General features: G+C 35.1%; 2 long non-coding RNA genes across 2 annotated transcripts; both read right to left on the bottom strand.

Moving 5' to 3' along the window:
* Positions 1–11938: 11938 nt before the first annotated feature.
* Positions 11939–24972, bottom strand: LOC119874275. Its single transcript, XR_005367439.1, has 2 exons — positions 24929–24972; positions 11939–12512 (listed from the first exon to the last, which is right to left on the bottom strand). It is a non-coding gene; the product is annotated as an uncharacterized LOC119874275 (long non-coding RNA).
* Positions 24973–25030: 58 nt separating this feature from the next.
* Positions 25031–44884, bottom strand: LOC119874276. Its single transcript, XR_005367440.1, has 4 exons — positions 44714–44884; positions 30922–31084; positions 27832–27966; positions 25031–25082 (listed from the first exon to the last, which is right to left on the bottom strand). It is a non-coding gene; the product is annotated as an uncharacterized LOC119874276 (long non-coding RNA).
* Between the last annotated feature and the right edge of the window lie 16433 nt (positions 44885–61317).

Consider the following 61317-nt stretch of genomic DNA (forward strand, 5'->3'; position numbering starts at 1 on the left):
TTTACCAAATTAGATCAATATATACTTTTTTTTGTTGTTCTTTAGAATGAATTTTGATATGAGTTTGTTTTGATCTAATACTACTTTCATTATTGATCATGTCTCTCTGTCTGCCACGTGTTTTTGATTGAATCATATCAGTGGTGTGCTAATTCCTATAACTTTTGAAAAAGGGAAAAAGAAAGCTGTAGATATTGGCTCACTAAACAGTTTTTTATGCTTCATTTCAAATCTAGTAATGGAATCAGGACTTTACATGCTATTGTGAGGCGAAATAATGCCACCAGTTTGGCAGATTGAAAATAGATAATTTGGCCAGGAAATAAACTGTAAATATAAGAAAAACATGATTATCAAATGCAAGAAAATAACTTTAATGTTGAAAAAGTAGGTCAAAAGTGTTTTTAGATAAAGATCATTTTGAAGAACCCAGTGATGATAGTGAATTTTGGAAATAGTCATGATGTTTATGAAAAAAGCTGAAAATAAAATAGTTAAAAAGCAGATGAAATAATGGAACTGGTAAAGATAACAAATGAGCAGTTATAAAATATTATGTTCATATAAAGTGGCAGTAGGAATTTTAAAGTGAAATAAAATGATGTGGGGTTTTTATTGTTGTTTAAATCTTTTACCTTTGTTGATTAAGGATAGTATTAGATTTTATAGTTTAATAACTAAGGACTTGGATAAAGATAATTTTATAAAAGTATAAATTGTTAAGCTAATAAAATAGCAAAATTTCAAAAGATCTAGATACACACAATGGTTTCTGACTCTCACCGAAAGTTTAATATTGTCATTAGGAAATGCATATGTAAGTATTTAAGCTGCCTTTCCATATACAGGATACATCAGAAACACATAGAGATGAATCTGTAGGCCTACTCCAGGGGTTTGGATTTATTACCTTTGGATAGGTCCTAGAAATCTGTCTCCTAAACAAATTTCTTTTTTTTTTTTTTTCCTAAACAAATTTCTTTAGACAATTTGCAACCAGGCTTCAGAGATACCACACATGATAAAATACTAAAAATATTAAGACAAATGACTATTAATCTTCAGTCTGTAGAAGAAATTGTCATAGGCTCTTAGAATCATGAGGATGATCATTTCACGGATCCTGTTATCAAGAACTTAATCTATCAGAGCAGAGTTGCCTTTAAACTGCCATAAGAACTGTACAGACATCACACTTCATTAGCTAAATTGAAGAGTAGATTATTTTCTCTCTGAACCCTTAATAGGATTGATGGGAAGAAGGCCATTCCAGGTACATTATGTGAGTACTATCAATAAAATCTGGTTGAAGATAGAGTTTGGGGAAAGGAGAATAATGCAGTATAGATGAGATTGATGGCCAAATATGTATTCATTCAATAAATATTTATGGAGAATAAATCTAGTGAAAAATAAGACGTGGAATAAAGTAGTTGTAGTATGAGTGGACAGAAGTTAATTGAATCAACTGCTACCCAACTAGAACTTAAAAGATTAATTGTAGGCTAGAACTCAATGGTTAATTGGGTGTGGGCACATGTGAATGAGGGAAGAGTAAAGAATCACTTGAGTTTTCTGTTATGACAGAGTACTTGTGTTCTAATAACAGTTACTGGATTTTGGATACCCCCTATTTTACAGGCACTGAACTTGCCTCTTTGATATGTGGCCTCACTTAAACTTTGCAACAATACAATAAAGTGGCTATTGTTGATACCGGTACTGTAGATCACTGGTTGAAATGCTGAGAGACAGTGCTATAATCATAGCTAGAAAATGGGCCTTTTGCATCCTCCTTTACTGGCAAGAAGATCACATTCATTTGTTTTTCTTCTATTAAAGAAATCAAGGGCTATACAATACACTGATTAGCATTCCACTATTGCTAGTGGAAAATGACTAGTTATAGTGGGAATTCCAATTTATATTCAAAATAAGAGTAGTTTAAAATTATAGTTGCTTTAGGTGAAACACTGAACTTGGTAAACAGCCCTCTCATTTGAGATCTACTGTGATTTTATTTAATATTGAGCTTAAGACTTCATTAACATTGTTTATTCCACTCAATTTAGCTGCATACTTATGGACAAAGTTATTTATTTAAAGATAATATCCCCCTAAGCTACTTATTATAATGAGTTATGAAAATAAATGAGTTTTCTTAGAAGGTACAAATCAAATGTGTATTCTTCTAATTTCCACTGAGAGTAGGAGTGAGATCTTTAAATATAATTCCAATAGTTCATGGTCCCTCTCAATTTTTTAAATTTCTAAAATGTACACTTTTCAGATAAAAAAATTAAAAATTGGGGGGCAGAATAAAATCGTCAAATTAAAGAATATGAACAAAAGTGATGTTGTGTAATAGGTTCTGCTATTTTGTTCTTCATTATAACTTACTTAGGGCATTATACATTTTGCAAAAGAATTTGATTAGTATTTCAAAAGAAAAAGGGAACATTACTTAGGGTAATAGTCAATTCAAACCCTAATGACCAATTTATTGTAGTTAAGTAGTATAGCCACAGGATGATACATTTATAATTACTCAATAGTGCTAAACCAGAATATCATGCCAAGATTTGGTTCCCTAGCAGAGTTCAATGCCACTCATATTTTCCCCCGAATTTACCTAATACAAAATTTTGGTTGAAGGAGAAGAGTCTTACAGTCTAGTTCAAGCCTGTACTTATCAGTAATAAAATGTGAGGGATTTAAATTCTGTTATCTAGTGCTCCTTGTGACTTGGGAAAGGTTTATAAATAAGGCCACATTTTATGCTTAGCCATACATCCTGTCAGCCGGAATTCAGCTATATTCAAAGGTGATTAGATAGATAGTTATGAACCTCAGGGTACTTTGAAGCAATAAAAAGGAGGATTAGAAAAATTTAGAGATACTGTGAATATAAAGGCCTGATCTGTAAACAGCCTTGAGCTCTCAGTAATGGTGTGGTTGCAGTTTTTATCAAGTTTATAGAGAATGAACTGCTATTATTTATTTGATTTATGTTCAGTTCCACTCTGATAGATTAGAAGTGTCTTGTCTATGATAAAACAAAACTCTACATGTATCAGATCTATATGAAAATAGTGACACATAATTTTGTGCATATACACAGATAGATACCAATTAGGATTGGAATACCAATTAGTATTCCCGTAATATTACTATTATCAACATATTTTATCAGTATTAGTATTAGTATGTAGCAGTTGAGACAAAAACATATGCTTAATCTTTGGAACTCTGTTTACTTCTGTTTCTTGGTCTCGCATTAGTGTGTGGTGGCAACTGTTAGGGCACAACCCATGGAGAGTATGTTGAAGCTGGATGAGGTCTCTGGCCTCCAGTTAAAACTTTTGATGATTACCCAGTCCATTTCCATAGGAATATAAGGCATATTACCAATAACAAAACAAAGTGATTTTCATTACAGAACAAAGGAAAATGAAATCTAAGCATAATCAGAATATACTTACCAATACAGTTGACATGACTCATACTGAATTCACACTATTTGTATCTGTGTTTTGACTCCTCCAGACCCACCTGCAGCTCTAAGTTAACACTGGCAGTGAGAACCAGAGCAAGTGATATCTTTCAAGGATTCAGCTATGTTGTGGTCTTCCTAATTGCTATTTTCTTGCAGAGGAATAGACTGAATCATCTCTCCCATTAAGCACAATTTAATGCCTATTTCCACACTCATCATCATGTTGATAGCCTCTGAGCAGTAGTTGGTTGGTATCTAATCTTAATACATGTCATATTTTCTGCTCTTTGTTGTCCTAGTTATCTCTTACATGGCTGTTAGGTCTGCTCACAAAGATGCCAGTCTCCCTCTCCTTTCAAGAACATGGTAGGATTGTACTTCACCACTCATTTTTTTAATCAACTTTTGCATCTTTAAGAAAATTTGAGTGTAAGTTGACAGATAATGTAACATTAGTTTCAGGTGTACAACTTAGTTATTTGACAAATTTATATATTATGCTGTGTTCACAACTGTAGCTACCGTCTATCTGTTCTATTACATCACTATTATAGTCTCATTGACTGTGTTCCTGATCCTGTGCCTTTTATTCCCGTGACTTATTCATTCCATAACTGGAAGCCTGTATCTCCTCCCCTTCACTCATTTTGCCCAATCTCTGACTCCTGCCCCCTCTGACAACCATCAGTTTGTTCTCTGTATTTATAAGTCTGATTCTGCTTTTTGTTTGTCCATTTATTTTGTTGTTGTTGTTAAGAGTCCACTTATGAGTGGAATCACATGGTATTTCTCATTCTCAGTCTGACTTATTTCACTTAGCATAACTAACACTCTATAGGTCCATCCATAGTGTCTTAAATGGCATGATCTCATACACACACACACACACACACACACACACACACCTCACATATTCCTCATCTATTTGTCTATTGATGGACATTTAGGGTTACTTTCATATCTTGGCCATTGTAAATAATGCTTCAACAAACATAGTGGTGCATATCTTTTTGAATTAGTATTTTTGCTTTCTTTGGGTAAATACCTAATAGTGGAATTATTGGATCATATGGTAGTTCTATTTTTAATTGTTTGATAAACCTCCATACTGTTTTCCATAGTAGCTGTACAAATATACATTTTCACCAACAGTGCATGAGGATTCCATTTTCTCCACATCTTCACCAACACTTGTTATTTCTTGTTATTTTGATTTCAGCCATTCTATCTGGTGTAGGATGATATCTGATTGTGTTTTTTTTAAATTTCCCTGATTATTAGTAGTACTGAGCATCTTTTATGTGTCTGTTGGCCATCCATATGTCTTCTTTGGAAAAAATGTCTATTTAGGTCCTCTGTCATTTTTTTAATTTTTAATTTTTTTATATTTTTTATTTTTTTATCATTATTATTATTATTTTTATTTTTAGTGATGAGTTGTATAAGTTCTTTATATATTTTGGATAGAAGATATTTGCAAATATCTTCTCCCATTCACTTCTCCCATTCTTTTTGTTTTGTTGATGGTTTCCTTTGCTGTGCAGAAGCTTTTGATTTTGATATAGTCCTAAAAGTTTATTTTTGCTTTTGTTTCCCTTGCCTTCAGAGACATATCTAGAAAGAAGTTTCTAGGGCTTGGAGAAATCACTGCCTATGTTCTTTTCTAGGATTTTTATGGTTTCAGGTCTCACATTTAGGTCTTTAATCCATTTTTTAGTTTGTTGTTGTATATGATGTAAGAAAGTGGTCCAGCTTCATTCTTTTATATGTAGCTGTCCAATTTTCCCAGCACCATTTATTAAAGACTGTCTTTCCCCATTGTATGTCCTTGCCTCTTTTGTCATAGATTAATTAACTGTATAATTGTGGGTTTATTTCTGAGGTCTCTGTTCTGTTCATCTGTGTCTATTTTTGTACCAGTACCATACTGTTTTGATTACTACAGCTTTGTAGTATATCTTAAAATACCTTCAGCTTTGTTCTTCTTCTATCAGGATTGCTTTAGCTATTTGGGGTTTTCTGTGGTTCCACACAAATTTTAGTATTATTTGTTCAAGTTTTCTTACCACTCATTTTAAATTAGGTATGGTCAATTTAACATACCTTAGCCATTGAAATGTGGAGCAGAATTGTCATGTGCCATTTCTAAGTGGAAGCTTTAAGAGCTAGTGTGTGATTTGCCACACTAATTTTTTCTGCTTCAGATATCATGAAAGCACATGTTGATATGAAGACTATGTTAGCTTGAATCTTTGAAAAAATACAATGAGTAGAGCCCTCTTATAGTTCTAGATTGGATATGAAGAATTGGGCCACCAAAAAGTAGGGATTATTTCTTACTGCAGCATAATTTAGCTTGTCCTGATTGAATTTACACTTACAACTTGTCAATTTTACATTCAACTTGACTGTTTCACCAGTGAAAACCAATGAATGACTACAAGTTGATTTTTAGAAGACCATTTTAATTTTTAATCTAGAACGTGGACATTAAATAACCACCTGATGGAAACTCTCTTTTGTGATTTTTAAAAAAATTCACCATGCACATGCAAGGTCAAGTTTTCTAAATAATACAAATGATGCCTTCATAGTAACTTTATTTTTGCAACACTAGTGAAAAAGTAGCAATTAAAGCAATTAAAGTTATTTAAAACACAAAGTATGTGGACATAAATATATAAAGGCATATCAAATAATCTCTGATTAATCTTACTTTTGTCTAAAAACTCTTGTATTAGCTTAAACTTCATAGTACCTAAAAAAAAACCACAAGAGCAAGCTCTAAAAATATGAAATACATTTTTTACCATCTTAAGGGTTCAAGTTTATTTCTTTAAATTGATGTCTGAGCGTGGTTATAAAGTAGGACAATATATAAGGTATAGCTGTTGCCATGAGAACTATAAAACCAGAACATGATTGATTTTAATCATTTGAATTTTTTCTTTGTCTTTTCATTTCAGTTTTTTCATTTCAAAAATTTTTCTTTGTCTTTGCAGTATGTTACCCAAGCTTTAAGGAATGAATGTCTTGAATACAATTGTTCATTACGGAATGTTTAGCCTTTGGTATCTCTAACTCATTTCTTTGTCGTTTTGCTCTATTGCTTATCAAAACCTCTTCTTTCCTCCATGATTTTCACACATTATGTGAATGCAGACACAGATTCCACTCCTAGGTCTAATGCCAGTAATTTACCCCTTCACTCAAATTAAAGTCGGTAATTTTTCTAGTCTGAGGGTAATATTTCAATTCTGAAATTCTATGCATTTCAAAAGTGTCTGTGATAGTAGGAGGGCCCACATATCCTCTGAAAAAAATTCAGACATCAGATGAGAGAGGATTTTTAGGGAACAAGGGATGGTTTCTAGAACCTCTCAAATAATACTCTGTGGTGGAAACTTTTCAGCCAGCAAATAAGGGCAGCCAGGCTTTGAGCTTTAGACAAAGCAAAGGAAGGAATCAAGCCTTTTCCACTTGCATAAATAGTTTTATTTGTATTCAACTATGTTCCAACTGACTTTCTAACCTCTTAGAAAACGACATTTTAGATTCTTTGCAACACACAGCATCGCTGTGTGAAATTTATGGTAATTCAAACAGAAACTCCCTCTGGCTTCACATGACTGAACATTTGATTAAAATTATAGAAACCTAACTACTAGGCAACTCCTTCTAGCTCCATATGGAACATCTGCTGAAGTAAGCCCTTAGAAGTCAGACAGAATTGAAATGTCATGCTCTAGGGGACATACACATAACACAAAGTTAAATGATGGACATGAAGGGGAGCACTCATAAGGTGTAGGCTTCATGTAAGCCTATTAGTTCCTGCCTCAAATGTGTGGGGTTCAGGAAAGAGTAGAAACGCAGGAGGTTGTGGATTTGTTTGCTTATTTGCATTAAGCTAATGGAGTGTAGTACTATGTAAGTCTAAGTGCAGTAAAATTGCATATAACATAAAAGCTTTAAAATAACTAATATAAGTATACCATAATTCAACTTTTCTTACACATAATCTCATTTTTAAATTTGTTTAGATGTTAAAATAGTAAATGCATTTCAGAAAGTCAAAAGAGTAAGAAATTATTATACAAAGAAAAATTCTGGCATATAGATTTTTAGAATGCAGGAAAAAGGCAGTTATTTGACTTAATTTAATGTTAAAGAACTGGGGCTTTTAAAGATAGTATAATTAGATATATTGGCCAACAGAAATATGAAATATTCTTGCTAAATTCGTTACAAATCTATAAAGATATAACTGATGGTAATAATTAGAAGTGAAAATAAATATTTCCAAAGAGGTGGTTCTTGTATTACTTAACAGAGCTTGAATTGTTTTTCAAAGGTAAACAAATGGTATGTTAAGTGCATTGAAATCATAAAATGATTGGTTATTGGCACTTTACTATTTTCATAGGAAAAAATTACTGATATCATTTTGGAACAATACCAGTTTTTATATCTACCAACATTGATTATAGTTGAATACATCGTAAGTAGGCCATAGATCAAATTAATAATTATTGCTTGTGTCTTCCTCTCTGTAAGTTAATGAGGCAATCATTGTAAATATATAAGGCTTGGCATTAGGAATATTGTTATTGTGCATTTCTTAAAAAAACCACGAGCATTAGATTTCAAATATGCAAAATTAGGTAAATAATAGATTTAGTGATTATTTTATTTATATTTTACTACTGAAATATTCCTACTTTTGGCTTTGTCTATTCAATACGAAATGCTGTATATAGAATCAAAATTCCAGTGCTTGCTTGGTATTTGGCAGAAAAATAGAAAAGTAGAACTTGATGAGGATCTTGGGTGGCCCTGTAGTTAAGTGTCTGCCTTCTGCTCAGGTCAAGATCTCAGCCTGGGATCCAGCCCCTCCCCGCCTTGGGGCTCCCTGCCCAGTAAGGAGTCTGCCTCTCTCTCTCCCTCTCCCTGCCCTTCTCCTTCTCTAAAATAAATCAATAAAATCTTAAAAAAAAAAAAAAAAAAGGAACTTGAAAGTCTCGAGTGTGGCATAGCAAAGAGCTATGAAAGAGAAAAAGTCTGAAGAATTACGTTTTATATTGTGTCACAATTGTACTAGTTGAAATTCAAATGGTTAATTTCAGCAAAAGATACAACATGAATAAGTATTTAAGAGATTATAGAGATGTTAGTAATTCATTGGTCAATAGAAATATGTTTCCATAAACAGCTACATCAGAAAGACTTCTTTCAAATATATACTTTAATGAAAATACTCATTCATATTGATGTTGAAATTTATATGTCACTCCCAGGACTTCTCAGATATTTGTGCAAGGATTAGAATTAACCAGTGGAAGAGTACAGGTACCTCTCCTCCTATGACTGGAAATTTATGGTGCTTGAGTCACTAAATGAAACCTAATTATTCCTTTTAGTCCTTAAGGATAAGCTTTAAGACCACAATGTTACTAAGATGAACTTTCAGCTAACATTTTAGAATAATTTTTGAATCTAGTTTAGGTACAAAAATGATTTCTTGGGCATTTCTTTTTTCTCCAATTTCAATAAAAACCAAAATATTGTTATTGCCTATTGAAGACCAAAGAGGAATAGGTAAAGAAATTCAAGGTCCAGGAAAAGGATAGGGGAATTAAAACTTCAACCTATGTACTGTTGAAGTAGAAGCCAAAACGTTGTACTAAGTAGGGTAAAGTTTTTAAAGGAAAATATGAGTAGAGTAAGAAATATAGAACTACAAGCTTATCCATGTAAGATTATTTGAGAAAAAAAATCTGAGTCAATAACAGAAAAATATTGAGGCTGTAGTTGCAGCCCTGGTAGTTAATTGACTATGCTAATGTAGCATTCTAAGTATGTGGAATGCAAATCATAATCAGAATGGGGGGCATTCAGCTTTCCAAAAAGCTTATAGAAAAAGAAATGGAAAAGCATTATAAAATCACAAAGTATAGTATATATGTTTGTATTTTGGCTCCTTATGATGTTGAAAGATGCAACTTTCTTTTGCCTGGAACATTTCCTCTACAAAACAATTCCTATAGTTACTAGGAATTAGATATAATAAGCAATTGTCATTAAAATATATCGCAATTATATCCCTTAGTTAAATTGTACTTCACTTACAATTTATAAGTATGTGTTATAAAATGTTAGTCTTTATTTCTATAAAGTGAAAAGCAGATAAACATACTGGAAGATTTAACATACTTATTACCTTTTGACTTGGTTGATTCTGTAATGAAGTTAATGAGCCTAGGAATTAATATGATGTTAGAGAAGGTTCTAAAATGAATTCTTGGAGACTTACTCCAAATCAGTGATCGTGGTTTAACAAGCTATTCTTTAATAGGTGTAAACCAAATAGGTAAAACATCAAAGTTAACGACTCTGCAATTTACCTAAGCTACTACACTTATATTTTGAATTCGATGATACTGCTAATTATTTTAGTGAAAATGACTCACTACCACTAATCTTTTTATGAAAGAATATACATTCTAGGTGCTCATGGGTGGCTCAGTTGTTTAAGCGTCTGACTTTTGACTTTGGATTAGATCATGATCTCAGGGTCATACCATGAGTCGGGTTCTGTGCTCAGTGTGGAGTCTGCTTGTCCCTCTCCTTCTGTTTCCTCCCCCTGCTCACTCTCGCCTTCCCTTCTCAAATGAATGAATAAATAAAATCTTTAAAAGAAGAAGGAAAATCCATTCTAACAATATATTCCTATATGAAATATGAAATTTTATATGGTTGCAATCGTGTCTCAATTCAGAATTTTTGGAGAATATACAACTCAACTTAAATCACTGAATCAGGTGCCATATTTGAAAGATGGTGCAATTTTTACTCTATCATTTATAAAATTATTACTCAGATATACACCTCACTAAATTTTATTTGTAGTTGAAAACAAGACATAAATGTATAAGCTGATGGGAACCCGTTTGGATACTTTCTGACAATCCAGTACATGTATATCTATCTGCATTTAATATACTGAAGAGTTATCCTCATAAGACATGTTAGTGGACGCAAATGACAACTAGGTTTGCATCTTTCTCCTAACATAGCCATGCAGATAGACTAGAAGAGCATGATTCAACTGCATGATACATTACTTATATTTGTATCACTGAAGTCAACAAAAAGAATACCATATTGATGGTGCCCAAGACACTCAAATATTTGGGTTTGTATGTAATATTTACATAAAGCAACAACAAAAGCTATCATCTTTTATGTTCTCTCTTTACCCTAATTAGTGCCCCATATATCTTCTGGGGCTGCCACACATAAAACCCTGTGATGGCTGTACTTCTGATTTTTTGCATTAAAATATAATTATATTAAGGTGAACTAGATGTTTTATTTATGCCCTTAAGTCACTAGTGATTTTGGTATTAAGTCAACCTATTTCAAATCTCTTTTAAAATGTGGAGAAATCAGGAAATCAGGATTTCTTGATATTTTTGATATTTTTGTCGAAATGGGCTTTTCTCATGTTATCTCTTTGCTTTTTCTTTTTTCTTTTGATTTATTGTTTCCTCTTTTTTCATAATTACTTTGGCTTGCATGCTTCCTTTTTTTTTTCCTTTTTAAGGATTTTATTTTTAAGTAATCTTCACACCCAACATGGAGCTTGAATTTACAACCTCAAGATCAAGAGTTGTGTGATCTACAATCTAAGCCAGACAGCTGCCCTTATTTCCTTTGAGGAGGTGAATAGCTCAGAGAGACTTGTGTCTTTTCCAAATGTTATGTGCTTTTCTTCATTTGCCTAGATCTCTGTTTCTATGGATATATGAACTTTATACTTTCTAACAAACTATTCTGGATAATTTTTCTCCTCCAATACTGGACTAGTTATATATTACTGTATAACAAATTTCTCCTAAATTTAGCAGCTTAAAACAGCAATGGATATATGTTCAGACTCAGCCTGAAGCAGTCCAGGACACATCTCCACAGATGGCCCAGTGTGTCAGGTCCCCAGGAGGCCTCAGCCAGGGCCTGCCTTGGGTCAGTGAGGATACCACCCAGCCCAGCCCTCTGGGTCCCTCAGTAAGTGGTTTATGCAGCAGTGGGCATGTGAGCTTGCACCATCCCTCTACCAGTGGGCAGCGATGGCATGGGTCATGCCCTACTTTATAGAGAGGGAGGTTGAGGGGACCCAATCCAGATGACCCAGAGGTAAATGACCTAGACATGTCAGGGCCAGGCCTGAAACACAAGTCTCCAAACTGCACACCCCAGGCTCTTCCTGAAAAAAAAAAAAAAAAAAAAAATTGTTTCTATGGATTTGGAATTTGGGAACAGTTTAGCTGGGTTATTCTGACTGGGAATCTCTCATGTGTTCCAGGAAATATGTGAGCAAAGGTTTAACTGAAACTAAAGAACAACTTTTGTAATAGGGTTTTCCAGAGACCAGAACCAGTAGACTATACAAGGAGATTTATTATGATAAATTGGCTCACATGTTTGTGGGGCAAAGAAGCTCTATAATCTGCTATCTGTAAGCAGGAGCCTGTTGAAAGCCAGTGGTATAATTCAGACCCAGTCCAACTGCCTGAGAACCAGGAGAGCTAATGATGTAAATCCCAGTTTAAGGGCAGAAAAAGTTGAGACCAGATGTCCAAGCTTAAGTAATAAGGCAGAAAAGGGCAATTTTCTCCTTCTTCTGCTGTCTTGTTCTATTTAGAACTTCAACAGATTGGATGATCCCCATCCACATTGGTGAGGGCAGAGTAATTTACTGAGACCACCAATTCAAATGCTAATCTCATTCAGAAACACCCATTAGACACACCTAGAAGTAATGCTTGACTGAGTATCTCAGATCTTCTGATCCAGTCAACTTAACACATAAAATTATCACAACTTCCAAGGTGGTTCATGCATGTTCCTGGCAAATTAGTTTGATTGGCAAGATGCTTCAGTTCCTTGGGATAAGTTCCTCTTCAGAGGGCTGAATTCCTCATGATATGCCAGCTCATTTTTCCAGATGAGTGATCTAAGAGAAAGCAAGACAAAAACTGTAATGTCTTTTATGACTTAGCCTCAGAAATCATACTGTGTGTTGCCCGGTTCACTCCTACTCATTGTAGTAGGGGACCACATGAGGCATGAATACAAAAATGCAAGGAATTATTGGGTGCTATTTTGAGGGCTAGTTGCCACAAAGACATAATATATATGATATTTTTCCTCATATTATTTGAAATTTTTCAGGGTAATTTGTACTCAATACTCACTTTCCTTTTACATGTCTTTCTAAATTTTATCTCCCAATAAAAAGAAATTCATGCCTGCAATTTATAATCTTGCAATTAACTGAACATTCAATGTTATCACATAATACGAATTTTTCGACATAAAGCATTTTTATAGACAATGCAATAAACTCATGTTTGCATGCCATCACTTTTTAACACAATTTTTGTTACCTTTTCCTGCCTATTCTAAAAATATCAGTGTGTTCTAATTTTTTTTCCCTGTAGCTGCTCAGCTTTTTCCTACTTGGCCATTAGGCTGTCCTTTCTATTATTATTATTATTATTATTATTATTATTATTATCCTTATTATCACAGTGTACTCTGGAAGCATTCTTTAACAAAAAAGAACCCACATTCAGCTTGCTTTTTCGTGGCCTAGGACATTGAATCAGCTATTATTCAAGTTCTTATTCCTTTTAGTAGAGAATGGCCAAAAGATATAAGCCAGAGGGAGCACATTTGATTGCTTCACAGGAGTCCTGAGGTAAGTAAGTTGTTCTGTTTGACGTTTATGCTTTCTGTTTTTTGAAATTTTAGATTCTGTGATTATGTCAAAAACAATTGTAATCTTTCACTTAAAAAATAGTTTCTTATGAAACGTAAACTCTAGAAAGAGTACATCTGGAAAGATATGATGCAGAAATTAAGGGAATAAAATTAAATGACATATACAGATCTGAGAGATAAATAGCTAAGGGGAGACCTAGCTCATAATTGCTAATGTCTCACCTGAAACTTAGAAGTTTTTTGTATGAAAATCATTTCATCATGTATTATAGTAAGTAAAAGGAGTTCAGAACTCTGTGCTTCCCTGTTGAAACTGTATATTTTAGAGCATTCCTCCATTTGCTATCAACATAGCTATCATAACTGTCATGAATAGTCTCTGGATACTTTCTCCAAAATTGTGAGGCTTAGTAGGTGGGAGCTCTAGCTCTGAAGTAAACTCTGGATTAACTTCATCAGGTGGAGCTGTGTGACTTTAGGCAAGATATTTAATTTAAAGATTTTGATTTATTTATTCATGAGAGACACAGAAAGAGAGAGAGAGAGAGGCAGAGAGAGACACAGACAGAGGAGAAGCAGGCTTCCCGCGAGAAGCCCGATATGGGACTTGATGGATCCTGGGATCATGTCCTGAGCTAAAGGCAGACACTCAACCACTGAGCCACCCAGGCATCCCTAGGTAAGATATTTAAAAGTCTTTAGCCTTCAACTTTTTTCATCTGTGAAACAGGGGTAATAACAGCCACCTCATGTATTTTAAACACAAATACACCATGAAAGGAATTCAACTAATGTTGCAAGAGTGAATGGATGATAATATATTTGTATATATTACATAATCAAGGGATTAATGTAGTGCCTGGAACCTAATACATGCTGGTTTAATACCAGCTTCTTATTATTAATCCAATATCACTTATTTTTTATTTCAAGAAACACTTTGCAGTCATTTCAAAATCCAAACCTTTATATTGTGTATAGGAAGGATACTGCTGAAGTGTTCAGTACTAGAGCTAAGCAAAATTACTTGGTTGAAAAGGTAAGGTGACTGACTAGAAAGAGAATTAGTTTTTGAGCATATTTTTGAATTGTATGATATTGACTAAATTATTGAACTTTCTCTGATTCAGTTTGCTGAAGAAAACAGGACAGAAAAAAATGGGTTACTAATATCTGTCATTAGTATTATAGTATGGATTAAGTTAGTAACTTATTATATAGTAATAAGTTATTGTTATGTTTTGAAAGAATGACCACCTCTCAATGTAATCATCTCTGCTTATACTAAAACTATCAGAAGATATAACCCTCTCCTCTGGCCCCAAAAGCTAAGGAATCCATGTCTTGTTTGTTTGTTTGTGGTGATATTTCTGTTCAGTGATATTTACTTTGAAGTGAGATTGATTATATCATAGTTTTGTGTCTTATCTGGTTTAATTTACTTTAATTTTTTAAAAGATTTATTTATTTGAGAGAGAATATGAATGTGCACACATGCATGAGGGAGGGGCAGAGGGAGAGAATCTTCAAGCAGACTCCTGAGCTCAGAGCCCAACTTCCCAGCTCTATCTCCCCACCCATGAGATCATCACTGAGCCAAAACCAAGAGCTGGACACTTAACTGACTGAATCACCTAGGCACCCCAATTTTATTTTAAATAAGAATGATAATTTACATATCACAGATCTTAGGTTTCACTGATGCTTATCTGTAAGACAAGTAATGTATTATTACAGTTTAGGAATTAAAGGATTCCAATGACTATTACACAAATATAGAGGCTGATCACTGTATGCAATAATGACTGGAGATGTTGTTTAAGCACATCTATATGCTGCCTTTCATCATTCTGATAAGGGCCAAATCAAGGCCATATTCAGAATAACCTAGAGTAAAAATTCTGTTACTTGAAAGAGAATCTAATAAGACACCCTCGATTTACAGACAATGAAATAAGACCAGGAATTCATATCATATCTGCAGTTCCATGGTAAATTTTGTAGAATAACTTATTTTTAGTCTTGTGGTTTTTTTGACTTTGCTATATTATTAATCTATTGACTAGATTCAAGCCCTTTCTCATGAAAAAGCTTTGCTAATGGGGGAGATGTTAGAAAAAAATGAGGAAAAGACAATAAAATGCATGCCTTATAAAAAAACACTTTTCTCACTCTTTTCAGCAGATACTTAACTTGTTCAGTTATTTCATAAGTTACCTTCTGCTAATGTTAGGACTTAAAAAGAAAGAAGAAAAAGAATGTCTTATTTATTCTTAAAAATATAATTGTCTGGGCACTAGGGTGTCTCAGTTGGTTAAGCATCTGCCTTCAGGTCATGTCATGATCCCAGGGTCCTGGGATGGAGCCCTGCACTGGGCTTTTTGCTCAGCAGGGAATCTGCTTTTCCCTCTGCTCCTCCTCACTGCTCATGCTCTCTTTCTCCTTCTCAAGTGAATCAATAAAAATATTTTTTAAAAAATGTCAGCAAGCTATGATATAGGACTGAATTGATCCTAGAAAATGTTGACTACACAAGAACATATTAAGAGTAGGGACTGCTTCTACAATTTTACTACGGAGAGTATTTCCCAAACATTGGAATCTTATCATCCTTACGTTTTAGCCTCAAGCTGACTGATTAGCTAATAGAGGAAAACTAATTTTTTTCTTGAAATAGTTTTGCACAGTTAGGAGTATAATGAGTTTTACACCTTCCCCTAAGCATTAGACATTATTCATTGAGAGATACAGAATGGCAGGCCAGATACACCACTGATTTTTCAAAGTTTAATAGTTCTTTTATTGTTATGGCAATTAGATGATGTACACATGTGGATTCAAACCAACTATAAGATTACTTTAGCTTCAGTGTCCCTCTCATTAGGGAGGTAAAGAAAAAGGTGAAATGACAAATATATGAATATAATAGTCTGTAGAACCCTATGACCTATATTTAAGGACCTGAAATTTTGTCAGAACTGCTTTGTGAGTGTATTTTAAAATAAAATAAAAGTTACTAAATAAAAGTAAAAAATCAAAGTAGAAAATTGATTAAAAAGTGTCAGTAGGGGCAGCCCGGGTGGCTCAGTGGTTTAGCGCTGCCTTCAGCCCAGGCGTGATCCTGGAGACCCGTCTCTGCATGGAGCCTGCTTCTCCCTCTACCTGTGTCTCTGCCTCTGTGTGTGTGTGTGTGTGTGTGTGTCTCATGAATAAATAAATAAAATCTTTAAAAAAAAATAAAGTCCTACTCCCCCCTTTAAAAATAAGTGACAGTAGAAATAGAGTGGAAAATCTTTTAGAAGAAAATATGCAGTTAAATTGAAAGAGATATGTTCTATTAAGAGACACAAAAATCAAAGGATTTAAAATATTCTGAGATTCAAAATGAGATGAAATAATGAAAGTTTATTAACAAAACATGGAAACAAGGAAGTTCAAAAGCTGTAATACTATCTTAAAACAAGTACTTTAAAGACCTGCAGAGCATCTTGCACATTGTCAGCAACAATGATCACTTATTGAATGAATAAATGAACCTTTAAGATGCATTTTCAAACTTCCCAGTTTTGGAAAATCTTAAAAAGAATAAATGCACAATTTATTTAATTTCTGTAGTATATCTTTAAACATGCTAAATACATCAGATGTGTTATCCTTACAACAGTTGTATGAGGTAAGGTTTATTACTCCCTTCAACAGATGCACAAACTGAGACTTGGACATGACTTGCCAAAGTCACATAGGTAAGAAATGACAAAGCCAGGACTTGAGTCTGCATGCCTACCCAGCCTGCATGACTCCAAAGCTTGAGTTCTAACCTTTCCTGTGGCATGCATCTCTATATTCAAGAAGAAAGAAGAGACAATAGTTACATTTAAACTGAAAGCCCACAGGCAGTATTCCTAAGTTCCAAAGACATTTAGAGAGCATGTGTTATGTGTTGGATAATATGCAAGACACTGAGAGGAAGACAGACTAGAGTCTTGAGAGATCAAAGAGGTAGGCTCAAACAGATGATTACATTTTGAAGTAAATGATTTATTTATTTATTTTTTTGAAGTAAATGATTTATGACAAAAAATAGAAAAGTCTAGGATGCTTTGGAAACACAAAATAGGGCCATGTATCCCTGGCTAGGAAGGTTTTTTTTTTTTTTTTTTTAGTATGATTCTTGAGTTGAATTTTAAGTCACTAATGAGTGAGTGAGCTCAGTAAAATCAGGGGCTGACTCTAGGAGGAGGAAAGAACCTCTGTAAGGGTTGGGCAACCAGGGTACATAGAGGAAAGCCAGATAGGATGTAGTGTCTTGTTTACTGTGCTAGATTTTTTTTATATATATAATACTCTCCCTGTCTATAGTGTTGTGGATGGACTTGAGAATAGAAATAGGACAATGTTTCAATATTATAGGCAGGACAACATGATGGTGAGGGCATAGTATGGGGGTTCTGAAGCCAAGTTATAAACCCCTGTGCAAAGGGCAGGCTAATTGGACCAGGAAATGAAACATTTGAACTTCTGCTTATTTTTATTTTATTTCAACCACTTTTCTAATTTATTAGAACCACATTTCTAATTTTATGTATTTTTATAACATGTATATATACATTTTATAATAAAAAAGTGAAGAACACTGTTTTAAAAGAAGTGAAAGAAGATGGGCAAATATAAACCATGTGTTAGATATTCACAGGCTTTGGTAGGACTTGGAAAAATGGATGTAAGATAATAAGTGTATTAATGAGCTATGGGACAGGATAAGTTTTGGAGTCACCAGTATATGGAGGCATTTGAAACCATGTAAATGGCTGAAATTGGCAAGGAAGTATACGTAAGATGAGCAGAGGTGAGGACCTAGCCCAGAACCCCAGAAACACCAACATGTAGCATGAGCACTAGAAGAGCAGAGATGAAAAATGTGAGAGGGTCAGAGAGGAAGACAGAAGAGCGAGGCAGAAAATGGTTTCACAGAAACTAAAATAGGTGCTGGTAACAGTAAAATGTTGATGGAAAATTCTGCTGGCAACCCACATAGAATATGAGCTAAAAAGTGTATTCCATGTTTAGAATTTAACAGTGATTGGCAACCTTTTTGGGAAGCAGCTTCAGTAATGTGGTGGGAATGGAAGCCAGATTTCCAGGGATGGAAGAGTGACTGACAAGCAAGGAAGTGAGGATGGGCATTAATGCCAATAGCTTTGGCTAGGCACAGGAGAGAGAGGATAGCCAAAGGGATAATAAAGGGTTGACGATGGTCTTCTGTTTTCAATTAAAATATGAAAGAAACTCATGTGTATAATGATGCTAATGAAAAGTCATCAGCTGTAGTAAGGGGATGATACAGGGCTCTGTGGTCTCTTTCCTGTCTTTAAAATTATCTCTCATTCTCCATGGCCTTTCTAAACAACAGAACTGAGAGGCAAAATTTCCCAAAACAGTTCTAACCACTATGAATGCAATTTTCGGACAAGCATAGAATGAACCAAGTCTTTCAGTCTCATTCATTCTGATAAGAAAAAGTGAAAACAAATCATAAATATTTCAAGGTGAAGAGGTCAGAACAGGTCAACAGTCAAAAAGAAACTGTCGAATAATGGAATCCTACAGAGGCTCCCAGTCCTTTTCCCCAAGTATGGCATCTGCTTCTCATGAAATGAGCTAACGATAATGAGTAGAACTGAAGAGGCTTAATAGCCTCTCTATCCCTTAAATGGGACTTGATGGGTCTGGGAATTTGAACATGGGAAGAGCTGATTCAAGGAGAATAACTGCTATTGATCAGGAAGTTTCTCCTTTAGTCATTTTGCATATTTCCCAATAATTCTCATCACTTGATGACATATTTCTGTTCCTTGTTACCCCATTTTACTCTGGGAGCTGCATTTAATAGAATTAGAGAATTTTCCTACTTAATCCAAAATAGTTCTTTCAAATATTATCTCTTCTTATGAATCCACCCCTAAATCCCCAATTTGCCATCCCTTCATTTGTGTTTCTTTTGTACAACATTTGCAACACCTTAGTCCAACTAATCAGTTCATAATTCTTCTCTTCCACTAATCTGAATATTATCATAGTCCTTTGTGCTATCTTTTGACCTGGTATATCTCCTGGCAGCTCTCCTAAGCTTAATAAATATTTTGAAATGAATGAATGAATCATGTGAGCACTTTTTCTGTTCCTCTAAAACAGGAATAATTTCTTTTAGGAATCATTTTCATATATGTGATATAATTAAAGTCCCAAATGTAGCCCTAGTAACAGCTAGTATTTGTTGAGCTAGGAAATACGCTAATCACTTTGAGGACATTACACCTAGAATTCTCACAACAAGCCTATAAGTTAGCGATACTTAGTTTCATTTTATCCATAAGAAAACTAAGGCTAGAGAAATTAAGTAAATTGCCCAAGAGTTCCCAATGAATAAGGAACAGAGTTAAGACTTAAAAGACACAAAAGATATCAATATGGCAATTTAAATTTTCTGGATTCTGAAATATCTTACTGCTAGGACTTTTCAGCTTTTATCTGCTGATATTTTGGTGGTAGCTTGTCTCCAAAGATGGCCATTATACATAATGGTCCCTCCCCATGGAGAGGTGAAATTTATTGCTCCAGCCCCTTGTATCTGGGCTGACATATGCCTATTTTGATCAAGAGATTACGGCAGAAGTGTTCCTGCTTAAATTCTAGACACGGCCTTTAAAAAGACTAGCTGTTTCTGCCTCCAACCTCTTGGAGCTCTGTGCTGCCAGGTGCAAAATCCAGGCTGAAGAGAGAGGTTTCATGGAGGAGTAGTGAGGCATCTGGTGTATGTGAATGAAAAAGTCATCTGGACAGCCATCCCAACTGAGTCTTCTGATGATCCCAACCCAAGACCCTAAGGACCTGAAACTGCATGAGAGACTCCAAATGAGAACACTCAGCTTAATTTTGTCACCTCACAGATTCCTAGGAGCTAATAATACATTGTTACTTTAAGCCTGTCAATGTTGGAGTAATTTGTTACAGAGTCATGGAAAACAAGAAAGATTTTTTTCTTTTTAAACTTAAATCCAAGATGAAATTAAGATTACAAATCATAGTGCCCTGTGTTTCTTTGTATATGATTACACTTGTTACTATTCTATAACTATCACTATGTCTATCTCAATATTTGTCATGTTTTTAATCTAAAGATTAATCTCAGAATAAGGTTGTATAGTTCATTTATAGTAAATTTTATCTGTATAACCCAGCAAAAGTACATCTCAGAGTCTGCCTAGGAGCAGAGGAGATGTGCTTTCCTTGATTTTTTTTTTTAAGAAAATTGGAATGTCATCATTACTAGTGTCATTGGAAAAAAAAACTAACGTAAATAAGTATTATTTAGTGCTGATATATGATTCATGAGTATCATCCAGAGGCAACTACTTCCACTAAATTTACTAATAAAGCCATATTTTCATAACATTTCAGTTATGAAATGAAATGTTATTTGTCCTGGCTAATTAAGCACTATCTAATAAATGATATACTTGGCTTCAGAGATCTGTGACATTTGCCCAGATCTTCATTTCCTGATAGTGATCAGGTCTGGACTCTTTATATTTGTATCCTGCTAATTGCTTTTCAAATATAGAATCTTACTCACTAAAGGTTATTTTCCTTTTCAAGAAAGAGCTCTATAAGGCTTTCTTCAAAAAAATGAAGACATAGTGATTGAATGTTTATTACTTTGAACCATTGGATATGGCCAATAATTAGATCATTTTTTTTCCTTGTGAAAATTGCCATTTCATAATACTACATTCCAGGTGCTTTTTAATTGAAGTCTTATAATAACATTGTGAGGCAAGACATGAAAGGGGGTATATCCACGTATTTTCCGCGTAGGACTGTGGAGTTGGAACTTAAGTGATTTACACTTTGTCTTACAGCTAGGAAGTAATAGAACCTGGATTTAGATCCAGGACTGCTAACACCAACTCTACTAATTCACATTTTGTCCTCTACAATATTCTTTATAAACATAAATTTACCTTTAGCTGTTAGAGATTTTTAACCATATTTAATATTTCGAGGTATAAATTAATTTCTTACTTATGAAAATGGGTGGGATATAGAGAAATAGGCAAGATGGTGATGTTGAAATAGCAAGGGCTCACCAATTATGGAACATTATATCTTATAGTGTTTTTCTATTCACATACATTTATCATTATGAGTTCTCATTAGCCTGGTATTTTTAATAAGACAGTATGCGAACATTTGCAAGAAAGTAACAATTATAGAAAAGCAGAGGTAAAATTAATTAGAGATACGGAAACACAATACAATTTGTCTTTTAGTTCTCAATTAAATTGAGAACAAGCGAATCCAACATGAATTTAGAGAGCAAGATTTCTAACATAGAGGCCAGTGTTGTAAATCTAACCTTCATATAGTGGTCACCATCACAATGACCTCTCTACCTATAGCCCTGATCCTAACAGGCAAGGTACATTTCAATGCCTGTTGACCACAGAGCATCTCAACCATGCCAAAGGAAGTCAGAGAAAACCCCATATCGGTCACCAAGATAAAGTATAGCTGTATGATTGTCACTGAAATATTTTCTAGAGAAATTGCTGCTAACAGAAGCTACTGTGAGATTTACAGTGTGACTGGGCATTGTTTTTAAATATTGTTAAAGATCTGTGCCAGTAGGATAAATAGAGTGGGGAGAAATACTTGTTATTAGAGAAATAATAATTATTATTGTTAATATTAAGTGTTCTCAATTTAGGACATTTATCCTTGTGGCATGTTATAGCTCCTAAATGTAGCAGTTCCTAGTTCAGAACTACATAGCCCCAGATGATGTAGATTTATCCTACTGCTTACTAAATATTTATATTTATTTCTATTTGTCTATGGCTGATTTATCCAGCTCATGTGGCCATTCTGCTTTATTGCTGTCTCTAACATTAACCCACTGAACTAAACCTGGTTCTTCTTCCTGAAGTCATATCCACAAGTCCAATTTTTAAATAGATCTTATTTATTTATCAGAGAGAGATAGAGAGAGCAGAGGGAGAGGCAGAAGGGAAGGGAGAGGGAGAGACCTCAAACAGACTCCATGCTGAGCACAGAGCCCCATGTGGGGCTCCATCTCAGGACCCTGAGATACTGACTTGAGCTGAAATCAAGAGTCAGATGCTTAATTGACTGAACTACCCAGGCACCCCCAACAAGCCCAATTTATACACATTTCTAAGAAAAACCTTCAAGCTTCCATTTATTCTTCTTTCTAGAATATGCTCCTTTTTTTCAGTTTGTCCAGGTAGTGAGTATTTTTGGAACTAGGAAGAATCAGAGAAAAATGGTCTTTTTTGATATATCTTATTCAGAATTATTTAACAATGAAAGCTATTACAGCCATACTTTAACAAATAAGAACACACTCATCCCCCCCTCCACATTTACTGACTCCCTGTTTCCCTTCTTTGCTTTTTTTTTTTTTTTTTTTTTCCTCCAGGGCTCTTGTCATCTTATACAGCCTAATTTACTTTTTTTTTTTCTGTCTTTTATCCCCCAGAGTTCTCTAGGAGTACATATCTTTATTTGCTGCTGTATCATCAAATTCTGACACATAGAGAATATACCATAAATATTTGTTCAATCAGTAAATGACCTAACATAAAGGTGTATTTCCTTGGTAAATTTTTGTTTTGTTTTGTTTTGTTTTTCCCTGGTAAATTTTTTGATAATGATGGTATAGGTTGCTGTTATTAGCCAAATCATTTTCATTCCTCCAGAGTGTTTGTTTGCAAATTTCCATAGAGCAGGAACTTATATTCCATTATTTTTAATTGGAAAATCATAAATAGGTTCCAAACACCTCACAAAACTCCAAAAAAATATCACTGAAACATTTTTAAATACTCAGTAATAGTCCTCAAATGATTTCTGGGTAACATAAACCATTGAAATATAAAATGCTTAATTATTTAATAAATAATAAAGTCACTGGTAAGTATGCTTCTGAGCAGTATACAATGTTAGTGTGAATTTTCTTTATATACTACAAGTAGCTGGTACTCTAATGCAACTAAACAATGAAACAATGTGTTAAATATAGAAAAAGATACTAACTAAATTGTAGCCTGTTGGTAGTGCCCTCAAGCACCTGACTGGAATAAACAGGAATCCATGTCAGCATGGGGTTAAAGGAGATTAACAGGTTTAAACAACTTTAATGTACCATCATAATCTCATCAGGAGAATAACAGAGATAGAACTGCAATATGATCAAAGGTCACTCATAAGGAGAAATACCCAATTTAGATGTCTTTACTGATTATATATATATATATATATATATATATATATATATAGTTTTAGATACTTTTTAAATTTTATTTTATTTTATTTATTTTTAAAGATTTTATTTATTTATTCATGAGAGACAGAGAAAGAGAGATAGTCAGAGAGACATAGGCAGAGGGAGAAGCAGGCTCCATGCAGGGAACCTGATGTGGGACTTGATCCTGGAACTCCAGGATCACACCCTGAGCCAAAGGCAGACACTCAACCGCTGAGCCACCCAGGCATCCTACTTTTTGATTTTAACAGTGGATTTCTGGTAAAATATTTTGCAAGTCATTATATTGAATGAAGAGTGTGACTTTGAATAGTAAGAGCTAACTGTACTTTTTAAATGTACAAAAAATCCTCAAAGTTTTTTTCTTAGAGGACTAAATGAGGTATTATTCTCTGTAAAGGACCTAAATTTATTAATTATTCACATATAGTAATAAATATTAAGTTTTAAAGAAGTGGAAAGATATAATTGTCTTCACTAAATTCACCATGAATTAATGATATGCCTATTTTTGTTTGCAAACTTTCTTTCCTGCCTGTCAGCTATTTTTTTTTCCTGATTCAATATTCTTACACTTTACCAGTCTGGGGAAAATTAAGTAAGAGGGAGATCCTCCAAACTGTCATATCAAAGTGTGGTTTTAATCAACCGTGAGCAAGCAACATGCTGTCCTGCAGCTGCAATGATGACCATTATTCCTTGCAGCTGCTCTTAATAAGGCTCTTAAGTCATATCGATTTGTTTGGTGCCCAAAATAATCTTCCAAACATGTTACCCCTGGACTGAAAACTGGTTAGATTGTTAGTGCCTGATTTTAAAACCTGGAGAAGAATTGGTATCCTATTTTGTCTGTCTCAAATCTCTCTGCATTATTTCAGAGACGGTTCTATCTGTAACAGCTTTGTATATTCAGTATTGCACTTATAGAAACATATATAATTTGAAATTAAATGTTTTTTTTCTGAATCACAGATCAAAAACGTGGCTGACAAGCAGTTCTCAGTTTTATGGAATCTGTTATTGCTACTGTAGAGCTACTTGTACCATCTAGCTCAGTTGATAATGACAAAAATAAGAGTAAAACATGGAAGTCTCCTATGCTACCTTATGGTAGAATTTTATTTTTATTTTAGCAAACATCTACAAGCAAAGTGTACAAAGGAATTTTTCTTGTTAAATAGTTAAAGAGTTTTTCCTCTTTTGAATGGAAAATCTTTGTGGTATTCTGCATGTATAATTTAGTAAAGGGTACCTTATTAGCCTAAAAAACTAACATAAAGAAGTAGATCAGTTAGAGATACCTGGGTGGCTCAGTGGTTGAGTGTCTACCTTCGGGTCAGGGGTGATCCCCGGGTCCTGGGATCCAGTCCCACACCGGGCTCCCTGCAGGAAGCCAGCTTTTCCCTGTGCCTAGGTCTCAGCCTCTCTCTGTGTCTCTCATGAATAAATAAAATCCTTAAAAAAAGAAAAGAAAAGTAGACCAGTTAGTCTCATCCTTTCTATTGCCAATGATTTCTTAAAAATACTAGATTCAATTAAATTAGTAAATAAAACTAGAATAAACTAGAATTTGTATTTACATTGTCTGAAATGATATCTGAAATGTCATAAACATAGCCATAATTTTTAGCTTTAGTTTTTTTATTTGCCTTGTGTAATTTTGAAACTAAAAAAATGTATTTTGGATTTATAGGTTAAACAGTACTTGCCCTAGTCCTGAAAAACAAAAGGTGGATATAATTTCAAAGAGCAGAAGCAAGCTGACCAATAAAATGCTAAAATGCTAAGAAACTGAGGAAATTAGGGAAATACAAGATACCACTATGGAAAAACTAAATTAATCTTTATTGATAGCTAATTAATGCATGGGTGATTTAATTATATGTCATTAATTAATTCGTTTCACATTTATTGAGAATTTTTAAATTTTCACACACTAATCCAGAATTAGAATACTCTATTTCTCTAGGTTCTCTCTCATAAAGTGTATTTTGAGATTTTGCATTAACTTCTAAGCTAATTATATTATGGTCATAAAGACGTATGATATATGTTCCTGCTAAAAAACTTACTGTTTTATAAAAGCAACTTTTAGAAATAATAAAATAATCAAAGAACTGTATGCTGGTGAAAACATACTTGTCAAAACTTATGGGATGCCTTAAGTGTAACTTTGAAAGAAAGTCAGAGCTGTAAATATTTATGTTAGTAAAGAAAAAAGCTGCTAGTGAAAAATCTAAGTTTCCAGCAAAAGAACATAGCAAGAGAAAAACATAGTAAGCCCAAAGATTAAAAAAAAAAAGATTTAAAAAAATCAATAAAATAGAAACAAGATGTAAAAGAGATGTTTAACAAAGCTATCAAAGTTGCTAATTTTTTGAAGAACAATACAATCATATATTCAGCCATTTTTATAAATATTCCTATTATTTCTAATAATTTGTAAAGTTTCTAGATTCTCTATATGATTAATATCATGTGTAGTTAGTTATACATCCTCCTTCCATAACTACATGTTTCCAAATTCTTTTCTTAATATTATGCCTGGAACTTCTGCTACAATACAGAATGTAAGTGGTGATTTTAGAATTCACTGTATCATTACATATATAAATAAAAAATTAATATAAAACCTATTATATAAAACATTAATTTATATAGAAAATCTAAAGAAACTACAAAGTACTAGAAAAATAGGAATATTTATCAAAGTGGCTGAATATAAGATATATGTATTTGGTTGAATCATATTAAATTTGCCATTATTTGATCATTTTGAAATGAACATTTTTCAGGGATACATATAATTAAAATAAAATGCAGAAAGATAAGGAAGTAAATGATGGGCATAGGATTCACGGTGCTTGTGATCCAAGAATGGGAAGCAAGCAGGTAGCTAAGAAAAGAAGACCACATTGGTGGATACAGGTTATTGTCAGTGTACTCAATTTTTTAAAAAAGTAGTTGATTAGTGCTTATAATACTAATCAAAAAGAAAAAATTCAAAATGAATTCATCCATGTATCAATGCTGTGATCATATCAACATCAAGGATAATAATCCAATTATGTGCACTTGGGTTTAAAGAATTTTTGAAAAATTAATGTAACTAATTTTCTAGAAAAATCAACTAAAATATCTAAAACGTTTCTAAAGGACATCCCTATACTTTCAAGCAATTGAATAGCTACATGGAGTAGTATTAGGCCAGGAAATGAAAATGTAGCCTGATTTCATAATTGTAAAACTGCTTATGATTAATTGATTAAGTGAGAAATCGCATATGAATGACAAATATTATCAATTTTTGTAACACCTAATCTATGTACCGATTAATCCCTGGGAACAGAACTGCATGTTTGATGAATGGCCTTTGCCAAGTAGAATTTCTTGTCTTTATTAATCTTGTTTGTCTTATTTAGACAGCAGCACTGTCAGTGTAGGGTGAACAGTGAACATAAAATAAAAATTACTTTTTAAGTCATCATTGTAAAACTGAGCAGACTGAAGGACTTTTCTTTTTGTAAGTGAAAGCCTTTAACCACTTTTGCTTAGAATTCAGACTTTGCTTTGGACATGAAGATGCTTAATTGAATTGCCCTAATGAGAGTCCATTTTGAAAAATTGATAAGATTGTTTGACTTCAGAACCTTGAAAAGTTGTTTGTTCAAAATTATGAGATGATTGTTTGGAAGGGACATATTGCCAGTAATTAATCTTCACCCTGATGTGTTTTAATTTCTGGGGTCACCGAGGGACAGCTAAGGGGCACAAGGGTAAAAGAAAATATATATGTTCTATTTATAAATATAATTTGTTCCATTGGAGTGGAGGAAATGGGTGGTTGAAATCATTTGCCCTCCTTGAGCAGCAACACCTTAGTTTTTTTTTTTTTTTTTTCTTTAGTAATTAAAATTAGTCACTAGTGCTTGTATATCTGCCTGTTGGTTGAGAGCTGCAAATGACTGGGGGACAGTCTTGGCTTCCAATTTAATGCAGTTATGATTGTTTTCCCTTGTGGAAGACTTCCTTGCTCAAGAATTAGGTCATCCTAATCCAGTGGTTTCATGGTGAAGAGAAACCCTCAAGTACCTTGTGCCTAGAAATATAAGGAAGCTGTTAAAGCCAGCTTTAGGCTTGAAAGAATTTACTGGAAGCCAAGAGCTGTAATTATTACTATAGGAGAGAAATGTCTTCTACGCACCTTGACCTTAGGTAGCTGAACATGGCCACATCTAACCTGTGTCCTGGCAGGAAAGGAGCTGTCTACTTTCCGATCTCTTGCCAATGTCTCCCATTGGCTGAAAGCAACATTGATGCAGTCCATAAAGTTAGCCTCCTGTAGCACAGAATAGTTTGAAAAAGAGTATACAGTGGATTTGGGTGGCAAATGGAGACTATTCAATAGAGCCTACTTCCTTATTGAAAAGTCTAATTTTCTGCTCATCATTTAGGCAACAATGTTCACATTTCTGTACTGTAGGCCAAAGACTCAGAAAGAGCAAGAGTTCCTCTTGATACCCATATAAGATTAACTTCAAAATCCTGTCCCAGAATCTTGGTAAAATGAGTGGAAGTGGGAATTCCCATTACTTTCAGAAGAAACTTGTGATAATTTATGTGTGCACTTGACAGGATCATGGGATGTCCAGATACCTGGGGAGGATTTATTTCTCGTGTGTCTATAAGGGTGTTTCTGTAGATATTAGCATTTGAATTGGTAGATTTAGTGAAACACATTTCCCTCCCCATTGTGAGTGGGCTTCACTCAATCCATTGAGGGCCTGAGTAGTAAGAGAGTACTCAGTCTCTCTACCTCATGGATGAGCTGGAATTTCTGTCTCCTCCTGTGCTCAGTGTTTCTGGTTCTTAGGCCTTCACACTGAAATCTACACCACTGGTTTTTGACTATCAGAACTTTGAACTTCATCACTGGCCTTTCTGGGTCTCCAGCTTGTAGAAAGCAGATTGTGGGGCTTCTCAGCCTCTTGAATCATGTGAGCTAATACCTTATAATAAATATGTTATATTTATATATGTATAATGTATATTACATGTATTTATTTATGTATAATATATATGTTACATATATTTTTATACACACATGTGAACACACAATTTTGTTTCTCTGGAAAACCCAATTAATAGGAAACCTTATCCCTACTCACAGTAGGGATCCTGATATCTCACAAACAGAATAAATACACTGGTATACATAGATTGATGTCAGTATAAGAACTACATATCAAGTAAAGAGGATTTTTCCTCTAGATTTCCTTTTATTAAGTACAAAATGAAAGACTACCAACTTCAATTGTTTAATATTCCTTGAATATGGTATAGGACAGAAATGCTGGTGTGGCTGATATTTTCCAAGTCAACTCTCTAGGGTGAGGCGTTTAGACTTATGCATGTTTCCTACCATCTTCTGAGCTTTAGCTTTGATGACCTGGGCAAACAGTCCAAAGGAAAGATATGCTTCTCCATAAACCTTGGCAAGATTTTGCAGATATAGTGGAGTCCACCTTTATATTTAGAAAGAAAAAGTTTTTCTAAAAGGAATATAATCTTCAATAATATATCTCAATGATATATTTCACATTTTAATGTGCTTAATATCCATATACACTTTAGTTGATTCCTTAGATCCCACCTCATCTCAAACTTCACCAGGTCAGAATAAATTCTTCACTCTTTATTTACAGAAATAAAGGGCCTTTGCATATGCTTTTTCAGAACAAAGAAATGAAAGGCATTGAAACTCAATCATGCCTGTGTATGTTGGAAGACAACATTACATACACTTTGGAAACTATAGTATTTCCAGTCACACTATTCTCATCATAATTTCGAAAAATGTCAGTCAAGATCAGATGTCCTGTGCCATCTATTTTTGTCTCTTCCAGAAACCTTTTTAAGAAAGGATTGTCATTTAGGGGCAGCTGGGTGGCTCAGTGGTTGAGCAACTGCCTTCAGCTCAGGGCCTGATCCCGGGTCCCATCCTACATGGGGCTCCTTGTGAGAAGCTTACTTCTGCCTCTGCCTGTGTCTCTGTGTTTCTCATGAATAAATAAATAAAATATTTTTTAAAAATTATTATTTAAGCTAAAGATAGTAATCAAAACAGAAATATTGATAACTGAATGTACTCATGTTTCACTTATACAATACCTTGCACATATTTTGCGGTTACTCTTTGAAACACTGAGTGTAATCTTCACAACAATCCCATGAAGTAGATTCCATTCTTTTTTTCTTTCAAAGATTTTTATTTATTTATGAGACAGAGAGAGGGAGAGCCAGAGAGAGGGAGAGAGAGAGAGCGTGCACAGCATGGGGGACGGGGCAGAGAGGGAGGGAGGAGAGTCCCCACTGAGCATGGAGCCACTGCTCCTTCCCAAGGCCCTGGGATCCTGACCTGAGCTGAAGGCAGACACTTAACTGAGCCACCCAGATGCCCCCAACAGTTCTGTTCTTATCAACGTTTTAGATGGGAGGATCCTGAAGCTCAGAGAGGCTAGGTAAAGTTCTAGCTTTGAGTAAGTGCTGAAGTTGGGCCTGTCTTCCTCATCTGGGTTAACATGCTCTTACCCTTTCTCTTATGCTGTCTTATAGGTGCTCATGTTCAGCCCCAACTCTGAGAGTAAGGCTGTCTGTTGGTAAGTGGATTTATGATAACCCCATGTCTCCACTTTGTTTCTGCCTTGACAACCTGTTCCAAGTGTGATGAACTAAAATAGAAGTTGTATCTAGAGGAGCAACTCTAGAGAGTTGCTCTAGGAGAGGCTCTGCATTTAAGAGGTGTAAAATCAGTATAGTACTTTGAGACAGCAGTTTATATCTGGTTCCCAGGGTTTTTACAATAATAATATTAAAGGAAACAATGATAATAATTGTTGGTATATTATTAAGAGATTTACTAGTTTAGCTGTGACAGACAAGTACTATGGTAGATGGTATTATTGTTCCTAGTTGCTTGCTCCTTCCCCGTAAGAGAATTATAAGGCTCTGCTCGTCACCTACAGTGTCTCCTGTGGCAGGAGTATACGTGGATTCCACTGATGCTATGTCTAGGTAAAAGATTTAAGAGACTTTGTGTGTTTCCACTAGCCCCCATGCCCCCACTTTGCACATCTCAGCACATCTCAGAATGTGTTTTTTTTCTCAGCCTAAAACTCAGAAAGAAGATGTATTGAGCACAACCTCAGGCAGGGCAGAACTACGGTTGATGTGTAACATGAGCAAGAAATACTTTTGTTGCTCTAAATGGCTGAGACTGTTAGAGCAGCCTTACCTGGCGAAAGGTTACACAGGGCAAATGTTGCTAATTGTTCATGACCTCCTTTCCTAGTGAGTCCAGACACAGTCCCTCTGGAACATTTTCCATCATAGCACTCCGGATCTCCTGTACCACTGGATCACAGTTCAAAACTTGTTGATGATTTATATATTATTGTCTGACATTAGGATAGACAGGATATAAAATATTTAAGTTTGACGGATAATACTCTTCTATCTAGGGCCTATAATCTTTACAGAAATATATATAGAAAAAGTGATGAAAATCAGATGATCTAATTTTGATGTCCTTCCCAATTTTCTCAGGACAATGGTTAATATAAAAATAATGTTCAAATTAGTGGTCCTACTGTAATGAATATATCACATATGATAGTGGTCTGGTATATGACATGGTAGGTGCCTAATAAATATTTGTTGGACAGATGGTCAATAATTATAATTTATAAAAATTAATACATTCAGAATATTAACAAGTTAAATAGTACATAAAAACATGATTTATAAAAAACTGAAAATTGAGGATGTTTGTTATATATTCTGTCTTTAGATCTAGTATTTCAAGTGACTATCTAAACTACCGAAATCGGTTTCTACTTGGTGATTATTAATATCATAAATGGCATTTATGAAACATGATATAATAACTAATAGTAAAATGTGTATTTACTATTAATAATCCACATGGTAGATTTTCATTGATATAAATTAGTAGGTAATATGCAATTATCTACTAGTTAAATTATTGTAGGTTTTGTTTTTATGACACTTGTATTCATGCAAATATTAACTGCTATTAAAATTTAGCAGCATATTCCTATGTGTTATTTTTAATGCAAACTTGGGGAGTTCCAGAAAGAAAATAATAAAAAGTACCATAATCAGAATGAAAAAATGAAAGATGAAAAGACATTGTAAAACAAAATAAAATAATTTGCATCATAGAAAAATTTGAGGGAAAAATACAGAATATGAGGGAAAAAAGAAAAATGATTTAGTTTTAGTAAATAAGCTCAGAAATATCAAATATAACTGATAAATTGCACTAAAAATTGAAAGACAAAAAAATTGCAAAGAATCCATTAAATGAAATATAGTTTTTTTCGAATCCAAGTATGATCATGCAATTTGACTATTAAATTACCTTCTCTTTGAAAGTTATATATCTCAAATAAGAAATTCTACCTTTCCAAAAGGTAGGAAATTTTGGAAATGAATATTATATGAATTTTTCAAATGGAGTAAAAGAATATGGTTATTTCATTCTATTTCAAAGGATTCTGCATTTTTTCCATATTTCAGACTCTTTGGAGGTAGAAAAAGATGTATCCAAGAGTGGCAAGTTTTTCTTGTGTTTTCAGTAATCATGAAGAAAGAAATGCACATTAAAAATATTAAATATTCAGAATTATAATCTTAGTTTAAAAATCTATAATTACCAGTGCTGCAGACCAAAAACTATGTATAAATGAGAAAAAAATAATGCCATGTGGCAGTTGAATGCATGATCAGTTTTTAGTGATGAAATGTCTAACATCATGGATGAACCAAGCAACTTTATGAGCATGATGATGGGAACTTTTCCATTTGGCAGGAATTGTAGCAAAATTTGAATATTATGGCAAACATTTATGCAGAATATAGACATTGCCACCAAAAACTAGTGCATATTATTTTGGGTATAAAAACAAATAATTAAGATAATAATGCATATCATTAAGAAAGTAATTTTGAATAAATTTAGAGTTGATATCACTTCATTGCTATATATATAAAACTCATTGGATATGAGTTTTAAAATTCAACTCATGTTGAATTGAGAATTAGTGTTTGATTTGAAAATTTCCACAAAGCATATTTTCCATATGGGAATATTTTTATGGGGGGTTGCCCAGCAAATGACAAAATTGGAGAAGGAATACAGACATTTTCAGTAAACTCTCGTAAAACTTGAATCTAGCCAAAAATAATCTAAGGAACAGGAGTAAAACCACATGCAGGAAAAGTAACAGATTGCAAATGAAGATAAAAACAAACACCAAGGGCATTTAATATTGTTTGTTCTATTAATATTTAAATTTCTTAGTAAGGGATGTAGCTAAAATATCTTTTGACACCATTGGTTTTGCTGTTATTGCTGTTGCTCAAGAACTGTACAACTATTTTTTGGTGTTAAAGAATCATTGCAGTACATTGAAAGCATATTTACCAGATATAAAATTTAAACAGAATTTTTTTTCCTTTAAGTGATACTGTTTCTCAAAAGTACTCTCAAAGGTTGAGAAAATATTTCTAAATATGAGATTTGACTCATTACTTTTAACCTCACTTTTAAACTTTATAGTGCGTTAATGGATTCTGATACATCCTTTGAAAAAAGTTAACATTTTGCTATCTCTTACTAGCTAGTTTGGATTTCTTTGTAACTTTATCAAGTTTTATAACATTTACAAAATGCTATGTCACCATACAGTTATTTGGTTTTAATTCTATGTTTAAATTGTTTAAAAATTTACTAACTCTTTAAAATAGCTCAAGTCCCATGGAGGTTAGGTTGCTTAATCTTTTAATTCGCTGAATTTTAGTTCTTACATGTTGCGAATATTCATAATAATCTGATAATGGCTCTCCTAAGATCTACATCTTAATTCTTAGGCTCTATGAGTATGTCATGGTCTTTTTGGACTGCTAAACAAAATACCACAGACTAGGTGGCTTATAAACAATGGAAATGTTTTTCACTCACAGTTCTGGAGAGTAGGAAGTCCAAAATCAAGGCACTGACAGATTTAGTGTCAGGTGAGAGCTTGTTTCTTTTTTTAAATTAATTAATTAATTAATTAATTAATCTATTTATTTATTTATTTTTGGTTTCCTTTTTATTTTATTTTTTTTTAGTAAATTTATTTTTTTATTGGTGTTCAATTTGTCAACATACAGAATAACACCCAGTGGATTTTGGGGAGGAGCAAGATGGCGGAAGAGTAGGGTCTCCAAATCACCTGTCTCCACCAAACTACCTAGAAAACCTTCAAATTATCCTGAAAATCTATGAATTCGGCCTGAGATTTAAAGAGAGACCAGCTGGAATGCAACAGTGAGAAGAGTTCGCGCTTCTATCAAGGTAGGAAGACGGGGAAAAAGAAATAAAGAAACAAAAGGCCTCCAAGGGGGAGGGGCCCGCGAGGAGCCGGGCTGAGGCCGGGGCGAGTGTCCCCAGGACAGGAGAGCCCCGTCCCGGAGGAGCAGGAGCTGCACCGACCTTCCCGGGCGGAAAGGGGCTCGCAGGGAGGTGGAGCAGGACCCAGGAGGGCGGGGATGCCCTCGGGCTCCCCGGGACAGTAACAGCAACTGCGCGCCGGGAGAGTGCGCCGAGCTCCCTAAGGGCTGCAGCGCGCACGGCGGGACCCGGAGCAGCTCGGGGGGGCTCGGGCGGCGGCTTCGCGGAGGGGGCTGCGTGGAGGGGGCTGCGCGGCCCAGGGGGCAGCTCGGCCGGGCTCGGGCAGGGGAAGAGGCTCCGTGCGGAGGGGCCTGCGCGGTTCCAGGAGCAGCTCGGAGGGGCTCGGGCGGCGGCTCCGCGGAGGGGGCTGCGCGGCCCGGGAGCCCGAATCCACCAGCGCAGGCTCCGGAGCACAGGGCGCCGGGACACAGCCCAGGATCCGGCCTCCCCCGGGACAGGCAGAGGCCGGGAGGGCCCAGGACAGCGAGGACGCTCCTGCCCCAGCTGAGCAGATCAGCGGCCCCGCCCCGGAGCCTCCAGGCCCTGCAGACCGAGGGCTCCGGAGTTCCTGCGGGGGCTGAATCCAGGTTTCCAGAGCTGGCCCCGCCACTGGGGCTGTTCCTCCGGGGGCCTCACGGGGTAAACAACCCCCACTGAGCCCTGCACCAGGCAGGGGCACAGCAGCTCCCCCAACTGCTAACACCTGAAAATCAGCACAACAGGCCCCTCCCCCAGAACACCAGCTAGACGGACAACTTCCAGGAGAAGCCAAGGGACTTAAAGAACACAGAATCAGAAGATACTCCCCTGTGGTTCTTTTTTTTTTTTTTTTTTTGGTTTTTTTTTTTGTTTTGTTTTGTTTTGTTTTGTTTTGTTTTGTTTTGCTTTTTGATTTGTTTCCTTCCCCCACCCCCCCTTTTTTTTCTCCTTTCTTTTTCTTTCTCTTTTTCTTCTTTTTTTTTTCTTTCGTTTTTTTTCTCTTCCCTTTTTTTTCTCTTTCTCTTTTCTTTCCTTCTTTCTCTCCTCTCTTTTTCTCTTTTTCCCAATACAACTTGCTTTTGGCCTCTCTGCACTGAGCAAAATGACTAGAAGGAAAACCTCACCTAAAAAGAAAGAATCAGAAACAGTCCTCTCTCCCACAGAGTTACAAAATCTGGATTAAAATTCAATGTCAGAAAGCCAATTCAGAAGCACTATTATACAGCTACTGGTGGCTCTAGAAAAAAGTATAAAGGACTCAAGAGACTTCATGACTGCAGAATTTAGAGCTAATCAGGCAGAAATTAAAAATCAATTGAATGAGATGCAAGCCAAACTAGAAGTCCTAACGACGAGGGTTAACGAGGTGGAAGAACGAGTGAGTGACATAGAAGACAAGTTGATAGCAAAGAGGGAAACTGAGGAAAAAAGAGACAGACAATTAAAAGACCATGAAGATAGATTAAGGGAAATAAACGACAGCCTGAGGAAGAAAAACCTACGTTTAATTGGGGTTCCCGAGGGCGCCGAAAGGGACAGAGGGCCAGAATATGTATTTGAACAAATTCTAGCTGAAAACTTTCCTAATCTGGGAAGGGAAACAGGCATTCAGATCCAGGAAATAGAGAGATCCCCCCCTAAAATCAATAAAAACCGTTCAACACCTCGACATTTAATTGTGAAGCTTGCAAATTCCAAAGATAAGGAGAAGATCCTTAAAGCAGCAAGAGACAAGAAATCCCTGACTTTTATGGGGAGGAGTATTAGGGTAACAGCAGACCTCTCCACAGAGACCTGGCAGGCCAGAAAGGGCTGGCAGGATATATTCAGGGTCCTAAATGAGAAGAACATGCAACCAAGAATACTTTATCCAGCAAGGCTCTCATTCAAAATGGAAGGAGAGATAAAGAGCTTCCAAGACAGGCAGCAACTAAAAGAATATGTGACCTCCAAACCAGCTCTGCAAGAAATTTTAAGGGGGACTCTTAAAATTCCCCTTTAAGAAGAAGTTCAGTGGAACAGTCCACAAAAACAAAGACTGAATAGATATCATGATGACACTAAACTCATATCTCTCAATAGTAACTCTGAATGTGAACGGGCTTAATGACCCGATCAAAAGGCGCAGGGTTTCAGACTGGATAAAAAAGCAGGACCCATCTATTTGCTGTCTACAAGAGACTCATTTTAGACAGAAGGACACCTACAGCCTGAAAATAAAAGGTTGGAGAACCATTTACCATTCGAATGGTCCTCAAAAGAAAGCAGGGGTAGCCATCCTTATATCAGATAAACTAAAATTTACCCCAAAGACTGTAGTGAGAGATGAAGAGGGACACTATATCATACTTAAAGGATCTATTCAACAAGAGGACTTAACAATCCTCAATATATATGCCCCGAATGTGGGAGCTGCCAAATATATCAATCAATTATTAACCAAAGTGAAGAAATACTTAGATAATAATACACTTATACTTGGTGACTTCAATCTAGCTCATTCTATACTCGATAGGTCTTCTAAGCACAACATCTCCAAAGAAACGAGAGCTTTAAATGATACACTGGACCAGATGGATTTCACAGATATCTACAGAACTTTACATCCAAACTCAACTGAATACACATTCTTCTCAAGCGCACATGGAACTTTCTCCAGAATAGACCACATATTGGGTCACAAATCGGGTCTGAACCGATACCAAAAGATTGGGATTGTCCCCTGCATATTCTCAGACCATAATGCCTTGAAATTAGAACTAAATCACAACAAGAAGTTTGGAAGGACTTCAAACACGTGGAGGTTAAGGACCATCCTGCTAAAAGATAAAAGGGTCAACCAGGAAATTAAGGAAGAATTAAAAAGATTCATGGAAACTAATGAGAATGAAGATACAACCGTTCAAAATCTTTGGGATGCAGCAAAAGCAGTCCTAAGGGGGAAATACATCGCAATACAAGCACCCATTCAAAAACTGGAAAGAACTCAAATACAAAAGCTAACCTTACACATAAAGGAGCTAGAGAAAAAACAGCAAATAGATCCTACACCCAAGAGAAGAAGGGAGCTAATAAAGATTCGAGCAGAACTCAACGAAATCGAGACCAGAAGAACTGTGGAACAGATCAACAGAACCAGGAGTTGGTTCTTTGAAAGAATTAATAAGATAGATAAACCATTAGCCAGCCTTATTAAAAAGAAGAGAGAGAAGACTCAAATTAATAAAATCATGAATGAGAAAGGAGAGATCACTACCAACACCAAGGAAATACAAACGATTTTAAAAACATATTATGAACAGCTATACGCCAATAAATTAGGCAATCTAGAAGAAATGGACGCATTCCTGGAAAGCCACAAACTACCAAAACTGGAACAGGAAGAAATAGAAAACCTGAACAGGCCAATAACCAGGGAGGAAATTGAAGCAGTCATCAAAAACCTCCCAAGACACAAGAGTCCAGGGCCAGATGGCTTCCCAGGAGAATTTTATCAAACGTTTAAAGAAGAAATCATACCTATTCTCCTAAAGCTGTTTGGAAAGATAGAAAGAGATGGAGTACTTCCAAATTCGTTCTATGAAGCCAGCATCACCTTAATTCCAAAGCCAGACAAAGACCCCGCCAAAAAGGAGAATTACAGACCAAAATCCCTGATGAACATGGATGCAAAAATTCTCAACAAGATACTGGCCAATAGGATCCAACAGTACATTAAGAAAATTATTCACCATGACCAAGTAGGATTTATCCCTGGGACACAAGGCTGGTTCAACACCCGTAAAACAATCAATGTGATTCATCATATCAGCAAGAGAAAACCAAGAACCATATGATCCTCTCATTGGATGCAGAGAAAGCATTTGACAAAATACAGCATCCATTCCTGATCAAAACTCTTCAGAGTGTAGGGATAGAGGGAACATTCCTCGACATCTTAAAAGCCATCTATGAAAAGCCCACAGCAAATATCATTCTCAATGGGGAAGCACTAGGAGCCTTTCCCCTAAGATCAGGAACAAGACAGGGATGTCCACTCTCACCACTGCTATTCACCATAGTACTGGAAGTCCTAGCCTCAGCAATCAGACAACAAAAAGACATTAAAGGCATTCAAATTGGCAAAGAAGAAGTCAAACTCTCCCTCTTCGCCGATGACATGATACTCTACATAGAAAACCCAAAAGTCTCCACCCCAAGATTGCTAGAACTCATACAGCAATTCGGTAGCGTGGCAGGATACAAAATCAATGCCCAGAAGTCAGTGGCATTTCTATACACTAACAATGAGACTGAAGAAAGAGAATTTAAGGAGTCAATCCCATTTACAATTGCACCCAAAAGCATAAGATACCTAGGAATAAACCTAACCAAAGAGGTAAAGGATCTATACCCTCAAAACTATAGAACACTTCTGAAAGAAATTGAGGAAGACACAAAGAGATGGAAAAATATTCCATGCTCATGGATTGGCAGAATTAATATTGTGAAAATGTCAATGTTACCCAGGGCAATATACACGTTTAATGCAATCCCTATCAAAATACCATGGACTTTCTTCAGAGAGTTAGAACAAATTATTTTAAGATTTGTGTGGAATCAGAAAAGACCCCGAATAGCCAGGGGAATTTTAAAAAAGAAAACCATATCTGGGGGCATCACAATGCCAGATTTCAGGTTGTACTACAAAGCTGTGGTCATCAAGACAGTGTGGTACTGGCACAAAAACAGACACATAGATCAGTGGAACAGAATAGAGAATCCAGAAGTGGACCCTGAACTTTATGGGCAACTAATATTCGATAAAGGAGGAAAGACTATCCATTGGAAGAAAGACAGTCTCTTCAATAAATGGTGCTGGGAAAATTGGACATCCACATGCAGAAGAATGAAACTAGACCACTCTCTTTCACCATACACAAAGATAAACTCAAAATGGATGAAAGATCTAAATGTGAGACAAGATTCCATCAAAATCCTAGAGAAGAACACAGGCAACACCCTTTTTGAACTCGGCCATAGTAACTTCTTGCAAGATACATCCACGAAGGCAAAAGAAACAAAAGCAAAAATGAACTATTGGGACTTCATCAAGATAAGAAGCTTTTGCACAGCAAAGGATACAGTCAACAAAACTCAAAGACAACCTACAGAATGGGAGAAGATATTTGCAAATGACATATCAGATAAAGGGCTAGTTTCCAAGATCTATAAAGAACTTATTAAACTCAACACCAAAGAAACAAACAATCCAATCATGAAATGGGCAAAAGACATGAACAGAAATCTCACAGAGGAAGACATAGACATGGCCAACATATGAGAAAATGTTCTGCATCACTTGCCATCAGGGAAATACAAATCAAAACTACAATGAGATACCACCTCACACCAGTGAGAATGGGGAAAATTAACAAGGCAGGAAACAACAAATATTGGAGAGGATGCGGAGAAAAGGGAACCCTCTTACACTGTTGGTGGGAATGTGAACTGGTGCAGCCACTCTGGAAAACTGTGTGGAGGTTCCTCAAACAGTTAAAAATATACCTGCCCTACGACCCAGCAATTGCACTGTTGGGGATTTACCCCAAAGATACAAATGCAATGAAACACCGGGACACCTGCACCCCGATGTTTATAGCAGCAATGGCCACGATAGCCAAACTGTGGAAGGAGCCTCGGTGTCCAACGAAAGATGAATGGATAAAGAAGATGTGGTTTATGTATACAATGGAATATTACTCAGCTATTAGAAATGACAAATACCCACCATTTGCTTCAACGTGGATGGAACTGGAGGGTATTATGCTGAGTGAAGTAAGTCAGTCGGAGAAGGACAAACATTATATGTTCTCATTCATTTGGGGAATATAAATAATAGTGAAAGGGAATATAAGGGAAGGGAGAAGAAATGTGTGGGAAATATCAGAAAGGGAGACAGAACATAAAGACTGCTAACTCTGGGAAACGAACTAGGGGTGGTAGAAGGGGAGGAGGGCGGGGGGTGGGAGTGAATGGGTGACGGGCACTGGGTGTTATTCTGTAGGTTAGTAAATTGAACACCAATAAAAAATAAATTTAAAAAAAAAAAAAAAAAAAAGAATAGCACCCAGTGGTCATCCCATCAAGTGCCCGTTCAGTGCCCGCCAGGTTTTCTTTTTAATAGATGATCATCTTCTACCTCACATGGTGGAAAGGGAGAGGTAGCTCTTCGACCTCTTTTAAAAGGGTACTAATTCTATGCATGAGAGTTCTGTCCTCATGACCTAATTACCTCCCAAAGCCCTCATTTTCAAATACTATCAAATTATCACATCAAGGATTAAGTTTCAACATATTTTGAGGGGACTTAGACATTCAGTCTTTAGGAAAATGTTACCTTATATGGTAAAAGGAATTTTGCATATGTGATTAAATCAAATATCTTGAGAATTGATTATGCTGGATTAAGTGGGTCCAGTACCATCACAAATATCCTCAGAAGAGGGAGTCAGTAGAATTATAGTGAGGGAGAAGACAATGTCATGAAAGAAGAGAGTGAAATGATGTGGCCATCAGCCAAGGAATGCCTGAAGCCTCTTGAAGCTGGTAGAAGCAAGGAATGGATTGTCCCCTGGAACATTCCTGCTGATACTTTGATTTTAAACCCCTAAAAGCAATTTTGGATTTCTGGCCTACAGTGCTATAAGAGAATTAATTTGTATTGCTTAAAGCCACTAAGTTTGTGATAAGTGGTTATAGTATCATATGTTAAAATGTATAATGCTATAATTTAAAAAGCTGCTGGCATCTCTGACTGCTTATAATATTATTAGGTCAGAATTAATGCTCTGACAATTCTGGAGACATTTAAAAAATTTATTTTACAAGTAGATATTAATTTGAAGAAGCCTGAAGCAAGCCTGATTTGTTCTCCCATCTTTTCAGTCTGAATGCTCAAAATATTTCTTCTTATTTTTGAAGTTTAATAGGTGATCCAGAATGTTTATAGTTTCACTCATTTTCTCTGTTTTTCCTAAAACATCATATGCTATTTGAATATACAGATTTAGCTACTCCCAGATATCAGCAAAGTATTACTTTATATTGGAGTATAATTAGTGCTTTATTTGTTGGACATTCTATTTTAGATATCTTAGGGATAAATTATCTTTATGTTGTATTATCTTTGTTTTCCTTATTGTTTTCTTTAATTGATTTATTTTAATGGTTTCTTCTTCATATACTGTAGTTGTCAGAAGCCTCTGTTCTTTGTCATTAATTTGATTTTCAGGTCTTACTTGCTGAAGCTCACTTAGGCTGGTAATGATATTGTGCTAGTATTCACTTGTTCTTTATTTTTTGCAATCACATTCCTTTGTTTTGCTTTCATCTAGTCTGGGTTTTCTTTATTTTTAGCATGCACTCTTTCTCTTATTTTTACCTGTTGTCTTATTGCATCGTTGCCCCACTATATGTCTAAATAATGTACTTAAATCAACAGGACCATCCTTGTCTAAACATCAATTTTTTCTCTTAGTTTCAAGTGTACTCTGTCTCATGAGGACTTGGAAAGAGGAAGGGCGAGTAGAACTCAGTGGAAGCTGTGTAGTCCATTGAGAACACTGGTTCTCATCTGCTGCTTGTTAAATTTACCACAGGAGGTTTTTATGCTGCCTTCTTGAAGTTGTTTCCCACAAAGAGATAACTGAGGATGGAAATACTTGGCTCCAGTGTTCAGTTTTACCATTATACTTGTTTTTCCCTAGTAACAATTGCTCTTGCCTCTAATTTTGCTTCAGATTTTAGGATATTAGTGAGAATTCTTTGGATTGTCTGACATATTTGGGGGAAGGGATTAAATTAAAAATTGCATTTGTCACTCTATTTTTCTTTGAATTTTTAGATATTAGTGAATATGGACATGCAGTGTTTCTTCAGGTTTTGGGATTTAGTGAATATTTTTAGAATTGGTTGACTCTCCTCAGGAATAGGATTGGACTAAGAGTCTTGGTGCAACCTTTTTCTATCTTCTGACTAGATGCATGTCACATTATGTTGTAGCTCTTAATATAGTTTTTGATCATAATATTTTTTTTGTTTAAAAAAATAGTTGGCAGAGGAAGATTTTGTGATATAGCTTTGTTTCCCCATCATTATCTAGGAATCCCTCCTTTTCTTTAAACTAATAAGTCTCTATTCTCTCCTTCCAACTGGACAAAATTCCTTGGATGTCTTATACATCACTATTCTTTGTCCTGTGTGATTTATAATGTTTCCACTCTCAAATATGTACTCTAAAATACTGTAAAATATATACCTTCAGCAAGAGACATAACTTTCAATAAAGTACATTATTTATTTTACAAATGAAACTGTATTTGCTCTAGATATCCTGACAATAAAAATTAAAATGTTTTCATTGGTATTATGGCCAAAGGACTCAGGAATCAACACGCCACAGTTGATACTTCCAATGAAGTTACTGAAAAAGCTAAACACAGGTATTAATAGGAGTATATAATAACACTGTTAAGTGGTTTGTGTTCTAAACTCTAGTATCAAGAACTCTTTTCAATGGACATAATGGGTATATACCAAACTAAAGGTATAACTATTCTCCCCTCAGCAATATAGTCAAGCAAAAGCATAAAAGCGTGCCCCTCAAAGGATACTCCATCCTTCTTCCTGCTACCCTAAGTCACAGCTGGGACTTAGATCTTAGCACTTACATCCAGCTTTATGAAAAGAGGGAAGAGATTCTGTCTGCAAGGTCTACCACAATCTATTCCAAGACCAAAACACTGAGGGGAGTTCTGCCTCATGCTAGGAAATGGATGCAGGTGAGCCAGCTGTCTCGGTTCCCTCCTCACTGCTTTGGCCAGATAGAAGTACTATTCAAAAAGGACAAGTATGGTTTTTACTTGTTATTCCCTGTCACTTGACCATTAGGTGTTCATTACATGTTCTGGAATCCAACAAGTAAGCCTGTTGCATAACTCCGGTGAAAATAGATGAGTTTTTAGGCACAGAAGAGTGGCCATTATATTTTCCAAACTGCGAATCGGGATATATGACATCACAAAAGATTTGAATGCCCCTTTTGTGGTGTAAGTAACAGTTTAGGAGATAAAAAGGCTGAAAAGTTGGAATATCAGTATCATGCCAACGGTTTATGGGATAGAAGAAAAGAAAATATGAAATGTGTATGCTTTTAGAAAATCTGATACAGTAATTAAAGGTGGCTGTAGTGAATGGAAGAGACATAGGAATTGTTTTATAGGAACTTAAAATTTAATAAAGAAGGTAACAAATATAAAACATCTGGGGGATTGTTTCAAAATAAAATACACAAAATATTGAATAATTTAGTTCCAGAGTCAAAATAAAGACTGACAACCCCAAGGGTAACATTATTCAGGGATAACTTTGTGGGGGGAAAATAGTGTTGTACTTGAGATAGAAGAATTTGTGAAGATAAGGATTTGTGATTTGGAGAATAAAATTCATTTCAGGCAGAATGAAGAGTTTGGATGTCAAGATGAGAAAGGAACATGAATAAGATGAAAGTAAACCAATTTATAGCAATCTGAGTTCCAAACATTAGAGTGTTGAGGGGTAAAGTAGCTCAGCCAGGTGAGCTGAGTGGACGGAAGAGCCTGAGTCCCAGCTTTATTTTCAGCTTTCCATAGGAACATATGTATTTGATGATTGCTATTGTAGGTTGATTGTTAAAATATACCACAAGTTTAATTGTGTAAGACACAGATCAAACTGTTTAGTAGGTCAAAGGAAAGTGTCTATTGTGCGTCTGATTCTTAAATATATATTTTGGTCATGAATAATTACTACTTATTTTGAAGACAGGAAGTGATAGTTTGTTACCTTTCTTGATAGATAAAAGAAGTCAAATTGTAATTAACTGGGTTAAAAGCATAAACATTAGGTTTTTGCCTATGTGATAAACTAAAATGGAACATATGGAACATGAAAACCTCGTAAGTTCAATATAAGCACATTGATATGGAACAGATAGAAACATGTGTTATGGCTGCAAACTCTCTTTCTTGGCTCATCCAGATCACCATAGATTGAAAGATTATGAGATTCTCTTTGAAATATCTATAAAAGCCCAGTAGATAGACCAATGTGTGAATCAGGCGGAGTGCAAAATAAGAGGGATGGATGGGGGCTGGAGAGAGCAGGATTGTGTGTGTCACCAGAAGGGATTTCAATTCAGTTTTTATGAAAACACTGTGTCCATCAGAGAAAATTTATGCAACAGCCAAATGCAAACTGGGCAGCCAGTTTGCCACCTCTACCTGAATTTAAAACTTGACCTTTAAAGATAAATACAAATTACTTCTGGTCTAATAAAAATATTGCAAACAACCGATATTAACTAATTAAAGTCCATGATCAAATTGAAATCTTTTTTTTTTTTTTAATAAGGTGGGATATCAGTGATCGATGAAATCAATATAAAAGTGAATGATCCCATTGTTTTAGGCTAAGCACTAAGCTGATCAGAGCTGCAGCTCTACCACAGCAGCTTCCTTAGCAGCTCTTGACTTCTGCTGCATGCTGTACTCTCTCCTGGTTCACTTACCTCCTGGCTCCCGAAACCAGAAGAAACCAGATGGTAGAGGCTACTCTGCTTGCTAGACAGTGCAGAGTTTAAGTAAGGCCATGAAATGATTAAATCCACAGAGAAAAGCTGGACCAATGTATTTATTACATTTCCATACGTCTCCTCATCTTTGCTTTCATGTGCCATTTAGTTGTGTTTCGTTTTCTTTTTCTTTTCTTTTCTTTTCTTTTTCTTTTCTTTTCTTTTCTTTTCTTTTTTTTTTTTTTTTTTTTTTGTGTGGCTGATAGCTTCTTATCACTTGCAAATTGACTGAGTGCCTAGTGGGTTTAGTTTTTGCTTAAATTGTGCCTGCCAAGAGAAAGGAATGAAAAACAAATGAGAAAACTGACAGAGAGGATGGAGGCAGGAGAGAAACTGCTGCCCTCAGTAGAGTTATGCAGTTGACCCATGAATAATAGCAGAGGTTGAAGTGTAGTCCAAAATCCGCATATGACTTTTGACTCCCCCAAAACTCTACTAATAGCCTACTGTTGACCAGAAGCCTTATCAGTAACCCGTCAATTAACACATATTTTGTGTGTTATCTGTAGTATATACTGTATTCTTAGAATTAAGTAATCCACAGAAAAGAAGATGCTATTAAGAAACTCATACAGGGATCCCTGGGTGGCCCAGTGGTTTAGCGCCTGCCTTTGGCCCAGGGCGCGATCCTGGAGACCCGAGATCGAATCCCACGTCGGGCTCCCGGTGCATGGAGCCGACTTCTCCCTCTGCCTGTGTCTCTGCCTCTCTCTCTCTCTGTGTGACTGTCATGAATAAATTAAAAAAAAAAAAAAAGAAACTCATACAGAGGGACGCCTGGGTGGCTCAGAGGTTGAGCTTCTGCCTTTGGTTCAGGGCGTGATCTTGGGTCTGGGGATCGAGTCCTACATTGGAATCCCTGTGAGGAGCCTGTTTCTCCCTCTGCCTATGTCTCTTCCTCTCTTTTTGAGTCTCTCGTGAATAAATAAATAAAATCTAAAAAAAAAAAAAAGAAAAGAAACTCATAAGGAAGAGAAAATAATATCTACAGTACTGGACTGTATCAAAAAAATCTGCGAGTAGACGGGCATGTGTAGTTCAAGGGCCAACTGTAATGACCTGAGAGAAGCAAGGGAGATGAAAGGCTCCGGTACCTCATAACTATGACATGAGAGATGGGGATCAGGCAAATGGACATGTGTATAAGAATTTTTTTTATTGCTGATTGCAACTTTTTCAACCAAGCATAAGCGCAAGAAAGTTTCAGTTGTCATTTATAACAATTTATCAGTTATGATCTTGGCTCAATATTGTCTTCCTTAAATTACATTCTCTTTTTTAAATCATAGTGCTCAACTCCCAATGAAAAAAAAAACCAATGTTTTTATAAAGTATTTGGTTTCAGGTTTCTACGTTAAAGAATTAGAAAGATGATCTAAAAGATGAGATAATCCTCTGAATTGGCCTAAATTTCATACGTAGAAGTGGAAAGACACAAAAGATGCATATATACATATTTTTAGATATAGTTTTATTTTTTAGTTATTAAAGGAAAAGCTTTGAGCTACAGATAGAAAAACAAATCATTAATTAAGACAATCAGCTTTTCGGTTAGGGAAAATATAGTAGTTTGAAACTCAGACTCAAACTTTAGCTGAGTCCTGTTTCCAATTTATAAAGCTATCTCCTGTCATAAAGATAAAGATAGGAAAAAAATATTTTTCTTTTCTATAAAGCCAATTAACTAACACGGATGGCCAGTCTGGTTTGCCAGCTGAATTTAGGATGAAACTACATGTAATAAATGGTGCTTTCAAAGCCTCTTACTTGAGGACCAGTTATTGTTTATCTTGAGGACATGTATGGAATATGTATCTGCCTGGCTATATAAAGGGGTGAGATTTCTTTCTGTCTTTGCAATCTCTTAGCAGAGTGCTGTGATGTGCATTATATTCTGATTTAATGTCTGTGCAAAAATAAAAGTGTTTTCTTTTTCTACTACTTTTGTGGAGAAAATTTCTGAGTTAGTAGATTTTGCTTTTAACTATATTGCCCCAACAACTTCAATAATACAAAACTTATTTTCAGAGCAGGTTTTACTTCATCTGCATATCATATACTTGTAGCAAAGGTGGAACCTGGCAGCCTGATTAAAATAGATCAGTGTTTACTTATCATCGGTTTTCCATTAAGAAGAAGCATTATGGCTTTCAGTATTCTCAATTCTAAAAATGTCTTTTTATAGTATTTCCACTTGCATTTTACAAAGTGAATACTAAATACTATTCTTTGGTTACAGAAGCTTTCTGTATTGACAAAAAAGCAGTCTGAAAATATGACTATGTACAATTAAAAGTAGATCACCAAATGTGTTCATTACATGACTATTCAATAATAGGAGCTTACTTTTATGGTAATATGCTGCTTTTTAATGAAATTATATATATATTAATTTATATATAATTTATATATATAATTGATTATATATATTATGATATATAAATATCTTTTCTCATTTCATTGTTTTCTTTTTGTTCTTTTACATTTGTTTCTGTTTCCCTTCCCTTGAGTGCTTTCAAGATAACAGGTTTACAAAGTAATGGCTACCCTCTCCCTTTGTCGATATTTTCCTCACTTATTATCTGAAATGGATTATATCAATACCAAGCTTGTATATAAGAAATAAAGCTTCGTGACCTCTACAAAGTCAGAGAGTGGATTCTGATTAAAAGATTGTGCTTTCCCCCTTTACAAAATACAGCAAAAATCTAGGTTTACTTAATGGCAAATATACATGATAATATGGCTAAGGTAAAGAAAAATATGGGTAAAATTTGCAATGTGAAATTTATTTTGTGGTACTATTTTAAGCACGTATTTTAGATAAGGCAATTCCTTAAGTGCATATCTACACAGTTAAAAGAGATGATATAAATTGTTTTTCTAGAAAAAAATTTAAAATTGCATTGCTTTCCTTTCACTTTTGAATATGTTCATTTGAGATTTCCATTTGGGCCTGTAATATATTGAGTCAATCTCTCTGTGTTTTCTTTTTTTTTCCCCCTTAAAAAATGTATGCTGTAGCGAATTATTAGGTTGGAGAGTGTTTCACCATTCAATGCACATATCATTTTTTTTTTGCACATATCATTTTAATGCTAACCCGAATATTTACAGAAGCAGAGGAAGGGACCTGTCATAGAATAGGTGCAAACTTTACTTTTTCGCAATATTCACAAAAGCCTGTAAGGCAGAAAAGTGGTAACCTCCTAACCGATCTCCCCATTTTTACTTTTGTTCTCCTACACTCTATTCTCAGGATAACAGCCACAGGGATGTTAAAAGGGAAGTTAGATCATGTCCTTTGTCCACTCAAACTCTGCATGGCAGCCCTTTCTCACTGGCATAAAAGCCAGTGTTCTTCCTGAATGACTCCCTGCGATCTGCTCCCCCCACTACCTCTCTGACCCCATCTTCTGCATGTTCCCCCCCTGCTCTGTCCACTCTTCTCCAGCTACACTGACCTCTGTCCACTCCTCTCTATCCACTCCTCTCCAGCCACACTGGCCTCATTTTTCTCTGGCACTACGCACTTGTTCTGTCTGCAGTGTGCAGAGCCACCTAGATGACTAGCTCTTTCACCTCATCCATGTCTTCACTCAAAACTCACTTTTAATGGCTACTTCAGTTAAAAATTATAAGTCTTTTCCCTTCAAAGTCTGGATCCTGGTCCCTACGCTTTGCTGGTTTTATTTTTATGTTTAACATTTATCACCACGTACATACCTTATATATATCTTATTTTTCTTGGTTATGATTCATGTCTTCTCAATAGAATATAAATCCCTGAAGTCAAGTATTTTCATATGTATTTTTTACTGCTGTACCCTGAGTGCCCAGGACAGTGCCTGACATATAGATGTAAACATTATTTACATATTAAATGTACTAGCATGAATCTATATATTTTATTTAAAGCAATGCATTCAGGGATAATAAGCATTGACTTGGAGGCCTCAGGCACAGTTACTAATTGATGGAGGAAGACAAGACTGAAACTAGGTTAAGGTAAATGAACAAAGCCAAATGTTATTTTATATACAACAGTAACTCCAAAGGTGGCCATACCCTTCCTAAACTGCAGCTTTCTTGGGTACTCCTGGCATTATAACATGCATACTTACTCAAAAGTATTTATTGAGCCAATATTATGTCTCAAGCCCTGCTGGAGATGCTGGCACTTAGCAACAAACTCAACAGGCTAGGATCCTGATTGTTTGAAACTTGTCTTTTAGTTAGAGGAACACAAACAATAAATCACCAATGACAAATGATCTAAAACACAGTGGCATCATATTGAGTGTTTGTTGTGGAGTGGAAGAGGAGGTCTATATAAAATCTGAAATCCAGAGAAGAATTTTTTGAGGAAGGAAAACATAATCTAAGATCTGAATGAGAAGACTAAGATAGTTGCAAAGATATAGACAGGCTCTTTCTAGACTGAGGAAATAGCTAGCATAAAGGTTTGTGGTTGGAAAGAGCTTGGCATGTTGGAGTAACAGAAAAAGGTCAGAATGACTGGAATTTAGTAAAAAGGGACAGCATTATATGAGATAAGCTCAAGGAGACTAGCTAGTTCATATATAGCCTCATAAACCAAAGTAAGGGAGCATTGTTTTTTGTTTTGTTTTGTTTTGTTTTTGTTTTTGTTTTTTTTAGCATGAGAATGAAATGATTTATTGATATGATTTACTCAACATATTTTACTCTAATTGTTGCCTGCCATGGTATATAGAGGCTAGGAGAAGATATGGGCATTGGTCCAATAGAAAAATTACAGGGTCCTAAAGGTGGGTTGCAACAGTGAAGATAGACAAAAGTGGGTGGATTTAGAATTTAAGTCAAAGGAACTGTTACTGGGTGAAGGGAGTAAGGATCAAGGGAAATCTCAAAGTCAGTACTCATGGATGGTGTTGCTAAGAAGTGGTAAAGCAGAGAAGATTTTTAGGGAGAAAGAATCAAGTCTTCTGTTTTGGGCATGTGAATATTGAGATGTATATGATAGTCAAGTGGGCACATTGGACTGGCAGGTGAATACATGAACTGGAGCTGATCATTCAAATTGGAGAATAACTCTTAGGAAGAAGTCACTTAGAAGTTGCCATTAACAGATTGAGCCAATATTTGGTAGTTGATAGTGAAGTCATCCAAGTTTCCTGGGAAGGAATGGCTGGTGAGGGTCGGAAGGAAAACTAGGAGGGTGTGATGTTAGAGAATACAGGGAGAGAGCCCTTAACTCTGCTGGATGTTTTGGAGTGGTCCTCTGAAATGAAGACAGAGTAGTGATTACTAAATTTGGCAACTTAGAGGAAATTGCTTGACTAGAAACGAGGCACTGAAGTGGTAGGGCAGAAAGCCTGTTGATAAAGACTTAATGACGTGGTGAAATTGCTGGAAGAAAGAAGTTATTGAAGTTGACATCAGTTAATGACTTTTTCAAACTTCAGATCTTGTCCATGGACATTGATTTCAATTTTTTTCTTTTCATGACACTAATCAACATCTGTACTCATAATTATTATGGATATTCCCAGAAACTGGCTTTAAAAAAATTAAAACCTCACATGTAATTTTACTTATAAAATTAAACATTTAATCAGTTAGTTGCAAAATTCAGAGTTATGAAGCCAATTATATTTCAAAACAAATTAATTTATTAACAAAATGGGAAGGAGCTTCTTGTAATTTTATCAGTGTATATATTTGTAGATGTAGGGAAATATCAAATGATAATTTTCAAGGACACTTTGAATTTATAATATCTGGAGGGAACACTTATAATTTACAATTTCAATACTTGGCAGATGGCAAACCACAGTAAATAATTTTGCCTTTTATAAACATAATATATTTTTAAATCAAGACAGTAGTTTAAACCTCCCACTTGCTGTGGCTGGTTGGGTTCCTCTGCATTCCACTGACAGAGACCATGGGCAAAGTGTCAACAAAATGCATGGACATGCTCTGTAAAGCAGGGGAAAAGGGGAGCAGGGGAGAAACTTACTGTTTAAACTTACCATTTTCAAATACTTAAAGCTACAAATATTCAGATTTCCAGCTCACCACAGCGGGTGTTAAATAAGGAGGGGGAAGACAAAACCATCATATATTAATTTAGCCCATTGAGCCCTCATATGACATGCACAATATGGTGTGCTATTTCAAATATATATTATTTTCCTGCCTGTAGTAGTCCATCTGCTTAGGAAGGTTTCCTTAAGTACTTTATTCGAAAACAAGACAATTTCAACAATACACTTTCTAAAAGCTTCATTTAGGTTCTTGCGTATTTTATGGTGGCATTTGACATAATACATCAGAAATAATGACTCTACAAACAAAAGCATTTTCTGCCTTTATCTTTTAAAGATCACAGCTTGAAGATGTTTGGAGCACAGCACAGCACAATGTGTTTTAGAGAAAGTCAGTTGTGTAGGTGGTAAAATACCCCTCCATTAGGGGTTGATAAGTGCTTGCATATTAGTCAAATAAAATTTCCATCCATGTCCTTATTGTAAATGTGTTTTTCTTTTTCTCAAAGTGGGTATACTTATAAAGTACTTTTTAAATATTTTAAGAAAAAAACACATTTTTAATACTGAAAAATGTTGCTTTAGGAGCAAAATTATATCATTCAACATATAATACAAATGGTGAATGGATATGGTCTAATGTGTCTTCAAGTACGAATTGCATATGTTAGGGATTTCTTCTGAAGATGGGCATACAAAAACGATTTGAGTTCTAGGAGTTCTTTCCCCCATTTTATTTTCATAAATACTTTTAAGAGATTTATTTTGTAGAGACCTACACTGTCTCTATGGGTTTAAATCTATCTATTAAATTCAACCACTAATGCAGGGCAGTATTGTCAGAAGAGTTGTCAGTGTTTTACCGGATCCATTATTTTTAATGAATACTTCATTTATCATGTAAAACATTATTGCAAAAAAAGAAATACAAAATAATCCCAAGTTCTTTCCAACAAAATATGATTCTGAATGCTTCTGCTTACCCTCTTCATTTTTTTTTTTTTGTTGTTCCTAAACGTGTTTGCCTCTGATCATTTTCAGTGGAAGTCTACCAAGGCAGAAAAATAATATACTCTGTTTCTTACCTGAAGCAGCTCATGCAGTTACACTGCAGGATCCTTTTGAGGTATACTAGGCAAAAATTTGAAAACTTCTGTGATTAGTTTATAAGCAAATTGTTAGTCATTTGTGGATTTGGTCCAATAGAAACTGTATTAAAAATAGTGATTTATATCAACAAAGATAAGAGCATTCTATGCTAAACAGAATAAATGTCTGATCATTTCTTAATGGAAAACCTGAAGCAATTTTCTGATAATTTGAGTGCCTAAGTGTTGAATCATATTACCTTAATCCTCACTTCATTTCTTTTAAACTGAGCAATACTTTTTTTCCTTGTTGAAATGCCCTTATTAATATATGCGCCCTTTAAAGACTTGATCGTGGATTTATGAGTGTGCAGGCACCCAAGATATCTGAAATCTTTTTATTAATTCAATAAAACTCTGTCATATGTAGTTTCTTGGCTTTTAAAGTTTTCTTTCTAGAAGACTAAATTAAGCCAATTGAGATTCCAATGTGATCCATTGGCTCCTTTTCCCCACATAGAGATAAATGAAATGGTAGCTCAACTTCTACATAAAGAAATAAGTGTTCCAAGTTATTCTTTTTGTTCTTCTTTAGGATGGTTTGGATGTTAGAGATTTAGTATGATTTTTTTTGTTGTTGTTGTCTCTTGCTAACTTTCCAGGGAAACAAGGAACCTGGGGTGCATGGATAGTTTCTTATTAGGTTACTTCATCTCCCAGGGAGCTACTGTTTACTCAAAATGATGGCTCTTTCTTCCCCTAAGTATGCTCTGTGAAAAAGAGCTAAAAGAAAGGGGCTGACCACATGCAAAGAAGAATGAAATAATTTAAAAACAAAGAGCTTAGGTGCTTCACTATTTTATTTCATTTTGTTTTGTTTTCAGCATCCCCCCCAAATCAGCCATTTGGGGGAAACAGTAATACTCATGACAATAATAACAATGTGCATACCTGCCTTAGAATCATCATCAACTTTTTAAAATCAGGTTTAGAGTATTTTTTAAAGATTTTTAATTTATATTTATGGGATGGGGAGAGAGACAGTAGGAATAAGGGAGGGGTAGACGGAGAGGGAGAGAGAGAGTCTTAGGCAGATTCTGAGCTGAGAGTGGGGATCATCATGGGGTTCAGTCTCATGACCCTGAGATCATGACCCAAGCTGAAACCAAGAGTCAGAAGTTCCACTGAATGTCCCAGCCAGGCACTCCTGTTTTAGGGTAGTTTTTAGAGTAAACGCTGGTTAATGTCAGATACAATCACCATGGAAATTGAATTTTCCCTTTGTAAAAAAGAAACATCAGTTTCTTTCATTCATGCTGTGGCAAAGTTCTGATTCAAGCCAGATAACTCCATGTGGTTTGACTTGTTTTCCTTAATTTAATGATTGCAAAGCCTTATTGTCATTCAGTTTATAAAGTACTTTAGAGCCTCACATCAACATGGTGAAATGAGCAGGGTAGGTGTGTGTTGTTATTCTCAGTGGTATAATTAAGACTTGAACCTAAGTCTTCTGATTCAAACTTTGGTGGTACTCTTCCACCAAACACATTATAATATGTAGCCTGACACATGCATCGAAGGAAAAATAAATGCCCCAGATCTCTCCACTGCACAAATCTGTTTTAGAAAGCTCGTCATGGTTCAGATGCCCCCGGGAGGACAGAAAGCTGGCTGAGAGGAAGGTACTAGTTAATGTTACCTTTCACCTTGTCCTGTTTCCTCCCCTAGTCTTGTTACCTTATAAAATTCAAAATCCATGGCGGTACTATGGCCTGTCCACTAAAGAAAGCCAGTCATTCATCTCCATGTTTTCATTTTGCTTCAGGTCACCAGTGGGTGGGGTTCTGGGGAGAAGACATCTAACATTATAAGCATTTGTGGTGAGCAATTTGTTTACCTTATGAGACCGCTTTTTATTTTTGGTGTTTCTAAATATATAAGGATGATTTGTCTTTTCACCTTCCTGAAAAATAAATAATGCTAATAAAAACTTTGTTGTGGATGTGGGATTTTCAGACAGTCCAAATGAGATACATGCAGTAGATATTGCTCATTTCTCTAACATGTGATCTTAAAAGATGTCATTTAGCTTTTGAAAATCCTGGTAATATAAAACTGTTTCTTCTTAGGAATCATTTTTTTCTCCTTCTCTTTTTAAACTAGTAAAATATTCCATTATCAATGCTGTCTGCATGAAGGAGCGCTGGCACCAGGCAGGCATGTAGCAATAAGAATGTGCGAAGAGCTAACTCATTCTCTATGGGAAATTTGTCCATAGTCCAGTGTCTCCTAGTCATACTTGCGTTATAGCTGCCTTACTCTAGAGAGTGAATTTGATCCCATCTAGGGAGGTAGAATAATCAGGTGGTTAAAAGCTTAGATTTAAATTTCAACTTTAATTTTCGACTCTATGACTTACTACCTAGATGAGGTTGTGTAGGTTATATATCTCTGAACATGCACACATACATTTTAAAATTATTAACTAGAACATTCATTCATGCTATTCAAGAATCAAAATAATACAAAAATGTATACAATATAACATCTTGTTTTTATCATTGTGCCAGATTACTCCTTCCCATTTCACTTAAAACATAACCACTTATATAACACTTTGGACTTCCTAGTGCAAATATAAATACAAACATACATTATTTTCCTCTCTGTCTTATGCTAGGGATAGAATGACAAACCTGTTAATCTAGATGAGTCTAATTTTTTTTTTTTTACTATATCTTAGAAAATATGGCAGACTATACATTCCTTTGAATGTGGGAGGATTTATGTTTTAGGCAGATGTAGTCCTATGGACTTTGAAAGCTACATATGAAGGAAGGTTCAGCTTTCTTTTGGTTCTTGTGGGGTGCTCACGCTTGGACTCGGCTGCCAGGCTGTAGGGAAGCCAAGCAATCTAGGTGGTGAGGAACCATGGTCCCTAGCTCACAGACCCATCTCCATTTCCAGCTGACAGATAGGTTCTACTTGCCAGGTGTAAGTTTGATTGAAAGTAGCTAACCCAGGGCTGCCTGGGTGGCTCAGTCGATTAAACAACTGCCTTTGGCTCAGGTCATAATCATAGGGTCCTGAGATCGAGGCCCACATTGGGTTCCCTGCTCAACGGTGAGCCTGCTTCTCCCTCTCCTCCCTCCTTGTGCACATGTGCTCATTCTCTTTATCAAGTAAGTGAAGAAATCTTAAAAAAAGAAAAAAAAAAAAAAAGGAAAAGAAAAGAAAAAGAAAGCCATTCCAGGCCCTAGTCAAAGGATTTTAGCTGATGTCGCATGGGTTGCCAATGACTGCTCTTTGCCAAGACCTGACCAAATTGCAGAGTCATGCAATAATTAAATGTTGTTGGGGGCGCCTGGGTGGCCCAGTTGATTAAGCACCTGGCTTATGCTCAGGACATGATCCCGGGGTCCTGGGATCCAGCCCCAAATCAGATTCCCTGCTCAGTGGGGAGCCTGCTTCTGCCCCTCCCTCTCTTCCTGCTCTGTCTCTCGTCCTCACTCTCTTTCAAATAAATAAATAAATAAAATAAATAAATAAATAAATAAATGTTGTTTTAAGTCACTAAGTTTTGGGGTGGATTGTTAAATAGTTGAAATAGAGTTACAGTTTACCATTTTTCTGATGATGGAGACCTGGATTGTTTCCAATCATTTGCTATTACCAACTAAGCTGCAGTCCCCTACATTCTTCATATCATATGTGAGTATGTATATTTCTAGAATAAGTAGGATTTCTAGGCTAATAGGTAAATACCATTTTTAATAGTTTTATAGATCCTGGGACACCTCGGTGGCTCAGTGATTGAGTGTCTGCCTTTGGCTCAGAGTGTGATTCTGGGGTCCTGAGATTGAGTCCAACACCAGGATCCCCACAGGGAGCCTACTTCTCCCTCTGACTTTGTCTCTGCCTCTCTCTCTATGTCTCTCATGAAAATAAATAAAATCTTAAAAAATAGTTTTATAGATCCTGCCAAATGCAGGATCTTTGACAGATTCTATGACAGATTTTTTTAAATTTATAATGTAGGGATAAAAAAATAATTTCTTTGCAAAAGTATTGTGAGATTAAATGACATCATCCATACTATAGCAGAAAACACAGTGCGTAGTAAACACTCAATAAATGTTACAAGACAAAATAATCCATGATGAACTACTTTTTATGATCACATTTTTAAAAAAGTAGCTGAATAATTGATATGAAGATTTTGTTACTTGATTTTCACTTTTTAAAATGATGCTTTAGCTGAAAATGTTTTGAGGGACATTAGCATTAGACTTTGCATCTTTTACATCACCCTTATCACAGAAATAAAATGTGGTATTACTTTCCAATAAAATAGCTTTTTCCTTTTGAAAAATCAATTTTTTCTCTAATGAAGTGATCTTACTTTCCTCTTATGTTTAGTTAAGTACTATGATATTAAATATCACAAAAGGGCTAGTAAATCCTCCATAATCTAATGAACATTAGAATAAGGAAATGAAGGAGGGGATGCTGTGAAGAAAATTTCTGGGCATATATAATCAAGTGTTTTGGGTAAATCTACAATTGACTGGTGTTATTATGCATATTCTTTTCCAACTGAAAAAAGAACATCATCAGTAATAAAAAAGTAGAGGGCTAATTTAAGTCCAATAGAATCACTACTACAAAGTTTTTCAACTGTTCCATTTTGTTTATTTGTTTCACACATTGTAAAAAAATTAATTTGTAGGCCTAAGGGAGTAAACAAAATTTTATATTCAGTTTCATGTTGCACTTAGACTCCTTTTTTTTTCTGATTTGTACCAGATTTTATATTTACATCCACAGAACTTTATTTCTTTACCTTTTAAATCATAGATCAACTTTGTATGGCACTTTGTAACTTTCTAACCACTTTCACATACATTATATCCTTTGACACTCAGAACTACACTGTGAGATAGGTTTATTTGCCATATATTATAAGTGGAAAACTAGAGGCTCAAAAAGATTTTGAGAGCACTGGGTAATCTGACACTAGGTCAGCTTTCCCTGATACAGCACATTATACCAGGTAATTCTTTATAACAAATAGAAAGAGACTCTAAAACAATGCTGAGTATAATAAAGCAGACATTCCTCCCCTCACCCCACCAGTCCATTTATATGTTCCATTTCGAGAATGAAGCCACAGCAATGAAGGTTTGAATTAGCTTCTCCGTAGCAACACTCCCATCTTTCAGCCATGCATTTATGCCCCTCATGAAACAGCTCTTTACCCAAACCCTCTTCAGTTACTCTGTATTTTCCTTCATTTATTTAATTTTTGTTATTCTCAAGGAATGACCTCATTCTAGCCTCTTCATAATTTCAATCCGCCTCCTAATTTTTGATATGAAAGCTAGGCTATTTTTCAATCTTTTGTACATTATTTTGCACAAAAAAAGCTTCACACTTCTATTTCAATTAAGATTGTAGCCCCTAATCTTTTCCCATATAAAAGTGCATTTCTGGACCTGCTAGTGATCCCAGTCAAGACTGCATCCTCTTTTCTGTTTCTAGTTCTGGTTTGTTACACATGTGTTGCTTTTGAATTCCCTTTTTCCCATGTATAGGTAGGTAATTACTGTAATGAATTAAAACAATGAAGCAATATATAAAGAAAAAGGTAAAAACACCTTGTCATCCCTATTTCCTTTACCTTGTCTGATTCCCAATCCATCTGTGACTCATTACCCTACCCAGAGATAAGTATGATTAGCAGTTTGGTAAGCATCCTTACAGTCAATTCTTTGTATTTATACAAATGCATTCACATAGGTATGTATAATGATTTTCTTGGGTAAATTGTGTAAGGATGTATTTATCATTCTGCAACTTTCTATTTTCATTAAAATTTGTCTTGGCATTCTTTTCATAGCACTACATATAGATTTCTCACATTTTATAATGGTTGTGACAGTATATATCTCTGGTGGTATATGTTTTTATAAATAGTTAAGGGTTTGAAAATTTATTTGTTCTGAAACCCAAACATAAAGAACAGTAAAAGTCATGTGATGGCGAGTAGGGTTGAGAAGCTGTTGTTTATATTATGAATGTTGGTTAGCTTAAGTTGGTTAAAATATAAGCTTCTGTATTCCATAAAATGAATATGTCATAGTTTATTTTATAAGTAGTTTATTTACGAATAATTTTTATTAATAAATTTGAATGTTTATTAGCTTACAGTTGGTTAAAATATAAGGAAAGTTTATTAGCTTAAAGATGGTTAAAATATAAGCTTCTGTATTCCATAATATGAATATGTCATAATTTACTTAATGCCTGCCTATTGTTAGTTAGTTGTTAGTTATGATGCAATGAATACCTTAAAATACTAATGTCCAAGTATTTCCAAAACTCTATTTCTACAGGTGATGCTCAGGCTTTGAAAGGCATATTTCTTTTAATTTCATAGTTAGAAATTTGTGCTGCCACTCAGGTCCTAATCCAGTTAATATATTTAGCAACAGTATCTGGATATCATTTTATAGATAACAGAAGATTACTTTGGTTTGATGAACAAAATGTAATACTCTTTTCATGGTGATTAGAAAAATTTTGGAGCTACTTTATTTAAAAAAATAAAATTCAGGGCACAGGGGTGGCTCTGTTTGTTAAGCATCTGACTCGATTTTGGCTCAGATCATGATCCAGGGAGGTAGGATGGAGCCCCATGCTCAGTGTGGAGCCTGCTTAAGATTCTCTCTCTCCCTCTTCCTCTGCCCCTCTCCTTCATCCATCACACACACACTCATAAAAAATAAATAAAATAAAATAAAATAAAATAAAATAAAATAAAATAAATAGTAAAATAAAATAAATAGATTCAACTGAAATGATTTAAATGAAACTTAGTCTGAAAATTTTAGTAAATCATCTGCATTCATTCACATATTTTCATGTTTGACAATATTTAAGGAGTGCTTTGGTTAACTATTATTTTAGTATTCATCCATATTTTTGGCATTGTTTATCTGAGAAATTTTTGTAAGAAAGGTATTCTGAACCTACCATCAGAAGCTAGTGGTAAAAAGGAAGACAAGTGTGTATATTCAAACACTAAATAATTCCTCAATAATTTTAAACAAATGAAAAAGAAAGTATTTATATGGGTTTTTTAATTGAGAACTTTCCTTTGAGAATATACTATGAGTAGCCTAGATAATATATTAATTGAGTTAATATAAGCCTTCAGTCCTCCTCACTTAATATCACAAAGATGTCTAATTACTTGCTCAGAAATCCAAGACATTAATAGATGAAGATGAAGATAAATTCTAATTTTCTGATAGCTACTATGCCTGCTCTTAGAATATTAGTTTAAAAAAACACAAGAATTAAGGGCCCCTGGGTAACACAATTAGTTAAGCATCTGACTCTTAGTTTCTGCTCAGGTCATGATCTCAGGGTCATGGGATTGAGCCCTGCATCCAGGCTCTGTGCTCAGTGAGGAGTCGGCTTAAGTTTCTCTCTCCTTCTCCCTTTGCCCTTTCTATGCATGCTCCCTCCCTCTCTCTCAAATAAATAAATAAATCATAAAAAATCCAAGGAATAGTAACTATGTATCTACTTTAATCAGTCTCATAAATTTGAACATTGTCAGAAAACAACACATTTTCTCAATTTCATTGGATCAAAACTTTATTTTGTTAATTCAGTAAAAAGTAGTAAGATGTGAAATGATTCTTCATGATAACACAGCTCACAAAATAATTATCTATAAATTAGAAAATAAAAAAAGTGTTGATGAGTTTCTGGCTGTTATGTGCTTCACATCACATGAATTAATTTATGCATCACCTTGGCAGGGCTGAGGGATGCCAGATAGCTGGTAAAGCATTGTTTCACTTTGTCTGTGAGAGTGTCTCTGGTAGAAAGATTGATTCAAACTTACAGAAGATGACTCTCACCAATGGAGGCAGGCATTGTTAAATCCATTGAGAGATTATAGAATAAAAGAAGGGCAGATTCTCTCTGCTTGAGCTGAGACATTCATCTTCTCCTGTCCTTGGACAACTATGCTCCTGGTTCTTGCCTTTCAGATTTAACCCAAAATTTATATTACACCATTGGGCCCCTGATTTTCAGGCTTCTGGACTCAAACTTAATTACAGTGCCAGCTTCCCTGGTTATCTAGCTTGCAGAGTGCAGATTGTGGAACTTCTTGGCTTACATTACCTGGTAAGCCAATTTCTACAATAAATCTCTTCCTTGGAGAACCTAGACTCTATCACGTTTAATTTCTACAACAATTCTACAGTTCTACAATTGCCATGATTAACCTCATTAAAAAAAAAAGATTTTATTTATTTATTCATGAGAGACACAAAAGAGAGGCAGAGACATAGGCAGAAGGAAAAGCAGGCTATCAGCAGGGAGCCTGATGCAGCACTTGATCCCAGGACTCAATGATCACACTTTTGTCAGATTTTTTTTTTCTGTATCAATTAATGTAAATGTGTCTTTCTTCTTTAGACTATTAACATATTATATTATATTATATTGATTGATTTTCAGATGTTATACTAGCCTTGTGTTCTTAGGATAAATCCCACTTGGTTGGAATGTATTATTTATTTTATGAATTGGTAATTTGATTTGTTACTATTTTATTGATAATTTTTGAGTCTATAATCTTGAGGAACGTTAGTTAGTTTTCATGTCTTGTAGTATCTTCATCTAGTTCTGATATACCAGTAGTGCTGGCTTCATAAAATGAGTAGGGTTTTCTACAATATCCTGCTTAAATCTGGTACTGTTTCTTTCTTAAGTGTTAAAATTCATCAAGGAAACCATCTGAACCTGGATCTTTTTTCCTTGTTTTGAAAGTTTTTAAGAAGGAAATCATTTTCTTTAACATAAAATAATCCAAGTTCTTTATTTCTTTTTAAATAAGTTTTAGTAGTATGGGCCATTTTATATATAAGTTGTCAAATTTATGGGCACAGAAGTGTTCATTGTATTCCCTTATTATCACTTTTATATATGAGGGTCTGTAGTGATGTCTCTGCTATCAATTCTGATATTAATAATTTATATATTCTTTCTTTTTTCCTTTTATAGATTTATTTTTTAAAAAACAAATCCTTGGTTTCATCGATTTTCTCTATTGTTTTTCTGTTTTCAATTATTTAAATTTTTATGTTTATTTCCATCATTCTTGATTTGTTGGTTTAATATGCTATTTTTTAAGTTTTATTTCTTAAGTAGAAGCTTACACTATTGACTTGAAACACTTCTTTTAGAATTTAAGTATTTAATACAACACATTTCCTTCTAAGCCCTGTATTAGCTATATCTCATATATTTCTATATATTGCACTTTCATTTTCATTAAGTTCAAAATAGTGTCTTATTTCCCTTGAAAACTCTTCTTAAACATATGGGATATATCGAA

The sequence above is a fragment of the Canis lupus genome, chromosome 12 (genome assembly GCF_011100685.1).
Source record: "Canis lupus familiaris isolate Mischka breed German Shepherd chromosome 12, alternate assembly UU_Cfam_GSD_1.0, whole genome shotgun sequence".
NCBI classification, from domain to species: domain Eukaryota; kingdom Metazoa; phylum Chordata; class Mammalia; order Carnivora; family Canidae; genus Canis; species Canis lupus.